The sequence below is a fragment of the Platichthys flesus genome, chromosome 11, assembly GCF_949316205.1.
Source record: "Platichthys flesus chromosome 11, fPlaFle2.1, whole genome shotgun sequence".
Taxonomy (NCBI): Eukaryota; Metazoa; Chordata; class Actinopteri; order Pleuronectiformes; family Pleuronectidae; genus Platichthys; species Platichthys flesus.
This window is the reverse complement of record NC_084955.1, coordinates 18,875,671-18,947,189: the sequence shown is the minus strand read 5'-3', so window position 1 is coordinate 18,947,189 and position 71,519 is coordinate 18,875,671. Positions and strand designations below refer to the sequence as shown.

At 44.4% G+C, this 71,519-nt stretch overlaps 3 protein-coding genes across 6 annotated transcripts; 2 read left to right on the top strand and 1 right to left on the bottom strand.

Annotated features, from left to right (window-relative positions):
• The first annotated feature begins 421 nt into the window (after positions 1-421).
• LOC133964768 (carcinoembryonic antigen-related cell adhesion molecule 1-like) lies at positions 422-2,118 on the top strand. The gene is made up of 5 exons (XM_062399008.1): positions 422-467; positions 576-908; positions 1,315-1,638; positions 1,718-1,966; positions 2,078-2,118. Exons 1-5 carry the CDS (start codon positions 422-424, stop codon positions 2,116-2,118), a joined length of 993 nt encoding a protein of 330 aa, XP_062254992.1.
• A 2,774-nt stretch (positions 2,119-4,892) lies between these two features.
• Positions 4,893-8,226, top strand: LOC133965475 (nectin-3-like protein). 3 transcript variants are annotated; one of them, XM_062400053.1, is made up of 6 exons: positions 4,893-5,169; positions 5,698-6,033; positions 6,378-6,480; positions 6,901-6,935; positions 7,033-7,082; positions 7,206-8,226. In XM_062400053.1, the coding sequence occupies exons 1-6, from the start codon at positions 5,106-5,108 to the stop codon at positions 7,338-7,340; spliced, it is 723 nt and encodes a 240-aa protein (XP_062256037.1). In that variant the 5' UTR covers positions 4,893-5,105; the 3' UTR covers positions 7,341-8,226. The 3 variants fall into 3 exon arrangements, with proteins under 3 accessions (XP_062256037.1, XP_062256036.1, XP_062256038.1); XM_062400052.1 differs by having other exon boundaries at positions 4,897-5,169; positions 7,027-7,082; XM_062400054.1 differs by lacking the exon at positions 5,698-6,033 and having other exon boundaries at positions 4,897-5,169; positions 7,027-7,082.
• A 5,278-nt stretch (positions 8,227-13,504) lies between these two features.
• On the bottom strand, positions 13,505-48,208 carry grik5 (glutamate receptor, ionotropic, kainate 5). Of its 2 annotated transcripts, none has more exons than XM_062400090.1 (19): positions 48,092-48,208; positions 46,648-46,812; positions 44,183-44,280; positions 43,667-43,832; positions 39,442-39,620; positions 38,668-38,721; positions 37,748-37,906; positions 37,197-37,349; positions 35,576-35,680; positions 32,833-32,940; positions 31,410-31,613; positions 30,285-30,398; positions 29,592-29,701; positions 29,171-29,344; positions 27,215-27,380; positions 25,999-26,224; positions 22,052-22,180; positions 20,117-20,283; positions 13,505-18,855 (listed from the first exon to the last, which is right to left on the bottom strand). In XM_062400090.1, exons 1-19 carry the CDS (start codon positions 48,201-48,203, stop codon positions 18,220-18,222), a joined length of 3,225 nt encoding a protein of 1,074 aa, XP_062256074.1. In that variant the 5' UTR covers positions 48,204-48,208; the 3' UTR covers positions 13,505-18,219. The 2 variants fall into 2 exon arrangements, with proteins under 2 accessions (XP_062256074.1, XP_062256075.1); XM_062400091.1 differs by having other exon boundaries at positions 20,162-20,283.
• Positions 48,209-71,519: the final 23,311 nt, after the last annotated feature.

Below are 71,519 nucleotides of genomic sequence, written 5' to 3'. Positions count from 1 at the left end.
TTAACAATCAGCAAATGTATATTTCGATTAATGAATGGAGTAGTATTTATTTTATCGAGAAGGTGTGCGGCAGCTAACATATTAAATTCAAACCTTTATTTTGTTTCATTGACTTACTACACTAGCTGATTGATGAGCAGCAGCGTCATGATGGTTTCAGTCACCGTTAAATACAGCTGTTTACCATCTGCCTTGTCACGGCTCATGTCAACAAACACACACAAGTCCAAGTAACTCCTGGTCCAACATATTACCTGCAGGCATTTTGGTGTATGGACACAGTGGCATCGTAAACACTGTTAGTGCTTTGCATTACTGAGTGGGGGGGCTGGACTTGATCCTGCCCTTTGGGTGTGGGACAATAAAAAGAGCAGGAGCACCTCTGACTGTTCTGAGGCAACAGCAAGAGTCATTGTTCGCAATGGACAAGAAGATGCTCTGGGTGGCTGTGAGGCTGGTTTTGACAGGTACAGTTAAATTAAGACAATGTTTTATGAAGAGAAAAGTGTGTTTCTCAGTTTTCACGCTGATTGAATGAGTTTTGTTTTTCATTTTGCTCTGCATCTCCTTTTCAGGTTACTTTGGTATGTGTGCGGGTCAAAGTATTTTACCCCCGGGACCCCTGAGTGGAGCCGTGGCAGACTCTGTGAAATTCAGCACAAGCGTCCAGCCTCCGGAGAAACCATTCATCTCCGTCAGCTGGAGTTTCAAAGGGGTCAACATCATCACCTCCACGAGTGCCTCGAACACAACGAGGCCCGAGTACGCCAACAGAATCTCACTGGAACGAGCCACGGGAGGCCTGGAGCTCAGGAACCTGGTGCAGGAGGACGGGGGGGAGTACACCGTCACCATCGTACCGGCGGAAGGGCCACAGAAGCAGGGGGAGACCACTCTGAATGTTTATAGTGAGTCCTCTATGGTTTTGTGTTACAATACTTGTCATTTGAAAAAAAAGATCCTCTAAAAGTAATCCTCATGTCTTGATAATCCAATATAATACACTCAAACCCTCTAAGTCTAATATGAATTGTTTAATTTATCAAGATATGCACGTTCAACTTATAATTAGTGATCCACAATAAACCAGATTTTTTCTATTTTTTAGATCCGTTGAAATTGCAGGTTAATTCCATCCAGAAAGATAAGATGTATCTGTCTTTCTAGATCTCAACATAATAATAATCGTAATGATCACATCTGTAATTGTAACAGCTGGAATAAAACAGCTTAATCAATTCAAAGACAAATGGAAATACTGGTCATTTGTGTCCAATTTAAAATCAAACTTTATTGCAACATTGTAACCTTAAGACTTTCTGTCCATTTCCGTTGGGTTGACCTTCTTCTTGTTTTACGCAGCAAAGATAACAGCAGCCACCATCCGCAGCCCTGCAGCCGTCCTGATAGAAGATGAGAGCTCCACCAACCTCACCTGTGAGGCCTCCGGCTCCATCAGCAGCAGAGTGTGGGTGAAGGACGAGCAGCCTCTCAGTCCCAGCAGCAGACTGAGCTTCTCCGCAGACAACCGGACAGTGTTCATAGAACCCGTGGACTCCTCCAGCCACGGGCCCTACCAGTGTCGAGTCAGCAACCCAGTCAGCAGCATGACTGTGGCTCATAACCTGACTGTCAACTGTGAGTACTGCTCTGTGTGGGCCTCCTTTGAAGGGAAACTCTTGAGCCCTAACACTGAACGTGCGTTTTCTCTGTGCAGTTGGACCACATAACATTTCAATCATTGGACCTTCAGCTGCTTCGCCCGGCCAGCGAGTGACACTGCAGTGCACGGCCGACTCTGTGCCTCCGGCAAACTTCAGCTGGATGTTCAACGGCAACGAGACCCGTGTTGACGACTCCATGTTTATCATAGAAAGGCTGAATGTGGAGAACACAGGGAATTACACCTGCAGCGCCCGGAACATGGTGACCAGGCGGGAAAACTCCACGGTGCTGAATCTGAGAGGTAAGAAACTGGATATTATGATTTTGTACATTATAAAGTCAAGTGATGGTTAACTGTTGCCTTCTTTACTCCGTGAAGCATCCTGTGCTGCCCCCTGCTGGTCATTTTCAGCGCTGGTGATCAGTGGACTGACTCTGAGAATGTTCAAATAAGAGCAAGTGGAAGGTGGGATATGTTACTTTGTATATTATATATCTGCATTATTGTTCATTATGTCCACTTCCTTCTTGTTTACACTGATTTGTATATGTTTTTTTTTCCCCACAGATTCTTCCTCATTTATATTTTGCTTATAATCAAGGACCCCGATAAAAAACAATCAGAATTTACTACATGGAATGTGAACCAAGAGATGTCAATCATGCAGCTCATAGTTCCGGAAGCAAAGCACAACTTCACTCATTGAAAAAAAAAAAAGACTTACCAAGTTATTTAATGTAAATCTATATGAATAATAACAAGTATACTGCCATTGTTATTTGATAAAGCTGTTTATTGCTTGACTGTAGATATAAGCACCGAGGATTGATTATATCTGACATTCCTTGTGTGTTTTATTATATGTGGATGTAATAGTGCAAATAAAAGTCTGCCTGATTATTACACAACCATAAATTGTTTTTCAATATCAGCTGATACAGACGTGATAATGATGAGAGCTGCTATTAACTAAAGGTCAAGGTGATTAATAGAAACACTTCAGGCATATTTCAATTACTGATTTAACAACACATCGTCAATCATGAGGAGAATCTGATTCATGTCGTTTCAATCCTTTTTTGGGTACAGGTCTGGGTGGCTTTGCTCACTCAGACACTGATGTTTCTTTCCAGGCTCTTGTGTAAAATGAAATTTCTTCTTCTGGTGACAAAATGTTCAGCAGTACTTCCTCCCAACACTGACTCATGACCCTCTGAGTAACCAAAGAAACCATGTCTCCTCTCTTTCTGCTTTGTTTTTAACATTGAGGTAAAATTTCATCTTCGTAATTCTGCCATCATTCTTTTATTTTTCTTGTAGAGCAAACGTTATAAAGGCATATGTGCATCTCGTCTTGTGCAATAAGGCACAATGTACACAGTCCTGTTATGATAAGCTTTAGTATAACTTCTGCCAAAGGTCGAATTAATAGAGCAAATATCTTCAATGTTTTTATTTAAAGGTTCAGTGTGTGGAGTGAAGTTGTATGTTGCAGGTGAATACCCCTCACTTCATCCTCCCCTTCCAAACATGAGAGAGAACCAGAACCTTCAGTTCATCAAAACTCAAAAGGTGTTAGTTTCGCATAAGTCTTAAACACTGATATCTCTGATTGTACACAATTTGGTGTGGATCTAAATAAAAGTTGTATAAATTGAAAATAAATATGCGATTAATGTGAGGAATAAAGCAAACCTCAAAACAGTACTGAAGTACTTCAGTAAGCGTACTTTACATTTCACCACCACACTAACTTGCCTTTTCTTTAGCAAAATCAAATTTGCAGCCATATGAAGAATCTGAGCTGATCTAAATGAATTATTGGCGCATCAGCATTAAAGCAGATTCCTCTTGTTAACACATGTAAACATCCTTTCAGTTTTCTTGATGAAGACACAGAACAACATTAGCTGAATCTCTAACCATGAATCCATCCTACATGTGTTTTATGTGCGTTGAGGATCATAACTCAGGATGCAGAGCTGCGTTTGTTTCTGTCTCTCCCTGTAGACCAGTAATTCACATGCAGCCGACAAGCTGAGTTCGACCAACTGAAACAGGCGAGGCTTCACATCCTGGAGCCGATTACCCGTCTAACACCTGGGGATAACTCAGCCGCTGACTCTGATTGGCGGAGATAATTATACATCACTCTTCTGTGATGCAGTTTCCCTCAGGAGGTTTGCGACGCGGTTGTTCTGCGCTTTGCTCTTCTGCTTCTTTAATATCGTTATCATCCAGAATCTAAACTAACACTGTCGAGTGACGCGGGCTGGTCGTTAAACTGGAAGTTTCTCAGCAGGGGGAAACTGGTTTTAAACATCACCACAATGTTCATCTGTTATAGGAAGAGGAAACTACCGATGAGTTTAACTACATTTTATCTGGTGACAGAACCCTTCAAGTCACAAGGGGAGGGGGCAGTGGCCTTACCTTGAACAGAGTCGAGTCAGGGAAACTGCAAAGGGCCCAATAGTTAAAGGGACGTTGCCTAATGCAGAGCTGAGTTTTTTTGCGTGTTTCACCCAAGTTTAACTTTTATTTATTTTTGTAGTTTACAGTTTTATTTTGGACTGCAGAACTGGGGTAGTGGTTGGCAAATAACCGCTTGTTCCAACCTCACACAGGTTTCTGATCTCTTGTGTAAGGAAGTTGGTCATAACATGAAACAGATGTAACTTGGCAGTACATTGTGACAGGTTCTGCATATCTGCACATAGCAGTGATGTATGACAGCCAATAAACCTGGAAACGTGCAATAATTACCGTCCACTGACCTGGAAAAGAACCAAGATACAAATAATTGCAGTCAATTAAAAGACTACCTTCGTGGTTGTTGTGTTTTATTTACAATTTTGGATGCATCACTTTAACATCATAATGCAAAACCTCCCATCACTGTATCTTTGCGGAAATCATCTGAGAATGTGAACTAGATGAGTTGCACATCCTCAATCGTCTCTGGTGTTTGTGTGGACGACAGTAGCACCATTTGACCACACGAGGTCAGTGTTTTACTGGTTGGTGTGCAGGCTGCATGATAAAAATCTGAAGTAAAGCTGAGTAATAATTGCGGAAGACTTTTTGTTGTTCCTGTCTAAACAGACGCATGTATTTTTTTCTTCTGTTTGCCGGTTAACCTCCTGATGCCGGAGAACTTTCTCCTGTTGCCACACTGCAGGTTTCCTCTGTGTTCACGAGGTGAGAAACTCGGAACTCTGTCGGACTGAATGTCGACACGAGAGCGGAAACTTAGGTTCTGCAGCTGAAACATGATTCTATTCACTATTTTAACTCACTGTCTAACAGTAATTCACCATTGACACCTAATGAATTGCGTAAATTCACGTGTTTGGACCATAGATTGTATATGGTTTGGACATACAGCTGTACCTGAAGGTGTTTCTGTTATTTTGTCCACCACCTGTAGTTTTGAACAATGAAAACCGGCAGCACATCAACTCTCATACTGCTGGAGATGATCTACGTCACGTTGCTCCCAGGTAAGATGACATGTTTTAACCTTTGGTTTTTTTTTACGAGACAGATTGTTTTTCATCGTGAGGCGTATGGAACAATGTTAGCTGATGAATATTGATTTGAAGTCATTATTAAGGTTTTAGTGACACATCTTTGCTTTAACAGAACAGTTTACAGCCATGTCTCTATGTGCACCTAGTTCCTCAATAACTGTCGATAGAATGTCTATATATTACAATTTTAAGCACCTTGTAATTAAAAGGAAAACAGTTGGAAGCAAATTTAAGATCAAACAGCATTAGAGCTAGAATAAAAATCTTAAAAATAAAAAACATTTGCAACCTAGAATTATGAATATAAGCAATAACCCCTAATTAATAATATCATATTATCATTACCGCTATTCGGATATTTAAAAAAATTGAATATTTGATAGTATAAAGTAAGTAAAGCTGTATGATTTTTGAAATATGAACTTTTCTATTTACTTCATCATTGTATTTGCATTACTTCCATCTGCCGCCACATCACCTTCCCTTTTCTTTTGTTAGCTCTGAATGCACAAACAGTCAGTGTCCTGCCCGTGGTGACTGGATATCTCAGGCATGATGTAACCCTGCCATGCCACTTCATCAAAGCATCAGTAAATGACACTGTAACTCAGGTTCAGTGGAATCAGCTTGAACCAGAGGAAAAGACTATCGTTGTATTTAAACCCCCATCTGACTTGAACATCCCTGTTCCTGCTCTGAAAGAGAAGGTGGAACTCACAGAACAGTCGTTAATAATTAAAGCTGTTGAACTGGAGGATGCAGGGCTGTACAGGTGTGTCCTTTCAACCTTCCCCAGTGGTTCATTTGAGGGAACGACCAAACTCATTGTTCGAGGTGAGTGTGGAAAGTAACGTGAAGACCCCTAAACCAACAAACAAATAATAATAAAGATCATCTTTACTATTCATTTGTTTTTGTGTAATCATACTTTGGATTATTGCTCAGTGGAGATTAACATGGGTCTGATCATGTTGGTAAATAATAGGAACCATTACAGATGTCCAAAAAATCAACTATATCAATCCTCATGATCAATTTCATCCTTTATTGTACCAAATAAAACTGTTACTGATCTCAGACTAACTTCCATTATTTTTAAACACCACAATCTTTAAAATAATTTGACTTGATAGTCACACACAGAGTAAATCATGGTCATGTGTTGTTTCTTCTTCCAGAACAGCTGCCATTATCATCAGGGGAGGTGTCCGCTATAGTGATTGCTGTCATACTGCTGGTGGGGAGCATGGCAGCCATAACGTATTTCTTCTTCATCAGAAGGTGTGTGTGTGTGTGGGGGGGGGGGGGGGGGGGTGCGTGTGCGTGTGTGTCTGTGTTCTGCGTGTGTGTGTGTTTTCTGTAGGATTGTTCAGTTGATGCTCTAGGAAAAAAAAACCTCCCACAAACAATACTCACTTGTGTTGTTTTTGCGTTAGCCTGCTAACAAACAAACAAATTCAAATGAAAACGTTAACTCGGAGGTAATAACACATTTGGAAACATTAACCTGAGCTCCTGCATGGGAACTGACACACATTTGGTATACTTCTTTCGATATTTCATAGATTAACTATTGGTGATTTAATCAAAAATAATCTGCTGATTCATTAATAATATAAATAATCTATCCAGATATCTCAGATTTTAAACAACTCCCAGAACAGATCAACTAATCAAAGAACATTTGATTCCTTTCCTCAGGTGTGACTCTTCAGTCAGCCACAGTGTCTTCAGTGGTGAGAACACAAACATTTCCTCTATTACATTATTTCACATCTTTCTGTTGTTGTTTCCAGTCGCCTTGAATAAAGCCGCTCTGTCTCTCAGACACAGGTGGGACAGTGATGGATGTGTCCAAGTCATCTGGCATTGAAAGAGCTGAGGTGAGCTCCGAGCTGCTTCGAAGCCGCATCTCTGAATTGAATGAGTCGATGTGGGATAAAGTTTGTTTACTCTCAGGCTGTGATAAGGAAAAAAAAGACATTTTCTCTCCATTTTCTCCGTAGGACGTGGTCTACTCTGGAGTCAAGCTCAAACCACTGAGAGGCGAGACGACCTCGAGCAACGACGAACACAGGAGGCCATCGAACGCAGACGTGACATACGCAGATGTTATGATTTTGGGTCGGAAGCCAAAATGAGGGCATAAATAATAAATCACTTTCAAAGCTGCTGTTTGTAAGTTACATTTACTATAGTCTTGGTATCATTCCACATATTGTAATATGGATGAATGGACCTGTGGTCTGAGTACCAGCTAAACGACAGCCATTCTCGCCGCTCTGTGAGGCCACGATCTTCAACCATTTAATCAATTAATTATCAATTTAATAACTGGCACGAGACAAACTCCAGCTGAGGCTGATGAGAGTATAACCTAATCTAGAATGACCCTTTACTTCGCTTCACTAGATTTCTTTGAAATCGTGGCGTAGTTTTTGCAAAATATCCTTGCAGTATAAAACATAGCCTTTTTGGAGAAGGTAATAACACTTTGTCCTGAGAGGCAGCTCGATGAAAAATCTGTAAGGAGGTAATTCCAAAACATCCTCCTTTAATATGTGAATTAGATTTGATTACCTGTAGCTGCTCCTGGATTTCAATAAAGAGCTTCTGAGTTCTGAGTCCATCTGCTTTCAGTCATTTGTGCAGAAATTGCTTCATGTAAATGTTTCTTGTGGCTGTTTTTCTTGCTTAAGAAAGTTACAAAATATGGTTTGCACAGTTGCTGTCATGGTGGATACCTGCTTGTGCTTCTTCTCTTATTCAACTGGCAACTATATTTTTGTAGGGGTACATCGGGCTTTTCCATGTTGGACACCATCAGTGAACATCACTGACTATGTCTCATTATTTCCTGGAATACATATCATGCATTTTAAAATAAAGACAGAGTCAATGACAGATAATGGCGTCGATATTCTATAATTTTATTTATTATTAAGAAGTGTTTCACAAAGATGTTGAATTGTTTGTCACCTGTTTCCTCTCTGATGCACTTGAATTAAAGGGACATTGTTTAATGCAGAGCTGAGTTTTTTTGGTGTTTCACCCAAGCTTAACTTTGATATATTTTGGTATTTTGGGTATTTTTTCCTTCTGACTTTTTTTTTTTTAGTTCAGACCTGTACTTCACATATTGCTGCACTGGGAAATAAGTTGCAAATAAAAAACTACTACACTCGGACTGCAGAACTGTAGTGGTTGTGCAATAACCACTTCGGCCAACCTCACAGGCTTCTCATCTCTTGTGTAAGGAACCCTTAAACTGGAAGTTTCTCAGCAGATTACTCCCAGCAGTTCTTTTAAACATCACCACAATGTTCATCTGTTATGTAAAGAGGAAACTACCAATGGGTTTAACTGCAAATTTGACAGAACCCTTCAAGCCACAAGGGGAGTGGGCAGTGGCGAAGAGAGTCGAGTCAGGGAAACTGCAAAGGGCCCAATAGTTAAAGGGACATTGCCTAATGCAGAGCTGAGTTTTTTTTGTGTGTTTCACCCAAGTTTAACTTTTATTTATTTTTGTAGTTTTTGTTACCAGTATTTTTTTGGACTGCAGAGCTGGGGTAGTGGTTGTGCAATAACCGCTTGTGCCAACCTCACACAGGTTTCTGATCTCTTGTGCAAGGAAGTTGGTCATTACGTAAGTTGGCAGTACATTGTTACAGGTTCTGCATATCTGCACATAGCAGTGATGTATGACAGCCAATAAAACTGGAAAAGTGCAATAAATACCTAATGTAGAAACTGTTGCATCTTGTGTACGTGCCATTTTATGAATCCAGACAGTTGGTGGCGGTGTGTCACAGTGACAGACAACACCCTATCCCAACAACGTCTCTAGATGTATAGTGATGGCTTCCTTTTTCCTTTGTAATAGTCTTGCTTAATATTTAAAAAACATCTGAATCATGAGCTCTGCCTTCTGCCTTTCAGATAACACATTTCTACCACAGCGTTTCCTTAAAAGGAAATGAACTCAACCCATAATTAAGAGTAAAGGAAACAACGTTCTGATGAAGGCCAGATAACTGTGTTTATCTGGAGAAGGGTTTAAAGTTGATGAGCATCATTAGTCTGCACTGTGGGGACAGTGTATCCTCAAAGTAGCATCAGGAAACATTAACACATTTCGGTAACATTGAAAATCTAAATGAATTTGGGTTGAAATCAATTGGAAACACTTAATTTGTAAAATAAAACTATTAGTATTGTTTTTGTATGTTTTTTTTTCCAGTCACTTCCAACATTAGATGTGAACAACAGAATATAGAGACTCTAGGAGAACGAATTTAGAATAGTAGAGTCTTTACAGCTGCTTCAGTTTTGACGGAGGAATTCAAATCTGATTCTCATGTTTCTAAAAACTCAAAATCCGGTTTGTTGGAATCAAACATTGTCCTTCATGTCCAGAATCAAGTGTTTCTCTATATTTCCATCAGTTGATCACATGAGGTCGCTGTTCTATTGCGAGTCACATCCTTACTGGAGGAGGCCATTGAACCATTCTCTCCAGTAAAAACATTTAGAGATTAAACACAAAAGAACTGGACTTAACACGCTTGTCTTTATTCAGATGTGGCGCTTCAGTGACTGAGCTGCTGGGGTGGAAACAAATCCGTAGTTCTTCCTCTTGCTTTCTAAACAGCACCATATTGTTGTATATCCATTGTTTGTTTCACTTCCTTTTTCTAAATCTATCAGATGCAGGTGATGGTGTTCTGTATTTTTTATCAGAGTCAGCAAATAGAAACAAGCAGCATCAACACATCTGTGAGAAATGTGATATTTTAACCTATGTTTTCTGTGGGAGAGTCAGATTTGCAACCTTTTTTTGGGGGACTGCAGCTTATTTCTATTTTAAATCTGTATATTTAACAACAAGCACATCTAATGTATTGGAGGTGCATCTATTATTCTGTCCAACTCCTGTAAAGTGGATGCTGAGGTTGATTTATTTCACTTAACGAGTTTAGACAAAACATTTTATTCTATACTTGGATGATTAATTGAATGTATGTGGCATGTGGGCTGAACAAAAGATGTCCATCTGCTCTTATTTCTAAATATTCAGTGTAGTTGTCGTTAATATTTTCTTGAACACAGAGAAACATTAAATAATCATTACCCACCTCATGAACTGGTAAACAAAGCTGCTTCACAAAAGTAAATGAAAAGGTTAAAAGTCAATTCTGTCATGTAAAGTGTTTTACTGTCGACTTTGAACTTGAAATAAAGTAATTTCACTAACTCCTAATAGACTGAATTATAATAATCCTTAAGGTAGCCTTTGTGTTTGCTGAATGATAAACTACAAGTCAGATTCAGTAAAAGCTGCGAGAATTTTTTTGCCATTTATTTTCCATTTCTCTCTTGCTTCTGCCACCATATCACCTTATATGTTTTTGACAGCTCTGGAGGCAGAAGGAGTCAGTGTCTGGCCTGAAGTGACTGGATACCTGGGGCCTGATGTCGCCCTGTCACACCGGTTCATCCAAAGACCAGAAAACAGAATAACAGATCAGGTTCAGTGTCTGCTGCCACCAGAACGAAAGAAAAACACCATCCCTGCTCCTCATCGCCTGTTTCTTGCAAATTCCCAATTCTCTAGATTGTGGGGCAGAGAAATTATAAATACGAGGTCGCACATGTGCAGCGGCCTTGTTGTTCAAGGTGAGCATGTAAAGCGTTTTTCAACAGGAAGTAGAGAGAACCCTAGAAATGGTCTATCACATGAGTGGTAAATAAAATAGTGGTAAATTATATTTATTAATGAATTAAAAAGTTAAATAATGTTCTTACACAGCAGAAGGGTATTGAAGTACCTTTACCTCTATGTCTCTCCCTTATTTTACTACTTTCACGATCATAAAAACCTTCATAAACAGGTGTTTGAATTTATCATCAAATTATTTGGGTGAATACCGACACTGAAGTTATGGTTGAATTAATTTAAAATTAACATCACTGAGGATAGCGCCAGCACCATCAACAGATGCAGATGTTCCTGAGGATGAATGCTCCAGGAGTATTTGTATAGTGCAGCTGCAGTTTACGTGATCAGAAAAGGTTTAACCATGTGTTAACAAAGCACACAAAGGAACACGTCATGGGACATCAATATGGGGGCAGATCCAGGAGTTTTTTTTCTTCGCTTTCCTTAACATTGTGAAATCGGTGTTTTTGCAAACGTTTGTTGACGAAAGAAATCAGTCATGTTAAGGGAACTGTTATTCACATGTGTGGGGAATTTAGTGCAGATCCAAATGCAAATCTGGATCCAGTGAATTTAAATGTGTTTTCATAAGGGGTCTGTCGGGCCTTGGCACAGGCTTGAGCTCTACTGAATTCTATTCTTGTTGTTTATTGTTTTATTAAAGCAAATTTAAGAGTTTGTATTTGTTAGGATAGAATCTCCTGAAATCAACTAGTCAGTCACAAACTAACTGAACTCAACACAATTGTCTTACTCAGATTTGAAGCTTCAGGGACTGAACAGCTGAAGGGAACATCCTCTTCTTGATTTATAATCGGCACCATATTATTTTACTCCCATTGTTTGTTTCATTTCCTTTTACTAAATTTATTCTTCCGGTCAGATCCAGGTGATGGCGTTTTTCACTCACAATCATCAAATAGAAACGAGCAGCATCAACAAAGCATTCGTCAAACTCTCAGAGCTCTGACTTCCCTGCTCGGTCTGTGGCTTTCTGCCAGAGTCCTGGATCTATAAAAAAGCTTTTACACGTAGTTTGGCGTTATTCATTTCAGCCGAGCCACCGGGTGCCAGTGTTTCATTACAATGAAGGAATGTGTCAGCCGGTTCAGCAGCGGCTCATTAATGTGTTTGTGGACAATGGTGGATCAATGTTGGTTTTAGTAACGGGACATGCATGGTTTGCAAAGTAGCATCATCATCATCATCATCATCATCATCATTTTACAAGCTCATTTACAGGCTCATCTTTGTTCTTTTCATTTTATATTGAAATTTGGCAAATACGTTGAATGGACATGACAAAATTATTATTTTCGTTGTTTAAGTATAAGATTTGTATTATTATTATTATTATTATTAATATTATTTAAGTGGTGTTACATTAGAATTCCTGCAAGATATTTGTTGTGGTCATGCTTGGTTTCTCATTCTCAGGCAGGATATTGTTTTTGACCCTGTGTAATATGTGTGTGTGTGTTTGTGTGTGTGAGTGTGTGTGTGTATGTGTGCGTCTGTCTGTGTGCGTTTTAGAGTGTGTGTGCGTACGCATACAATATTGGTTTCCCCAGACGACTAAGGTCTTTCGGAGCTGATTGGTCAAAGGTCAAAGGTGAAGGTCAACAAAAATATGGTCTGAAAAACACATTTTCCAGGATATCTCTACAAATAATAGGGCTGGAGATACAAACATATATTAATCAGAAATGTATACCCCATAAAATCCTGAAGAAGACACGATGAAGTCCGAAAGTCATGTCATGCATAGTAAATAAATCCTCTAGGACGTTAGACATGACCTAAAGCTTTTATCTTATCAAATAATGATTGATAATCAAAGGTTGAGAATGATGTTGTCATGATTTCACTATAAAGCCAGATAATTAAATCATGTGGTGTGTTAATGCTTTGATTTGTGCAACCAACATGATGCAAAACCTGATCAACAGCCTCTTTAAATCAACTTATCATTCTCGTTACAATATTGAAAGTCAAGTTTTGCCAGATTAGGGGTTTATACAGTGCACATGCATCACCCTTCTTAGTTCTCAGTTACCATAGAGTTGTCATGTCTTCTGCAGTGTTGGGATGTAACTAAATGCATTTGTTACGCCTCTGCACCTTCTCGCTCCTTTTGTTTCAATGCATCAACTACAGTTTCCTTTCAGAGCCATGTTTTGTATTAAACATGAGGAACTTAATGAAATACACTGTTCTGCGACTGGCTTTTGACTCCTAGGGTGTCTACATTTCAAACGTTTGAGTTGTGAGCAGTATGACAACAAAGACATTTCACAGAAACACAACAGCTTGGAAAAATGGCCAAAATCTAATATAAGAGTGTATCAGAACTTCATTTATTTTCTTCCCTACCACATAAATCATCTCGAGACCCCTCTGATTTATCTTGCGACCCTTTGTAGGAGCGTGATCCTTAGGTTGGGAACAACTAGACTAAACTCCCAAGTATGTGGTTGTATATGAAGCATTTGAAAGTTGCTTCACCTCAACAAACTTCCAACCGTGAAGTCGAATGCGTCTATGAGGCACTTTCCACTTGCAAAGCAAAGACACGTGTCACTGTGCGACTGTTTGTATCATTTTATTCCAAAAGAAGTTTGTGTGTCTATAGGTTTGAACAACTGGGCGATCGCTCTGCAGAACATCATTGCACCTTCAGCCCGATGCCTCCCAATCACCAACCTGCACCCACAAGCACACGATAGACCCTCCTGCTCCTCAGTAGGAATAATAACAACAATTTAATCATAATATTCATCGTCAGTTTTAATAATCCATTTAGCACTAGTATAGAAATATGAAAAAATATCAAAGAAAAGAACGTAAAGGTAAACGAAAAAGGTTTGTTTTGCTGAGTGACCGTTCAGACACCCCTTCGGATTTGTTTTGTGACCCTCCCTGCCCTTCGCTACTCGTACTGGGGTTATGGTTCGCACCGTCCTCTTGCCTCTTCACAATAATGCATTGCAGCAAAACATGTTTTAAAGCTGTAGATGGCCACATATAAGCTATATGGTGCTGTTTTTTAGGGACAATTGTTTACAGAGCAAGACAAAGATGACGAGGGAAAGAGATTGCGAAGACAAATTTGAAAACAATATCCTTTCGATAACAAGAAATCATGATGTGGTTGATGAGCGTGATTGTGTTTGTGAGCGTGTGCGTGTGTGTGTGTGTGTGTGTGTACACTTTGACGTCTTGTGGAGACAGTTCATCTCATGTGGTGTTGTCAGCATTCCAGACACAGGCAGAGGTAAACAGAGACAGAGACTCTTCTGCTGACAGCCATCATTCAGAGCAACAGCAGAACGTGTGCAAAGCAAACAATGTTATCGGCCATTATCGGCAACACAACAGCGTGGAGAAATCTGTTGCACCGAACGAAATGATCATTTTATACAGCTCGGCAATTTTAGCCCCGACAACAATGTCTGCATTTATAAAGGGATTCATAAAGGGATGCATTGATGGTTTTGCACGTTACCTCAGACACATACTGCTGAATATACATGGGAGGGAAGCAAGTGAGGGATCATGTACCACAACAGTGTGATGCTATCAATGATGAAAGCATATAAAACCTCAGCTACAGGTGGAAGAGGCAGCTGGTAGCTCTCCACAGACACAAGACTTGTGGAAGCCGCGGGTTAATGAGACACGAGGATCTTGGCCCAGACGGGGAAACTGTCATTTTAAATTAGGGGAGAAAAAACATTGATGCATTCAGGGAACAGGAAAACATTGACTTCTGAGAAGTGGTAATCAGCGGCTGAAAAATTACATTCATGATCTCTTCTGTCAGGAAATCAAACTATTAAAGAATTGGCAAATACGCACAGCATAATGGGAATTTGGCAATTACATGCTTTGGAAATGTTGCATCAGCCAACACTCAAATCTTGAATATCCGCGTTTCCTTGAACACACCAGCCAGAGAGGCTTTTCATAACTGCTGTATCAAACTGTATCTATTAACAGTGAGTACCCCATGGTTCAGCACAGGGAATCACTCAACAGGGAACATTTTGGGAACTGATTGGTAGAACAGATTCAACAAACACTGACGTTAATGGAGCGCAGTGTCGTTTACTTCTGACTTGGATGTGATGTCTGAAGTAATCATGTATTAAGGAATACAAAAGTACAGACTGACCGAGTTTAAGTTGCTTCTGCAGGGATTCTTTCAGAAAGGTGGGACACCACAGACAAATCCTCGCCACTCTGGCGGTGATCAAGTGGCAGAAACTTGGACTATGGGCAGAAAAGGTCTCTGGTTCGACTCCACGGAGAGACAACAAAAGACGAACCTGGATTGATCTGTCCAAAAATCCAAGAGGATTCTCCCTACCCTGTCTAGTGCCCCTGAGCAGGGCACCTTACCCCCCATACATCTGCTCCCCGGGCGCCGTACATGGCTGCTCACTGCTCTGTGTGTTCTGCACCAGATGGGTTAAAAGCAGAAGTTAAATTTCCCTACCTGCATGAGTGTGCCTTTGCATGTCTGTGCATGTGGTTGGGATAAATAAATGCATCTTAATCTTAACCTAAACAAAACAGAAATCATACAGCAACCAATACTTCCTGATGTGCCACACATTCAGTGTAAATAAGTCGACTGCCTGTCCTTCTTTTATAAATCAGCTCCTAAACGTCAGTGGAGAGAAGCTCTTCATTCATTTCAGCTAATTATGATGATCGATCCGCCCACAAACAGCTGATGAGGGAGGTGGTGATGCAGCCTCTCCAAATTCAGTGTTTTCTGTTTGACTGTCAAATTAAATAATCTCATGTTGTCCTATAAAAACTGTACAAAGCAAAGTGTGGGGACTGAGTGTGTGTAATTTTGTGCAGATCCAGATAAAAATCAAGTGAATTTAAACGGGGTTTCATGAGGGGACTGTGTGTGCGTTTTTTCGGAGTGCCCTTCTAATTTTGGTAATGTCGACCAATCTTACGTAAAAGACCAAAACTAACAATGCATTTGTCCGACTCTCAATACTTCCACAGCCGTTTGTTTCCAGCGAACACGCAACAAATACGACATAAGGAGTTTCATTGCAAAAAAATTATAAATAAAAAAGGCACAGTAAATTCCTAGAGGAGCAGGGCACTGAGGCTTTAAGCAAATGTTAGTCAAGCAGAATAGTGCTTGAGGGGGATGAGGTTCAGCTGTGGATTTATATGCTTTTGAGTATTAGAAGTAAAGTACAGGCGGAATATGGAGGCTTGAGAGCTCCTCTAGCGGCCGCAGGTACGACTCCGACCCGGGCCTTTGCTGTGCGTCTTCTCCGCTCTCAATTCACACCTAATGTCATATTAATAAAGACAGAATGCCCCATTAAAAATAGTAGAAAATGCTATTTAACTGAGGTGTTCATGTTCGTGGTAGTGAATGGTTTGGCTGTTTGATGACAACAATGGAGCTCTATGTTTGTTTTGGTCTTTTCATGAGATTCCTTGAAAATGAAAAAAATTATAATTTATAAAAGAATTATAGCCACACATATTATTTAACATTCATTGTGATGGATCGGCTATTAAACATTAACATAATTTGCGATGAAAACAGTGGCTACTTGCAAGATTAGGAATCTAAATCCAGGGAAGGGTTTGAATAATCGTTGGCGGTTATGTTAAGTGGACACACACTCAAAGTTAAAGGGCTGAAACATGCAAATCCTCCAGTGTGTTCCTTTAAGTGCCGCAGCACGTGTACTGTTCAGGTTGTTCGTGTCGGACAGTATGGGGCTGTGGCATTAACAACACAATTAAGAGAGACCGCATTCTCCAACCAGCCGCAGTGAAAAACATGTATTTCCTCCAAATCTATTTATCAGCCTGTTTTCCTGTGCTCAACCCTCTCCTGAATCGGTCCCTAGCCACCGAGGGGAGTAATTAGGCATTCAAAAGCTTGAGACAGTATTGACGGGGCTGTGTTGAGTCTATCACTCTGGCAGGAGTCTGTGCTGTGGACGGCCAAGTCTGTCTGTTAAGCAGAGGGAAGGGAAGAAGCTGCGGCTACAGTCTGCTGGCGCATTAACAAGCCCCTTAAAAGATGCCCAGAATTAACAGATCAGGACAGATCTAATAATTGAAGTAGTTCAGTTTGGGATTTCTCATTCAAATTCAGCTGTGTACCTTCCCTCTCTGCCTCTCTCTATCTCCTCTATCTCCTCTCTCTCTCTCTCTGTTCTTCTCTATCTTGTCCTCCCTGGCTCCGGCTCAATCGGTCTCTCTATCTCTTCTTTGCCGTGTGAACAGAGGTGAAAAAAAAAGGAGTCTTGGCAAGCGTTACCCAGGATAACGAGGGACATTAATTTCACATTTCAAAGCCCTTGCTCTCTCTCTCTCTCTCTCTTTCTATCTCTTTTTTCTCCCTCCATCTCCCCCGGTCTCTGGCCATCTGATTAGCTAACATTAGTAGAAGGGTGCTGGGTACATGGTTCTCCTCAGTGTGAGCAGTTACAGACAGATTTAACAGGAAGCACAATTTTGTACAGACACACACACACGCACAGTGTAAAGAAAGGCAGGCCAACAGTTTCCTCTGCTAGTGTTTGTATGAAGCGGTTTTGAAGTTGTTTTATCCACAATCCCTGACACCAGCCAAAAAAAGCAGCTATGGGGCACAGGGAGGGACACAAAACATCATGAACACAATTAACCATAGTCAAGTTTCTTATGTAATAATCCACCATATTGTCACGCACAGTCTGTATTTAATTGCCACTTAGAACAATGGTAACAAAACAATAAACACAACCAAAACAAAAACAGGAAATAATTCTCTGAAAGTCTTTTTAGTTGCTGTTTTTAAATCACATACGGATACGGTATGTCCTCCAACAAGGCTTCATTTTACTAGAGGGGCGGTCAACTTCCAGGCAAGTGTCTGTGGAAGAAAACCAACGGCCTCACATCTAAAGGTTAAGTGACAAGGGAGCGCGGAGAGAGAGAAAGGAAGCCAATGACAGCCGTCGTCTGTGACCTCTGGGCTCAGATTTCTCTCACAGAAGCTTTAACCAACCACTATCTCTTTGGAGCCAGTTCTGTATCTGTGGGCCGCAAGCTCACCTGGAGAACAGGTTACAGTCTTCCTTGTCTATCCGGTTGCCTCGCTCTCTAATGGATGACCTTGCAGAGTTCCGTTTTTCCCTCTTTTGTTCTCCGATGAGTTTCACCTGCGGAGCCGAGCAATGTTTTTCTGAGCAGCCCAAATGTTCCTCAGTCATGTCATTGGCTACCTGCAGCCCTCCGCCCCCGCCCACACACCTCTGGTCTCAGTCCTGGTTCACCAGTAGGTCTGTGGTGTTGCTGCTCTGTGGAGGTGGAAGGGGTCGGGCAGTATGAGGTGTGGGGCTGTGATGTAGCCGCCTCGGGCTGGGCCCCCCTCCGCCCTCACTGTCTGTGTTGGATGAGGATGGAGGCGGGGGAGGGGGTAACCTGGGCAGGGGTGCCGATAAAGGTGGTATTCTTGTCGACGTCGATCCTAAACTGCTGCCTGACCTCAGGCTCTGGATCCTCCGGCACTCCTGGCAGATCCTCACGTGGGTGCAGCTGCGGGCAGGCAGCATCACAGGGGCGGGGGCCGGTGGAGGAGGGGTAGTGTTGGCACCCAGGGGATCATCTAGGAGCCGTTGCGGTCCAGGACCAAGATCTGAAAGCCCTGTCCCTCCTGCTCCACCTCCTCCACCTCCAGCACCACCTGTCAGGGGGCCTGCTCCACTGTAGAGCTTCCCGTTGCTGAGGCGCATCTCCCGCACGAGGCGCAGGGGCCGAGGGGCCCCCAGAGCGATGCGTGCCGGGTGGCGCAGGGCCGCGGAGCTGCTGAGGGGCCGACGGCGCCGCATACGGGAGCTCTTCTTACAGGAGACGGCGTTTCGGAACTCTGTGATCATCTCCTGACAGACAGACACCTAGAGAGGGAAGGGAAGGGACGAGGAAGGACAGTAGGAAAGACGGAAGGGAAGGAAAAGGGAAGGAAGGGAGGCAAAGGTAGGAGGGGCGCAACAGACACAAAGTAGGCAGGCAGCCGAACAAGACAGTGGTAAGGCAGTACATGAATAAGAGGGCGGAGGGAAAAACGCAAAAGAAATGAAAGGACAACGGAAAAAGGGAACAAGGCAGAGAAAATAGGCGTAGTAAGGCATGGTAAACGAAAAGTTTGCAGGAGAAGCGAGGGCACAGAGATCAACAAATGAATTTTGAAAACAGAAATGAGGAGGTGAAGGGGAAGGACGTGGAGATGGGTAGAGATGGGAGAATAACCGAGGAGCAGAGAGTTATTACAATCCAAACACACAGAACACCGAAATGTCGTTTAGTTTATGGGCACTTCATTATGACACTGTGCACTATGAACGGACAGGCAGGCCTACAGGTGCACTAACACAAACAAAGACACACAAACGGCACAACCCCACACACACGTCCCCATGTTTAAATAATATCTACTGGGATACACAACGAACAAAATGCATCAACACGTCCACGACACACAAACACCACTCTCACTGAAATAATAATAGAAAGTCATGTGCTCACATAAACAGAAACAGGACTCATAATCGGAGAACAGACACTGATGGCCGAATGAGGGGAGGTGTGTGTGTGTGTGTGTGAGTGTGTGTGTATGTTTGTGCATATGTGTGTGTGTGTTTGAGAGAGAGAGTGAGAGAGGGAGACGCACAGTGAGATGGGTAGAAGTAATCCAAGAATGGAAACGAAGAATACCAGCGTACATGTGAGGCATGTAAAAGAAGATACATCATGACATTTAATGCCAGGGAAAAAGATCACACTACTTCTTTATGCAAGCAAATATTGGCATCTCTCAATATTGCTTATTCGCACCATCAAGTTTAGCTCGCAGACACTTGAAACTGCCACACGGTTTAACACCAAACACTAAAAAAAGGGCACGGTGACTTCAAAACAGGCACGGCATGCAAAGTAGAATCCAAGTCTCTGTTAGTTTTATCGTCTTTTGACACCACAGAAGTTCAGGGGCACATTCCTCTCATCTCAACATGCACATAACCTCAAACGTTACAGCACGCACAGACCAACAAACGAACATATCAGTGGAGGCAAAAGGAAAAAAGAAAATCTACCCACACTCACACACCCACGAAACAACGTAATCAAAAGGGTTGGCGGGGTGCCATGGGAACCTACTGGGGTGTGTCTGTGGTGTCGGCGAGGGCAGGTATGGGGGCATACCTCATCGGTCTCTGTCGAGCGGCGCGTCGACCACACAAACTCCATAATGGCCACAAACACGGCAATGATGAGGCCACAGATCAGCACCACAAAGATGCCCCCAATGTTCTCCATCCCCAGACCTGAGAGAATGAGCCACAGGAGAGAAGACATCAGCACACGCATGCAACACTTTGATAAAAAGGCCATTTTGTCTTGACTAGACACAGGGAGTACTGCGCAGCCAGTAAAAACTGTTGCATAATGTTTTCTGTGCCATAAGCGGAACTCTGTTAAATGAATGGTTCAATAGTTTGGGAAATATTGGCTTATTTCATTTTCTTTCTCCAACTTCTTGCCAAGAGTTAGATGAAATCAATAAATATGAAGTCCTAGACAGCCGCTGATTAAATACTGGAGACAAACTCTGTCCAAATGTACAAGCTTCGTCCCAATGTCACACAAGCAGCTTCCCATTTTGTCAGACACTGCTTATCCTTGGAGGATGGCGGAGGGAGCTGGATGCAGTGCCAGCCGACTTTGGGCAGGAGGCGCAGTACATCCTGCTTGCGTCACCAGGGTGTCGCAGGACCCACACACAGAGACAAACAAGCATTCACTCTCAGTCAATTTAGACACATAAACCCAATTTGCATGTCTAGGGAAAGAAGGAAGAAGCTGGAGAACATGTTGCAAACACAATGAAAGTATGCAGACTCCACAAGCCAAACCGGGATTTGAACCAGGAACCTTTTTGCTGTGGGGGTGTTAACAACCGCACCTCTGTGCCCTTTTATTTGCACAGGTTACACACAATAGCTAATGTGTTGCTGATAGCCAGACTTTGTTAGCTTTCGATTGAGGCTAGCTGATTAGTACACACAAACATTTCCAGTCTGAATGCTAAGTTAAAATAACCAGCTGTAGCTTTGTATTGATTCTCATTAAAGTCTCAGCAAATTTTTGTCAAAACTGGTGAACTAATCCGTTAAATGGGAGGTCACATTTATCATCTGGGGTTGGCACAGGTCTGAAATCTGGATTGGTCAGTCAGTCAGTCATCTTCTATGAAGTACAAGGAACTATTTTCAATGATGTGTGGCCTTGCTCAAGAGCTTACAGTGAACAAGGAATGACTTAAATGTGCACTTTTCTTAATCAGGAATTGTGCCATGATGTTAGACCCATTATTGGCTTCCCCGTGTAAATTGTGGCCCCTTTATGGCCTCTTATTTTAGAAAATTCCTCGATCCGCCACCCGGTTGACAGCCTGTGTTATGTGAGGGTCTGAAAGGACTCTCTCAGTATTTATGGAGCTTTTCTCGTCCTAAGGACTAAAAATCACAATTTCTCAGCCTCAAATTCGACCCTTCTTCTTAAATCTGTTCCAACCTTAAGAAAGTGCAAAACCAAATCGCTAGAGTGCTCCTCCAATTGAATTAAAAAAAAGATGAAATGCCCCGTGATGGAGTGAACACCCTGAAATGCTGGAGTGTTCAGATGAAGCTCACTGATGCTGAAACATCCGGCACAGAGCATTTTGTTCAAAGTTATTGAAACCATTTTTTAAAAGAGGATTTCCTCTGACAGCAGCGGCTTTAATGCAGAGTCATTTTCATTGTCTTTGTCATGTACGCAGGCACAGACTTTTAACACTCTCTCACACACACACACACACACACACACACACACACACATAAAAACCCACACTCTCTCTAATACAATTTCCATTACACACCACCTGAGACAAACAGGAGACATTTGGGAAAGTAGATTGTGCTAAGCACCCTTCACAAGGACTTTAGGTTAGGCATTAGCCATTAGTGGGACTGTAGCAGAGAGTGAGGAGACTATTACTGGGGACATTAGAGAGAAGAAGGGAGTGGAGACAGACAGCTGCGGTCAACTGACCCTTGGCACGGTGGTCCTCCTCTTTGGGACATTGGCCCCCCTCCCACCACCTCCTCTTCAGTATCTCCAGCCTGTTGTTCTCCTGCAGCTGGAGGATGGCCAGCGTGATCTCATCTCTGAACGGAGACCCTGGCAAACGACAGGAAGGCAAGGATAAGAGAGCGAGCGTTGGAGGACGGGAAGAAGGTGCAGAGGAAAAACAACAAAACACACACAGCCCGGACAAGAGGAGGATTATTCCAGAAGAGGAGGGAAAAAACGTGGGATGAGGAAAAATGTGAAAGAAGCTAGGAGGACGAGTCGCAGAGTATGAATTGCGGTTGCAGCCGAGAGATGGCTACGAGTGATCTTATGGTGAGAATAAAGAGAGGATTAGTGAGGGATAAAGAGCGAGAATACATCCAGACTGAGCCCAGCGGAGCAGCTGCTGGTCAGAAGGAATAACAAGCATGTCATGAACCAGATACAGTAGAACGGGCCGAGAGGATTTAAAGGGTCTGCTCAACTTAAACCATATATTTTCTTTGATTTCATATATATGCTTATATATGTTTTTTATTATGCAACATCTGTCTTGCTAACCAGTTAGAAGGAGGTCATGTTTTCATTTGTGTTTCAGCAGCATTTCTCAAACATTATTTGACGGATTACCACAAAACATGGTGGAAGGATGCAGGATGGGTCAGGGAAGACATTTATTAAAATCATGGAGAGGGTCTGGATCAGAGGAATTATTTTTCACTTTGCATGTCGGGCGTTTTGTGACATTTTCATCCAGTTTCCCAGGCAACAATTCATGGATCGGGAACTTGCATCTATGAGTCTGTGCAAATTGGTGCAGTTTGATTGACTTTAAAGGGGGAAGGTGGGCCTTGGCAGAGGTATACGCTCTTCTAAGCTTCTTCTAGTTTCATAATAAATCAGAACCCTAAAAACCCATCTGTTGAAAGAGCAAAAACAAGGAAACATGTCCCCAGCCCCAGTGTCCTGGATAACCACTTGTTCAAGCTGTTATCATCTATAAGACGCCATAAATCACCTCCCACCTTGACAAACAATTTCAAAAATACAATATTCCCTCCCCCCCACCTCAATGCAGACCCTGAAACCCTCTCTCCATAAAAATCCCTCGCCCTCCGAGTGGGTTACATCACAGCTGCTGTGCACTGACGCAGGGGAAGCAGCTCATGCAGATGTTTCCTCTCCCAGGTTTAGAGTTATTATCCCTTCTCCTGATGAGGTTCAGGGTTTTGGATCCAAGATAAATCCTCATCGTTCGTGCTGAACCCCCCTGCTCTGTGTGGAACATGCTCACTCACACCGTGTCTATTTCTCTGCCAGAACTTGTGTTCACCAGTGCAGCAGACTCAAACAGCACTCTCCTCCTCTACAGGTCACTGGGGCTATAGGTGACCTACTACCTCACTCTCTAAATAGCTCTGAGAATAAAGACCCTGTGTCCTTGACTATTTTTGGAGTCCAGTCTCTGTGAAAAAACTCAGCCTTGAGCTTAAAGGTCATCATTTATAAGAGATTTTAAACAGTAAGGCAGCAAACTGTTTTCTATGGAAGTATGTTTGTTGACTAATGGCATCCTGAGTGGAGCAAGAAGCTCCATGGGCCCTCCACGAGTTTACAAAGCACAACAAAGAGGCCAGTACACAGTGCTCAGGTGAAATCAAGCTTTCACGATTCCCTCCACTGAGGAAACCCTGCTATTCAGCTAAGAAAGATATTGAGAGAGCTCTGACTTGAAATAGAAGTGGCTTTTTCTCACTAATGGCTTTGGGTGGATTGTTGTGTTTTTGTGCTGTTGTGAATACAGGGGAGGTTTGTTTGTGTGTTTTGGGGTCAATTTTGTTGCTTATGGCATTTGTTGTAATTCAAGATGCTGGTGCTCCTGATGCGACATCTTTTGAGAGTGAATAATTTACAACTGTATAGGTATATATATAACCTTTAAGCATATAAAACAGTCTTTTAAGAGGAGCATTTCTAAATAATGTAAGTTATCCATGGCATTTATACATTTTTAACCACAGTAGATCTGACAATCAGGGGCTTGAAACATGTTTAAATCCCCAACACTGCACTGGAGTTCTGCTTCTGCTTTTATTTTATTAATCTGGTGACTTTGTTGCTTGTATCTCTTCAGTTACATGCAGTACAATTTAATGTCCAAAAACATGGACATTCCTTGTCTACTGCATTGTCACTGTTGTCCTCTGAGCCCTCTGATATTAGAAAGTAAGCTGAGTCTGCTGATGTCCGGGGCGGGATGTGTGACATGTCAGTGGAGATGAACAAAGCTCCAGTCTCGGGGTCAGAACCTCTGAAAGGGTTTGCAAAATGAGTTTGAAGTGCAGTGAGATTATTAGCAGAGAGGGAAATAAGAAAATCTATATGCATTTTACATTTATTTTTCTCCAAACTTTCCTTTAATTCTTTTAATTTCCCTTATTTTTTCTTGTGAAAAACTGTGCATGCTGTTTGAAAAGAGAAAAGAAACAATGTGATGAGAGAAATCCTAATGTGATGGGTGGCTGCAAGCGCATGTTGCTTTGTATCAAGACATTAAAAGCCTTCGAGCCAGTGTGTTAACATGCTTTGTGATAATATTTCTTTTCTTTGTTAAAAGCCTGATCTCACAGCTATTGTTCTGTCAATGTTTTCTTTAACTACTGGATGTAGAACCCAGAAAACCATACATATTTAATAGGTTCCTGCTTTAATTAGTTCCTGCTATTCCTTTGCCTTAATCTACAAGCCACGGCACAGTTACAATAAAATACTGCAGCAGCGTATGGAACCAAAAAAAAACGGGTCATTGTTACAATCCTCGTGGTTTCGTTTATAACACTATGTGCTTTTTGTCGATTTCACAGTCGATCTAGGGCCTTTATGGATAAATAATATGTGCGTTGACATGACAGCTATATTTGTGACCTTCTGTGACCTTTAAACGCTTGACGATGCCAATCCCAGCCTTGGACCTTCGGGCAATTGAGTGGAGGCAATAAGACAAAAGAGGATTGAGTGGTTGCCACAGGGCCTCGTGTGCTTTTAGATGCACAGCTTGAAAGGAACGACCCTGAATAAATCAATACTGATGTATAAATCTCCTCTCAAAACATTTTCATAGGCCCACTGGAAGACTCATACATTCATTATCATATTTTACACTGTGTGTAATCGCATCCTCTCCGCTCGATGGTGTTTTTTTTTTCAGTTGTTTATTTAACATAGCAGCAATTTAAAATGTTATCAAATTAAAGTAACTCAATATTCAAACGCAAGAGCCCACTATGCATATACATGGATGTATGTTTATATATATCTCTAAATAAGGACTATAATTAAAAAGCAACAACTTAGCAGATAGCTTTACACAATGACTATCTCTAATTGTGACGATTACTGTGGCGCACTGTATTCCAAGCAATTTAACATATGTGTGATTATATTTTATATTGGTCTTATTGGAAGTTATTACCTTGTCAGTCATGCTGTGTCAAGAATTGAATTGGAGATGCTAATAAACTTTCACGACTGCACTGCTGCAATTGCCTTTTCACCTGTCTCACTAAATCACAGCAATGTTGACAAGCCATTCAACGTGCTGCTGCTATTGGCTCCTAACACAATACAACACAAGGTCACACAATACACTTATTTTTTACCTCTCTGGCTTTATGTTGATCATAGAATTCATTTAAAAAAAGTTAACTTCGGGGGCAGCTGGGATTTCTAGTCAGTAGCACCTAAACTTTGGAATAGTTCCCCAATAAGATTAAGACATTTGGATTATCTAGACTATTTTAGTTGCTCTCTTGTGTGTTTTTGTTTGAAATCCTCTATTTATTTAGATTTTATCACTTTTCTTTGCATTTATCACATCATCAGGTCCAACAAGGAGAATTGTGAAAATACTAAATTAGCGTTGTTACCCAGTGGCATGCCGATGCCGTAGCCCTTGGTGTCCAGCAGGCCGCCGATCTTTGTGAGATTACAGTTGAGGCCGCGGTGGTATTCATTCATGGTGCTCTCCAACAGGAAGGCATACTTTGAGTTGAGCACACGGGCAATGCCCTCCTCGGTGCTTTTCACGAATACGCTGGGCTGCTTGGAGTTCATGTAGTTCCACATGCGCTGGTAGGTCTGGTAACGTGAGTTCTGCAGAGGAACGAGAAGACATCAACGCAGATTCAACACTGACCGCAGACATCGATATCTTATCATTGGTATTAAAAGACGAAATCAAATGGAAAATACACATAGATCAGAAACTCCGGTGTGAATAATGACAAGTTGAGTACAACGTAAACAGCAAATAGAGGGTAAAAGGAGAGAGGGGAGGACGGGAGAGTGAGGAAAAAGTGAGATGAATTAAGGCAACAGATTATTTGCTCATGGCGCAGCTGATGCAACATCTTTTCTACAGATGGAGGTAAATCAGCAAACAGGAGGGGGTTGCAGCACTGAGCAGAACGAGGCACGCTCCAAGCCGAGGATTGAGTGTTTAATGAGTACAATTACATGTTGTTTTGAGTGTAGAGAAGGTGTGTGTGTGTGTATTTGGCAATGAGTGGGGTAATATATACCACACTTACTTATATATATGGACAAACACCATGAGAAAGAAAACACACACACAAAAAGCAACTTGGCATCTAGCCATTTCCCATACATGCACACAAATAAACAAGTATGTTTTTTTTAAAACATTCACCTACACAAACTCCCACATGTAAACACACCTACGCACAAAGACAACACACACACACACACACACACACACATGCGCGTGATCTATGACAAACACAGATGCCAACACAGATGCCGGAATCGCTTTCATAAGCAAACACAGGCAGTCAGCCACTCAACACAAACAGCCATAAAGAAAACAAACGAGGAACTCAAAGATAAAGTCGCAAAGATGAGGACAAGCATTCACTCCAGGCCCGACAATAAAACACAAAAACACAAAAACTTCACGATAAATGGTCGTAATAAAGAGATTCAGGGAATTGTCAGATTGAGTAGATCCGGCTGCCATCACAAATAGCACAATATAACATCTACACACAAACAGATACACACACACACACACAAACAGTGCCAAACACAGAGACAAATCCTATATTCATCTGCAGTGGCTCGTACCATGAAGAAGGTCATGGTGCTCCCTCCGTGGATGGTGCCGTACCCGATGTTGGTCTGGTCGGCCAAGTCGTCGGGGGACTCGATGGGAACCTCCATCCTCTGGACCGTGAGGAATGCCGCCAGGTTGGCCGTGTAGGAGGAGATGATGATCAGGGTGAACGCCCACCTACGAGGAGGAGACAGAAGGAGAAGAAGAGGGAAAGAGGTTAGTGTGGGGATGTGTGATGTGGACGGAGAGGACATTTTAAACAGAATATCAATAAACAGCTTTGGGGACTTAAAATAAATCGTGTAATACCCTCAAGATACCATCGGATCTGTCCCAATACTACTCTGCAGTACAACAACTTAACCTTAACACAAAGAGCTGAGTTCAGTGACGAGAGGAACAAAATACTGATGGTGTGGCCCCCACAGAGCCCTGATCTCAACATCACTGAGTCAGTCTGGGTACTACAGGAAGAGACGGAAGACATTGAGACAACCTAAATCCTACAGGAGAACTGGGGAACCGTCTGAAAGATAATGGGAACAACCCTCCTGCCATAATAAATGTACAGAGTAGAGGAAGGTGATGCTGGTTTGGCAAACGGTGGTCATTCAGTTTAATTTCTGCATCTGCCAATTGAGAAACAGCTGAAGCAGAAATTGTTGTGCTTCTCAAAGTTTTGCGAAATAATCATGCATAGCCACTATTTCCATTAATCGGCCCTGCTCATTGATTTGCAAAACCGCCTGAGTAGAGATTCCTCTGCATGAATAATAAAGAGATGTATAGCATCTCACATTAAATAAAATACTATACAATTAGAAACCTGAACTACACGTCTAAAAACTTTCTTCCAGAAGAATATCATGTACTCACTATACTTAATAATCACTTCTATTCCATATCTAGCTCAACCTCAGTGTAATTTTCCCTTCCTGTCTTCCTTTACCCTTTATCTCCTTAGCTCTTAGCGATTATTATTTCTTCCTCAGCACAGCTCTCTTTTAACACTCACTCTTGTTGCCACAGGAAAACGATTGGGACAGTATTTCTGTGGGCTTAGCGTTTTCTGTTTGCATGAAGAGCTAGCTCTTCAAGAGCGAAACGTATAAGCCACGCGTCAGCTATATGACGAAAATCCCCGAAAGTCATTATCTTACACAGCAGATGTGCACAAGGAAAAATGCAGGTTTTTGATTAAGGAATGAGGTAGCCAGTAATTGATTTTTGATTTTAATAATATTATATATTAATAAACTTCATTTATATAGCTTTTTAATACGAATTATGAATACAAACCATTATATAAAGAAGCAAAGTAAAAGGGAGATATGAATAAAAAATAATATATAAATTAAATACAGGTTTTAAGAATACTAATTTTATAACATCTGTGTGGTAAAGTTACAAAATTAAAGTAAGACCAAAAGCCTAGTAAAGAGCAGTTTTGTAAGAGCTATTTATTAGAGTATAAGGATTCAGCCTTAGATCTCCTCTGGGAGTTTGCTCCATAGAGAGGGTGCCATAACAGAAAAGGCCTTGGTCCTCATCCTCGTTTGTTGCTGGTCTCAAATTCTTGCCTGCTTCACTTAAGTCTCCATCCTCGATGAATGTGTCCTTCAAATTTCCAAATTCCACTGTGGAAGTTGCACAAAGGAAAAAGATTCGCTTCCAAAGTAGTTTTTATGTCACAAATTAGACCTGCACAAGTCTTGAGCTCCGATTAAAGCTGAGCACTGGGACATTTTCCCCTTTAGTACATGAAAACTGCTTTCAATGTCAAACTCTAACACCGGTGTGCACAGTGAGGGTGAAACATTCACCCTGTGTTTCACCCTCACACAGTGAGGGTGAAACATTCACCCTCACTGTGCAATAGCAATAGTAAGTCAAATACATGTTTTTGAGTGGAAGTGGGCACACAAACACACAAACACACAGACACACAGAGCAATTCAGATACTTACCAAACCCCACTAACACATCTGGTCGACAGGGCTCTGGGCATTATCTCTGATCCCTGCTGCATGAAGCCTCCAACAGGGAACCACAGGCTGTTTCCCAGTGTGTACTGGTTCTCTAGCATGTCCCTGCGCTCTCGCAGACACGGGTGAGGGTTGTACCACTCGTAGGGACTCAGCCTGTCGGGGGGGGGGGGGAAACAAGGGGTCCAGTGGAACCAGGTCAAACTACAGAACGGTAATGCACTTCTGCCAATTCATTCATCAATCAGTCACTCGATACTTGTCAAACTGTCTGCAGGAGGTTGTGTTGGGTAGAAAACATCCCGGTATGTGACAAGCAACCAGTGTTCGACAAGACAAATGGTGATAGAGCACAGATGTGAGCTGCAGATTATCAGTACAGTGTGTGATGTAATGTATTGACCTTGCAGCCAGGAAGAGCACGCAGCTGACAGCCAGGTAGGCGAGCAGCATAAAGAGCCAGACAGCGGGAGAGAAGGGATCGAGGAAGGAGAAGTAACCAGGCTTCCGACCCTGATGCGGTGAAAAAAGAAGAAGAGGAGAGGAAGGACAATCAAGAAACAGAACGGCGCCGACAGACAGACAAACAGGCAGGAGGGCCGACTGTGATAGAAAAGAAGGTGTCATGTCCCAGTAGTCAGTAATTGTCCCTGCTGCACCACAGGAGGGCAGTGTCCTTCACTGCACTCCCACTGCAAGTCTGCAGTGCTGTGATACGCTAATGCTACAATCCATAAATGCTCCATTTCATAATGCCTCCTGCCGAAGCATACTTGGCCTAGCCCCAAAACCTCATTAGCAATGTACAGCTGCCACAGTCACCGAGTTACAGAGCACTGACTTACTGGGCAATTTAAACTACACCAATACATTTCACTGTGGACCCAGTGGCTGCAGCATCCTACTTTCTATACATAAACAAGCTTTAGCTTCAGAAGACGAGATCCACAGCCTGATTCCTGAAGCAACTGTCATCGGCTCCTGTGTGACCCTCGCTCGCTTGAGAGCAGCGCACACGGTAGAAATGAAATCCAGTCCCAGCTCCAGTGTAAGTTTCACCCAGTGGTCGCCCCACAGCCCCGGATAACACCCTCACCAGCTGAACCCTGTACAAGATGCTGATCCCCAGGGTCATGAACGGCTTAGAGAAGTCGATAACTTTCTCTCTCTCTGACGTGATGGTGAAGCCCGCCACGGCCAGGTCCGCTTTCTGTAGGATCGACAGGGAAAGACAGATGGACAGACGGATAGATCATAGAGGGGGGGCAAGAGAAAGACAGAGGTGGTGGACAAAAAAACGAGAGGTGGTCAGGTAGCTGTGCAAAAACACTGGACGTTGCATGAGAACATTACGGTACAAATAAGAGCTCTGGATCACGGGAAAAATACAATTCTGTCCTCGCATTTGAAAAAACATAAAGACATGAACTCTGTCCCCTTCCCTATGGAACACACACACTCACACAAACACACACACACACACATTATCCACGTCCAAATGAGGCTAATTGCAAGTAAGCACTGGGTGTATGGTCTCTCCACCTGTATAAAACCTCGCAGGTCTCTGGCCGCTCTGCCTTCCCTCCATCTCTTCCATTAAAAGCTAATTGATGAACATGGGCCGCTAATTAGAGCTGAGTGATCAGGCAGTGGGGAGGGCAGGGAGGGAGAGGAAGCGTGGAGAGCTGGGGGAGCACCAGTGTGGCAGGCCCCACACAGGGACCACAGTCTGGTAATTGAAGTATACTGTATGGTAATTAAGCAGAGAGGGGCTCTCATTAGCCTGTTTCAACCAGAGTGTCTGTCAGAGGCGCACTAGGCCTGGACAGGGGGGAGAAAGAGGGGCGGCGGCGGCAGTGGCGGGGGGGAGGCGGGCTGGGTTATGGGAGGGTTACTGTGAGGAAGGATGGCGCAGACAATTTTAGGCAATGCTACCATTCTCTTTTGGGGAATTATCAAGTCAGCTTTTGTCCTAGATAAGAGCCTTACTCCCCTCTGAGGGCAATTTGAGACATGGGAAGTTACAGCAGAGTTGTGGTTTGGGGCTAAAGCGCGAGTGTGTGTGCGTGGGTGGGTTTGTGTGTACATGCTTGTGTGTGTGTGTGTGTGTGTGTGTGTGCCTGTAGAGACACTTGTTTGAACATTTGAGCATTTTTCGGTGTTTGTGCTTTGTGCATGAGAGTCGGGAGCAAGAGGCAGAGGGAGAGGGGGGAGTACTCACCCTGTTGATTAGCTCTCCAACCATGCCAGTCCAAGAGCCGTTGGGCTCTGGAGCCCCGTACAGCCCATCATCCACCAGCTTGATCTTGAAGGAGAATTTCAAGATGTTCGCCAGCTCCCTCAGCATGTCCACGCAGAAGCCCTCGTACTGGTCGTTGCCCTGGTACACCTGGTAGTTGTCCTTACGCATCACGTATGGGTTTTCCTGCACACGGGGGGGGGGGGCACAATCCAAAACAATTCATCTTGTATTCGAGCAGAGATTTTAAGGCTCACAGTTTCAAAACAAAAGCAAAAATATATTACAATGATATTTAAGATATAGTTCTGCAATGAAATATGCTAATTTGCTTTATTTAGGCTTTCTAAAGCGTTTTCAATCTCTAATCAAAATAAATAATAATATAATAATTGCATGTATTCCATCGTTGGAGAATACAATATATAAAACATATAACGTAGGTCTACTCATATACAGATTTAAAGAAAGAGTTGTCACATCTGATTCCTTTATAACTTAATTTTAAAGACATTGCAGTGAGAACACAATACAAAGATGAGTTGCATCACAGGATTCAGATTTTCATATTGTATAGAATATCGTGGCCTTGGCTGAACCGATTTAGCTCATTTTCTCTATCAGCTTCTTGTCAGTCACCCCGGGTGTTGTGGAGGTCCAGTCCTAATTGCTCTTAGTTCTTTGTTAAAGGTCATAAAATGGCTGGTGCAAAACGCTGTAATGGATCAGATCAAAGACAAAACAGACAGAAACAGTGACAGCCTTTGCAATAGACCTGGGTACAAAGAGAAGACAGACGGCCGTCTTCTCCACTGAGCATGAAGCCAAATGAAGAAATCCTTCACAGAGCTTGAGTCATATGTCCAGAAATCCCTCGACACATAATCAAGGGTAAACTTATCCTGGGAGAAGGAAGCAAAACAGCTCTGTTGGCTGGGAAATATCTACGTGTAAGCTTGCCACAACAAAACCATATGAGACTCCTCTTTGTTCTACTATTTTAAATTCTAATAGGATTATCCTCCTTACTGTTTTTAAAGCACCCTGTGGTGCAGGCAGTTTCCTGCATCAGGTCGTTTTTACACATCAATTTCCAACCTGATGATGATACAGCAACATCATGCAAGAGCTTTATTGATTTTCCGATGTTACATTACTCATGAGGAAACCAGCAGGAGACAAATCATAGTATTTGGATTAAAGCAGGGCACCGTGATTTTTGCCAGTTTGAGTCCAACACGTCTCTCTCTGCGCTGTGTCAGTTTCTATGACAGCTACAGTGACAGCAGAATTAGCAGAAACAGACCCCAGCGCAGCACGGGCTGCGGCACAGCTTGCGCGGCAAAACACGAAAACAACTCTGACCTCGCCAGGGCGGCAGTCCAGAAAGTAGGCGCGACCTTACCAGTATGGTGGTGACAACGAGGGTCTTGTTTGCCAGCGTCTCCGAGACATTGATATCCAGACTGGTGGAATTCATCGCCAGGGTGTTGTTGGAGTACCAGATCCCAATCTAACACACAAGAGAAAGTGAGTGGAAATCAATTGGCCATTATGGGATAAATAATGTGCTAAATAATCTCCAGGTTCGCTGCAACCGTTACGCTGTCACTTCAGGCTACAAATAAGCATTTCAGTGAGTACGTCAACCCTATTGGTCTGGTTTATAGTACCTTTGCATGTTGAATATTTTATGCCTTGCGTTGTTATCCATATTGTTACATGCTGCATACACACGTTGACTTAATTGTTCCCACTGGAGCTATATAAGAACCTGCAGTCTATGCACTACTGTTAAAAAAAAAAAACGATGTTTACGGGCAGAGCAACGAGCTGAGACAAGATGGCAAAGATGGCAATGAAAAGCATTCATGATCAGGAATTTCCCTGCCATGTGTATTTTCCTTCATTTACACCTTCTTTAAATTGCATTAAAAAAAAAGGCAACATATTTCCATTTTATGGAGACAGTGAAGTCACTTAGGCGCATAAATGCGTGATTAAGACCTCGGCAGCGAGCACGGAGGACACCAGCATCACAGAGGATTTTCTTCTGAAATTATTAATGTAAGTCTTTCAATAGGTCAAACGAGAGGTACACTCCGTTTCCAGCTCTGACATTTAAATTTCCTCGTTTTATTCTTTTTCTTTCCGTGAACCCCCACAGCCGGGCTACAGAGCAGGTGGTGCCGAGCTGAAAGAGGTGAGTTTAAACGCTAATTACCACAACGCAAGTCTCCCACGGAGATGAAGTCTGGATTTAACCACGGCTATCAGTTGGCATTTAGTGTTTACACAGAGTGCAGATGGCCTCGTGGTCAAGCCCGAGAAAACATATAAATGGAAGGTGACGAGAGAGTGTTTCCCGGAGTCAATGAACCGCGGCGCAATTCGCTCAGTCTGGCTCAGCAGTGATGGGTGTATTTATGCTTCATTTAATCTTGACTTTGAAACACGGGGGGAAATGGATTTTGATTTCCAGCTCCCCTCACTTTCCATCTAATGTCCATTGGAGGAGTCTTCATTGACGGAACGAGGCACTCAAACGGTGCTTAATACCTCGTTAGCTCGGACCGCCAGCGCTTTACTTTGGTTCCACAAATTGTCCAACAAGCCCTCAACAAATGTGTTGTGGCTTGTTACTGATAGATCAAAAACATAAATACACACCACAACCAATAGGACAGATCTGGTCCAGGAAGATGAATGAAAGGGAATAAATGCATAGAATGAGAACTTGAAAGCAGGATGATAAATATTTGAAAAGAAGAAACACGCAATAAAACCCTAGCGCGGTTTAATACACATGCTGCTGCAGATTTAATTGGTGTGGATTATAATGATCTACGTAAACTAATGTTAGAAAATATATATTGCTGAAATATTAATGACTTGAATTGCTTTTGTTACACTGCACTCAGTAGTTAATGAGGAACACCTGAACAATATCAATCCAACCAGCGGTAGCACTTACATATATTCAATGCATATGAAGGTCAGGAATGAGGATACATGTCCATGGAATGATGGGCTGATTATTTCAGATTTTTCTTCAAAACAGTCTCCAAGGTTTTCTCACAATGGTGCAAAGAACAAAAAACATCCTTTGAGCAGTGGTTCTGCAGACGGAAAAAACTCCTCTTTGATGAGGGAGGTCAGAGGAGACTGGCCTGACATGTTGGAGCTGACAGAATAACCGGATAACCGCTCTTTACAACTGTGGCGAGCGGAGGGGCGTCTCGGAGTGCGCAACGTGTCGGACATCGAAGCCGACGTCAGCCAAGAACAGACATGACGGCCTGCAGTGGGCTCACCAAACACCGGACAATTGAAGAGCTGGAGAAATGTAGCCTGCTCTGATGAATGTGGATTTCTGCCGGGGGGACGGAGATGGAATCAACAGCATCAATCCACACGGCCAACCTGCCTCGTGTCAACAGTTCAGACTGGAGGTGGCGGTGGCGTAATGGTGTGGAGAATGTTTTCTTGGCACAGTTCGAGCCCCTGAATACCGATCAATTTGAACGCCACAGCCTATCGTGAGTGGTGTTGCTGACCATGTGCATCGCTTTATGGCCACAATTTACCATCGGCTAATGGCTACTTCCAGAATGATAATGCTCCATGTCTGGTCCCTCTGAACCGTGCCAGTTGCAAACACTGATTTCCACAAATGAATCTCATTATTTATGGCCGTGGGGAGAAAATAAACCAAACATTAATGAAATATCATCCGTCAGATGAGAGAACGTCACGTCAACGTGCAGCTGTGGCCGAGGGAGGAGAGATGCACTATGCTGCACTCAACACTGCAGACCTGCTAGAGATGTAGCATCTCAAACTCAAATGATGAAGTATGCAGGCAGCTAATGTATTCAAGCCTTCAGATAAAACAAATGTTTACACACATTTGCAGCTTAAAGGCGCCACCTCAGATCGGAGGCTGTGGTTCTGTGCCGTCAGGTGAAATCCGAAAAACTTCACCAAATAAAAATATTTGGCTGCTATCAGGGGGAAGCAGTGACGAGGCTGACCTCAGGGTCAAACCCCCCCCTGAGCGTTGTTCAATCAGACAGTTAATCTACTTCTAACCCAAAGCCTGAGGCCCAAGTGACCTGGCTGCTACATAATAACCGGTGACTCCTGACCTCTTTGTGGCCTCCTCTGTGTTTCTCCAGGATCCTCAGGGTGTAGTTGGTCCTCTGACCTTTGCTGTTGAACTCCACACGACCCGTCAGACCATCGTACTCCACCTGGAGGGGGCGGACGTGGAGAGGGACACGTGAGGAAACACGAAGGAGACAGGGCAAAGGAGAGACAAGTCAATGAGAGGATCTGGTATAGGGAAAATGAGGATAGATTGCGGAATAAATAAGTACAGGCAATCTGCTCTGTGAGGCAAAACATTCTTCTTCTCACTATCCATCACGATTAGACAAACAGATCATATCAGGAGTGATTAGGAGGGAAGAGAGGGTGAGAGACAGAGAGAAGGAAAGAGCAGGAGAGACAGAGACTGTGTCTGAGGCTGGACCAGACAGGGATAATCAGTTCCGGATCAACTAGGAGAAAGTGACTGAGTGAGAGGCTCAGACAGAGAAGCAGAGGGAGTCAACAGCTTCCTAATAAGACTTGCACCTCGCAGCTCAGCTCTGCCGCTCCGAAACCCAGGTGCTGGCACAGTTAGCCAGATCTATGATGAATGGCACGCTGCTGAAGATGGAGCACACCATGATGTTGACTAACAAAGACAGATGTCGGGTCGGTGGGGCGGAGGCAATGAGAGATGAGGCTCGGGCTGCCTTGACAACAGGTTGTCAATGAGACTCACACACACAAACACACACACAAACACACACACACACACACACAAACGACCAGAGATGGGAGATGACAAAGAACAACAGGAGACAGAGGTTACATTTGACACAAGGCGAGGATGATACAGAATGTGGTTGTACTGTCTGCATTCATCAATAAATCCATCAGGAGGAAAATGAATGGTCATTGTTTGAGCCATTTTTAAAGCAAAATAAAAAACACAATCTATCTACAATCTCAGATTTGATTATTTCCTCCTTAATGATTATACATTTCAGTTTCGGGCTTTTTCATCATCAATAAATATATATTTTTAGTTAAATGTATTCTCTCTGGTTTAGCAGTCATTGTTTTGTTTGTGTGTTATCTACATTTTAGAGGCTGGAAGCAACAAATGTTTGATTTTAAATGAAGGAAAACAATTAATATTTACCAAAACAACTGTCTATTAATATTCTGTTTATCTCCAGTCATTTAAAAACAGAAATGTCAAAGATTGGCTGGTTCAAGTCTCTATTATTTAAATGAGACAGATCGTTTGAAGTCAGGCTGCTGGTACAGTTTGTTTCGGGCATTTTTGCTTCTACATGACTGATCATTGTGATGACAACGTTAAATCGATTACGATAAAAGAGTTCATTCCTTTTGAGACATTCATCTACTGATGTTTCTGCCTCAATTTGAAGACTTTGTCTCAGGAAATGGCAAATGTATGTGTCACTATGTTCACACATTGATTATTTATCACTCCAGTTGATATTATCACTGTGCATTTGATAGCTGTGTGTAAAGATATGAAAAAAAAAAAACATCAGGCTCCTATTTCACCCACACTTCTTATGATGTATGCATGTGCATGTTCATGCAAATGGAAATTACCATGGGCTACATATGAGGGGGTGATTGCACATCACGTATTGCTCACAGGCCGACTGATCAAACGTTTACCATGCGCAGGTAGTTCATCAGACTGGTCCCGTGTTGCCAGATTTGAGGTGAGCTGCAGCTGAGTGGCTTCACACCGATTTCCTGACTGCGGTTCAATTCCCTCACCGCCCCCACCACCACATGCACCGCGTCAAACATCAGCGCTGACGAGAGCTGTGGAAGAGGAGGAGAAAAACAGAGGGGGGATGGAAACATAGGGAGGAAGGACAAGGAGTCAGGGGGGGGGGGGAAAGGCAATAAGGAAAGAGGAGAGAGGTGCAGGCACAGATGATTGAGTGGTTAACAGAAATGGAAGGGGGTGGCGGGTAAAATAAGAGGGGAGAGAGAGAGAATAGATGTGCGGTATGAGTAAACCAGTGGGGAGGAAACACAGATGGGTACATCAATACCCATTAAATACAAGCAAAAGACTAGCTGAATGTCTTTAACTGCTCCATGAATCAGTGTGAGGAATAAAGTGGCTTAATTTTCCCTGGCATGCAAAACAAAGCTGTAAAAATTACTGGTGGATGTGTGCATGCGTGAGTACGCCCCGTGTTCCGGAGACTGACCGCGGGGCCGGGATACGTGAGGTCGCAGCCCTCCCTCCACGAGAGGTTGAGGCTCCGGATGAACTCCAAATAGAAGGGGTGTGTGGTGTTGAACATGGAGAAGCCCACAATATTGGAGTGCTCATCCACTATGTCATCCAGTCTTAGGAGGGGGAAGTCCTAGAGAGAGAGAGAGGACGAGTGGAGGGGGGGGGGGGGTTGTAGAGACATAGACAGAGAAAATTCAGGTGAGTGACAATGTTGACAAAGCATCAAACCTCAGCTCAGAAGAAAAATACGGTGCCAAGAAGAGTGTGATAAAGAAAAAGAGAGGCTGCGGGGAGCGACAACATCTAATCTCTGAAGGAGTGAGAAAAAAGGATAAGGACAACTTGGGAAATGGGGGAAATGGTGATAGGTTGATGAATCCAGTTTCGTTTCACAGAGATAAACACACACACACACACACACAAGACGCCGCATCTGAGGCACAAGACACAAACATCACACAGAGAGGGCCAAGAGAGGAGAAAAAAATAAATCAGGTATGCAGCATAAAGTGACACATTAATTCAAATGGCAGGAGGGGAGGGGAGTATATCAAAGCGGCAGATGAAAACACTGGATCAGTAAAGAAGGTGGCGGGGGGCAGAAGAAAAAGGCCACATCCCGTCTGTCATCATCTTCACCTCAGACCCCTTTTTCCTTCTGCTTTCCCCCCCCCCATCCTCCTCTGCACTTCCACATCTTTGTACAGTATGTTCATTTCTCAGATCTCGCCATCCTTCATCTCCTCTGCCTGTCACCTCTCTCCTCGCCCTTAATCGAATACTTTCTCCGCCTTAGCACCTTCGGTGGCTCATAAAGAGACAGAAAGGGAAGAGCGGCGGGGAGCGGGGAAGAAGAGAGGACAGAAAGAGAGGAAGGGGGAGAACTCTTACCATGGTGGTGAGGATGTACTTGTAAAATGCTGACGTCATCCCCAGCTCGGATGCCTGTCGAAAAGAAAGAGAGAGCATAAGATGAAATAGTAAGTCCGGGGGGGATACAGGATGTGGAAGCAGGGAACGAGGGAAGATGTAGGGAGATTGGCGGAGGGAGAGATGGCGAGGGCAAAGGAGCGGAGTTATTGAGAAGCAGAGAGCAGAGGAGACGGTCGGGGGACAGAGTGGGAGAGAATGTGGAGGAGGAGGCGGGCAGCATACGTTAATCACAGTTTTACATCATCAGGCTAACACTAGGATATTTCGCTGAGGGGCGACATCCGCTCCAATGTGCCCAGTGGAAACAGCCCATACGCATTCAAGCTGTGAGTCACTGGGCTGGCTATGGGCATCACAGGCCGCACTATGAATCAGAACAAGCCTGGGTAGCATCTGCACCGCATCCCAGCTGAAGATGTTCTTTTGTCAAATACTTTCTTAACAGAGTAAAGTGATTGTTGCTGGCAGAGATGCATAAATATTGTTCGCTCTGCTGCTCCGGGGGCCGAGAAGGTAAAAATAGATGTTAATTCTATTATAACAACAACTGCAGCCTGTGGAACTTTGAGCGAGACGTGACTGTAACCTGAATTTTCCAAAACGGATGTACACAAAGAGAAACACACAAATCCCTTTGAGCGATACCGCGCGTACTGTACACCTGAGTAACTTCAAGATCCTGCACATGCGTGGGCGGCTCAGAAAAAAATAGATTGATCCTTGAGATCTGACCTTCTTGAGGATGAGATAAGAGACGGAGGCATTGGCGTCGATGATGATGGTGGCCACTTTGTCATCACGGATCTCCTTCAGCAGCGGCGTCGGGTCCAGGTTGTCGTCCAGCATTCTGACTGACAGCGTCTCCCGGGAGATGAGGAAGCGGCGGACCAGCTCCTCCAATCTCAGCAGGCCTGAGGCAGAGCCGAAGCAGAGCCGGGTTGCATATCAGTGTCTGTATCAATAGACATAACTCATATTTCCAAAAAAGTAAGCGTTGCAGGACCTCTGAAAATCGTATATCCTCGGATGCCTATATATTTGTGTCATTTTTGCAAAGCGTGATTGATGGTTTGTCTAAATCTCCAGGAAATGAAACATCATTTAATGTGGAGGCTACATTGTGTCTTCATTCATGGCTTTTTTTCAGTGGGACTCGTTTTTCTTATCTATGGTTTTGTTTTCAGTCCTGTATTTATGATTGTCCTAAACCTACGAGAGAGATGTCTGTGTTATAAGTAGGAGATAGGCTATGGGCCAGGGAAGTGAGTGGTGTAGATAGCGCCACCATGAGGTCATTTTTACAGCACTTTATTATATAATCATAACTGCATGGATGCACATTTACGTACGTCAATTCGCACAATAGCTATTTTGAGTCAATAAGTGCATTGTTAATACTCGGATTGTGCACTCCAACGTGGGTAAAACAATAAACACCTCTCTCTCTAAACAGTCTCCAACTTGCCGATGTAATCAAAGGTGAGGGAGCATTAATGTGTTTTCATTTTTGTGAAAATGGCAGCCAGGTAGAGAGTTGTTGTCGCTGCTGCAGACTTTCCATGTTGCCTGACTCAGAGAGCACAGAGAAGAAAGAGCAGCACTGCATGTTGCAATGGCCATTTACTCCCGTGTTCGATTTGGAACACACTCTGTGTACAGATGTACAGAATGTTCAGAATGTACTGCACCTGCATGCACTGACTGAAGTGGCTTGCTTGAGACACAGCAACAATATTTCCCCCAGTGATTCTTTCTACTTCCAGGCTATTTGTTTTCTCCTAAGAACGCTACAGACTCCTGGAGGGAGGCGAGAGCACAGACTCGTTGGTGTATTTTTAATAAGTTAGGCATAAAGGGATTTCTGGCCGTCAGCCTGGATGTCGGTCATTACATTTAATGTCTCACATCATATGCATGCATCTTCCCATACTCTTACTCTTTAATGTCCCTCCTAAAGATTTCATCTCATCTTGATTTTGTTCATAAAATACTTGGATGAGCCAAAAAAATTGATATTTTGGGAAAACACAACTCAGTCAACTGAGCCTGTGAGTCTAAATCATTTGAAATTCATCTTTGTAGAAGACCTTAATATTCTCAGACAGGGTTTATGTATCCTTCAAAATTCATAGCTGCCATCAGCCAATCAGCGTGACAAATTTTCGCAACATTTGGTATTAATAGAATAATACATTTGGAGGGTTGTGCAGCCTTGGCAGAGGTTTGCGTTCCTTCAGTGCTTTGTAATTCCCTCGGTCTGTTGTCCTATCCCTCAATAATTGCTTTTCAGTGGTTTGAGCGACGTGTGCTGTGAATGACACAAGCTTGTGTTCCAAAAAATTCAAAACCGTAAAATTAAACAACACAACAGGGAATGCAGGAAAACTTGCTAACCTCCAGCAAAAAAATAAAGATGGATGGAGAGAAGGGCACAGCTGCAGGAGCAGAAAGACTGGCATACAGTTCTTCAGCCAATTTGCCCACTTCAAGCAAGTTCCTCTCGAAAATGAGTACAACCAATGGCTGTCAAGACTCACTTGACATTGTGTGCGGAATGAGTCTTTACTAGAAAGTCTACCCTGCCGCTTCCTAATTGTAATTCCATAGTAAAGCTCCCCTAGCTATGTAAATAAGTGGTGGGGCAGGCATCCGGGGGGTGTGAGCAGAGAGTGAGGAGAGGAGAAAGAGAGAGGTAGCACACAGAGCCCTTCAGCAGGAGAAAGCCTCTGTAAGCAGTGGGGTAATCACTGAACCAGGCCAAAACTTTAATTAGTTTGAGGAAGGAGGGGAAAAAAAAAAATCAATGCACTTTACAGCTTCCTCTCCTCCCCTCGCTCACTCTCCTTCCTTCACATATTCCCTCTCTCACACGGCTCTAACCTCTCTATCTCTCTCTCTCTCGTCTTAGTGCTGTGCTCTAGTTAGTTCTGTCTGTCTTTATCCATCTCGCTCCTGTGCCGCCGCCATCGTCTCCTCCTCCTTGCGCTCGGTCTCTCTCCCCCTTTGCTTTCCTTAACCTCATCCATCTCATGAAAACTGCATAATGGAATTAGGCTCCGATGGCACGTAGTGACCCGGGCGCCGCGACAGAAGCATACGTTCGAATGTGACCCAACATCTCCCGCTCGCTCTCATGTAACTGAATATCTCAGGACTGCTGCACTTGCACGGGCTGGGAGGAAAAGTCAGATTAATCCCATTAACGGGCTGTGGCAGAAATAATCGGTCTCTAAATACGTTACTTAATTAGGAATGCACGCATGGCGGTGATGTGAATGAAGTGTGTGACTTCACACGTCACTCGGCTCACTGACGAAGAGGTACGAATGTCGACTTCACTTGAACGCATCACTCTACGCGGGGGTAAACAAGATGAATAAATCAAGTGATCTGGTGGTAAACAGTGTCTGATGTAGAACCCCAGCAGAGCAGACTGCTCATGTGTGCACTCAGGGACAACACACACACACACACACACACACAGACACACACACTGCTAAATGCATAAACTAGCACTCAAGCATACGCACGTGTACAGACAAAGTGAAGCAAGCAGACACATTTTTTTCTATACACAAACACACAACAGTCATTCAGCGGAGGGGGGGGGGGGGGGACAAGCCTTTTGAGTGGCGGTTAGCACCTATTCTGCAGCCATGGCAACCAGCTCCATGGCAGTAGATAGCGCAGCCAAGTGGGTCAGAGTCTGCGAGTGTGATAACCTTGTAAAGATCACCTTCAAGCCAAATGTATCACACGCACACACACACACACACACACACACACACACACACGCCCGCTCTGTCTCTCCGGCGGTGGAAAAAACGGCATCTTCTGGCCCGGGCGGTAACCATCAGACTATCTGTTGCCTCTAATTCTCCTGAAGAGAAAAGCCTGTTGAAAAGACGACGCTCTTATCTCCCCCCCCCCCCCCCCCCCCCCCTGTTCAACCGACGATCAAAACTAGGAAAATATGTCTGATGCCGTTTCAAAGCGCTCTTGTAGTTCAATGAAACGACGAGTCCTCGAGGAATTCAGCTGACTTTCAGGGAAACCGTGGGATGGCTGGCAAACTGCTGGCGAGATAATGAAAGCATCTCGGTGATTAAAATCGTGTTTTCATAATGCCCCAGCGTTTTGTTTGTCGTAATCTGCCCCACTGCGATGAGAAGTGTTCAGTCTTAGAACGGCTGCACTTGTTCTTTACGTGATTGTCCTTCACTTGTTCGGTTTCTACGTGGCTGGTGAGAGCAGGAGCTGCGCAACCACTCATCCCAGGTCAGTTTCCTTCAGGGCTGCAACAAAAAGAGTCATCGACTGTTCAGGGGGGAAAAAATCTGATTCTTGCAACTTCCTGCTTCACTTAATGTATTCCATCTTTATGTTTTTTCAAAGCCCTGTTTGAATACCACAGCCACCATCCGAGTCCAAGCCCTTTAATTCCTGCCACTCTTGATAGGGGAGAGCATGATAAATCAATAATGCACTCTTTCAAAATGAAAAATAAAGAGGGCTAGTGACTAAGCCCCAAATCCCCTGTAATGTTAAATCTGTCTGAGTGGCTGGCAAGTTAAATCAAACGTCCCCTAAGTTCCTCCGCAGCTAGAAAGCATTTCACACACGAATATTTATGAAATGGGTTTGGCCTAGCAGCGCTCTGAGGTGGGAGGAGAGATGGGGCACGATGGCATGAGTAATAAATAGGAAGGGCTGTGGCGTGAGCCATGTTCTGAACTCTAGCAGCAGACAGAACTTTATGACCAGACTGTCAAACTGAGTGTCCAGCAGCGCAACACTCATATGTGCCAACACTCCCACAGAGGCACACAAAACGTACACATACAGTCGGGTAATAAGCTCGGAAGAACACAACTGATTTGTGCGTTTACACCCACTGGAACGCCAACATGGCCTAATGCACTGTACCATCCATTCAGCAGGCAGCATGTGTACTCACACTCAGCCTTGGCACAGACCAGGCTGGCTGAGGGGTAACTGAACGAGCGCAAGATGGCTCCGATGGCCAGGCTCAGGTCCTCGTTGCTAGGGTACAGGGTGACGGAGGCGAAGCGCAGGTACGGCAAGCGCGGCGTTTCCTCGGGTCCAATCTTCACGTGAGGGATCTGTGGAAAAGAGAGAGAGAGGGAGGAAGGTAAGCAAAGGCTGACGTGTCATGATTGGGTTCCCTTCCAAACACAAACAACGGGGGAAAGAAAAACACACTGGAATGAGGAAGATCCATTAGAAATGCTTGAGGGTGAAAAGGGAGATAAGAGAGCTGGCAGAGAACAGAGAGACCTGAGGATAAAAGGATGGGAGAGGAGGATGACGGTAAATTATGTGAGAAAAGGCACAGAAGAGTGACTGTTGAGAGGCATTCATCACGACGTCTGTGTGGGTGGGAGGTGCAGCGAGTCGGAGGGAACGAGCCACTGGATGTGTACATATTTGTGTGTTTACCCTCCGCACTCACCTCCTTCTCTCCACATATGTGACTGACAGTGGAGCCAGAGGCGGGGCTGGAAGCGGGACCTATCACAGACACGACGCCTTTGGGTAGAATCTGACACACTGAAAGGTAGAAAAAGGAAAAAGAGAGAAATAAACACACCTGCCCTCTGCTTCATTCCGATGGCAGCACTGAGCTGCAGTCAGGGGAAAGGTGTGGAAATAGAGAAATGCAACAAAGACGCATGAGGATTTCAGTTAAACCTCTGATTCAAGTGTAGCAGCACAAGCTGTCTCATTCTGATCCGATTTATTTTGTGATAGAGACCCGGAGGACCACAGCAGGGCAGCCCACGGGCGGCTTCATGGTATTATTCACTTGTTTAAACAGAGATTTCTTAAGACAATTTGCTCCCATTTGATCTGCGGCATCAGAGCAGCACTGGTAAATTGGTCACCTTCAATTAACCCCTTCTGCTGAAGGACCAAGCTTGAGAAACAGTTTCACACATTTGTCTAATATTATTAAATGACATGAGTATTAACTCAGTAAATCTCACTGTTAAGCTTCCTAATTGGCAACAAATGTCTCCATTATGCTCATTTAGGCCTAACAGACTAAATTCACACCTTTTCACACACATCAATTTCAGTCAATTACCACATCTAACTGTATATTTGATCATTAGTGTTTCTTTCTTTATTGTATTCTTGTAAACGTCTACATGTTATGAAGCCTTCTTGTTTAAATCATGCAAAACCAGAGCTGGTGCCAGAGGAAATCGCCCTGCACACAACCAAAAGATTTTATATGGATTAAACGGATATCATGTGCTAATTCATTAGCTCTGACAGAACGGTAGGCAGATTTTCTTCCCTTTGGACAAAGCCAGATTATCTGTTTCCCCCTTTTATGGGATTTCTGCTAAACTAAGCTAACCAGCTCCCAACTGTTGCGTACACTCATCGAACTCTTTACAGGCGAAATAACTTCCGCTTTCTCCAACAGGGATTTCTTAAGAATCCTTTTTAAATGATTTCAGAAATCTCGGGTCTGTCAGTATATTGTCTGTGTGACAACCCACGACAACAGCAACATCATCTGATTCTCCAGGTCGGAGCTCTGAGTCAGACTTCACTGAACTCTGAATAAACAGGCGATCAGCTCTTTGTGCAGCAGCAGTGGTTCAGCTTCAGGTGGAAGAACTCTGCCACCAGCATCACCACAGGCCAAGAAAACAGCCCATTCCAAACTGGTAGTTTTAGAACAGGCATTGCACTCGTTCCTTTTAAAATCCAAAATCACACTAGCCAGTATCCATCACTGACAAAAGTTAAAACTTAGAATGCAATAGGACTAAAACCTTAAGAAATCTTAAGCACAGTTATCAACGATTGTTTCTAAAATGTTTCCATATATACAACAGAAAATAGTCTGGTGACCTAACTGTGTAATTCTGAGAGTCAGAAAGTTCTCTCCACGTTGGTATTTTTAATTCATCCCAATTAGTCCTCCTCAGTTCCTGTCATTGTTAGTCTGTGTGTGTGTGTGCCTGTGTGTGAGTGTGTTTAAGCCCACACTGTGTGTATGTGTGTGGGAGTTTGTGTGTGTGAGTGTGTGTATGCCCACACTGTGCCCATGTGTGTATGCATGTGAGTGTGTGCATGTGTGTGATCGGGTGTGCGTGCCTCAGACAGCCGTAGCTGTAAGATGATGAGCTCTCTGTTCCAGAGACCCAAAAAAAGGCTGCTAGCAAACAAGCCTGTCAGAGTCTCCTGCCCATCGGTCAAGGACGGACACACACACACACACACACACACACACACACACACACAACTGAACTTTTGGAAGAGGAGGCGGGGGGGCTGTCTCTGTCTCTGCTGTGGTTGGATTCAGCCGAGCGTCTGCGTCAACTCCTAACATTCTGTTTTAAGTCTGTGTATCAATACAAATTTAATGGAGTGTCCTCTGTGGTCTGCTGCTGCGTTCTACTGGCCTGCATGTCAATCTGTGTTAGTATTTGATCGTTTGTTTTCGTCTTCACAGTGGCTTGTGCCAGCTGTTACTGGAGGGCACTGGTCTCCTCTGAGAGGCTTAGTGGTCCATTACTGGTCTCCAGTGACATGTAAACTAATCAGCATGAGCTCTTACTGGTTCCTAATCACACGTAAGTGGTGGTCTTTTATCATGCTTGTCATTTGAGGCATTTGCTTTTTAGAAAATGGAATTATATCAGACCTCTTAAGTGTTTCGGGATAAAACATGCAGTAGACACAAGGTTATGGTTTTTCAAATTCATGGACTAGTTACTATTTAATATTAATATACTATATTAATAATAATATCAACTGGCATTTTAATTGGTCACTTTTTACGAGAGCTAATTAGACACCATGCCATGTAATAGATTTTGCTGGATTTCATCACTCATGAGGGGTCGTGTGAATCTGCTGTACTGGTCTTCTCCGACATGCATCGGCTCCACTCACTGGTGTCAGTAGTGTCGTACTGGGAGTCTTTCTGCAGCTCATATATGTCCACCTCCACTCGGGCACGGGACCCGCCCTCCATAGCGCTGTTGATGTTCTCCCTCGCTAGGGCCAGCGCCAGCCGCTCCCCGCGGCCACACACAGACTGGTCATCCAGGATAGCAGCTGGAGAGGCAGAAAGGGAAGAAGGGACGGGTGAAGCAGGGGAGAGAAGACGGAGGGCACCGGACAGAGAAACAGGAGAGAAGGAAGCAAAAGTATGTAAGTGGGGATGTATTCGGGAAGATGAACTTTGATGTTATTCAGTGTAGTAAGTGATATGAAATCCACAAGAGCTAAATAATTAGCCTGGCTAAACTAACTGGCTGCTGGCAATGGCTTCACCTATACAGACCATAGATTGCATCTAATGATAGACGACAGCTCCCCAATAATGAAGCCAAACCATCTTGATCATCCCCTAGTGGCTGACTGCATTTCCATATTAGTGGACTGCACATAAACAAAACCACATTGATGTTAGTTCAAGTGCCCATTTGAGTTTAAGGTGGTTACAGTGTTTTAATCAGTTATTCAGTTGTCAATTTATTGATGGATATCTGAGACTCGCAATTGGTCAAGCTCATGTATCGGTGGGACCTCAAAACCAAGGCTCCACCCATCGTTTTATAGAGACATGTAAAGACATGACAATGGTATCAATGCAGCTAGAGAGCAAATAACCAATTTAATCAACAATACAAACATGTGTACAAAGGTGGATCTTATATATTGGTGTGATTCTATATTTACGACCTAACAATAAAAACAAATATAACCGATGTGGCATTTCTGATCTCAGCTGTTGAGTCATTATAGATTTTGGGGGCCTGTACCGCCAAGGAATCACAGTCAATCAGGCTCTGGGAACCAGCAGAAGACCATCAGCTGATCTGATGGGAGTCAGTAAAGACTTGACATGCACAGGAGCTCACACACAACAAGTCGATTTCTAACTTCTGATACTATCCAGGAGATCCACTGATATTTAAACTTTTAAGAGTCAAGTGGTTGGTTGCATGTATCTGGCACCTCTGCCTGCTCCTGGTGAAGATGTCACGGTTAAAACTGAAATCTGATACTGCAACAAAGCCTCTGAGAGAACCTGTCAACTGCCAATCACTCTTGGCTTGCGATTGAGAGAGAGAGAGAGAGAGAGAGAGATGGCTAAACTTTTACTGCAAATATCTCCTAAAAGGTTTTACTGCATTAGCTCAGTTAGGACAACATTATAAGTGCTAATTTGGCTTTGAAATGCTTTCCTGTCACCCCTTACTGTCCAGCTCAATGTGGCAACAAACTCTTCGGGGCACTGACGCAGGCTGAAAACCAACCATGAGAAGTGTGTGATGAGCAAGGTGAGGAGCAGGAGCAGGAGGAGGTGGAGGAACAGCTAACCACTCACCCATTCGGACCGAGGAGAGCAGGGGGGCCTGACTGAGGGAGCTGGGCGGCATGGTGACTAGCAGGAAGGAGAGGATGTGTATTGACAGCAGCAGTGCTGGCAGAGCCGGCATCTTCTACTGCTCCTCATGGAGAATGGTCTGCTGGCTGCCTGTACCACCACCTGCAGAGATAAAGGACAAACCCCTGAACACACATACAACCATTCTCATCTTCCTTTAAAATTGTCGTCCTGCAGCTTATCTTCAGCTTCCTCTGCCGTTTCCATGTAGTGGGTGTACCTTTAATTTGACAGCACATAGAATACACTTTTATCACCAGCTGTGAAGATGTTCACTGTCACATCACAAAGGCAGTCCGGTGTAGTTCACACACACACAGCCCATTTCATTATAAAATACAGTACACACACACACAGCCCATTTCATTATAAAATACAGTACACGCAAACACAAACACACACACACACACGTCTCTAGTAATGTCTCATGTAGAAAGTCGGCCGTTTAGCGGTGACAGGACTCAGCCTTGAAGAGATCTCCAGAGGCAGCTCAAAGACAGCATCATAGCAACTGTGCACGGGTCAGCGGGAATTCACTCATCTACACTGTACTTACACATGCATACATTCATATAAACACATGCAAACACAGCCACATAGGAGCACTGCATCACACACACACACACTCACAGTCTCGCAAGCACAAAGACAACTGCCTTGAACACGAATAAAAAAAACGTACACTACACTCCCTCACATTTCCATAACTCCCACCGTCACCACTAAACACACACAGGAGAGATAAAACAGGACACAAAGAGCGCTCGGCTGTGCACCACCGGCGCCCAGCAGCCCTCTCCACGAGTGACACAGCCGTGCACTGACTGACAGCATGACACGGCAGTGTGAAAGGATGGAGAAATGAAGGGATGGTTGAAGACAGAGGAGAGGAGGACGAGTGTCGTGTGACAGGCAGGCGAGGGACTGTAGAGGGAGGGGCAGGCTGTTGACCTGGGATTGTTTCAAATGTCTGGATCACCGGTCCGAGCTGTAGACGGGCCTGACAGACAGCTGAGATGCTCAGTTCACGACCTTTAATTGACCTTGCAGAGGGGAGGGAGGGCGGGGTGGGGGTGTGAGTGGCAGAGGGTTGACCTTTGACCCTGACAAGTGCATGCGAGGGGGGAAATGAGTCCACATGTGTACATCAAAGAGGCAGATGTGTTGAAATGGAACTCATTATACAGAGCACGTCTAACCAGGTGAGCTACGAGTGCGGCCGCTCCATCACCGTGTTGAACGAACATCCATCAGCTCACAACACGCAGACTGCTCTACTTTGAAATCTTCTGATTCTTCTTGTCTCTTTCACGTTCACCTTTCCAACACTTGTCTCACTTTGATGTTTAAAGCACATCAAAAAAATAATAATCAGCAACTCTGTGCTTTGAATCCCTCTTCACCTCCCACGAACCCACAATGACGTCTTTGTCCTTTTTTTGTGTGTGTGTCTGTTCTCCACTGCCCTCCCTTTCCTCCCTGTCTGACTTCACCTACGTCTCTTTTTTTCGGGGTGTGTTGTGTCAGAGGGGGGGGACCAACGTGTGCACAAACACGTTTGTACTACTAATACCATGCGACACACTGTGCAAGGAGACGCCATGCTCTCATTATGGTGGCCCTGGCTCCAAGTGAACAGAGTCAGGGCTTATGTAAGGCCATCTGTACGTGTGACACAAAATGAAATAACAGCCACACAGTGGGAGTAACCTCGTTTTTGTCCCCCCACACGTTTCCGATAAATCAGACTTGTTCTAACACAGTGTGTTACATTAGAGGTGCAGAGGAATCATGACTTCTTCATGCTGTTTATATATTTGTGTAAATGTGTCTAATGCTGCACATGCAGACTTACGACACAAATAGTTATTACAGAGCAGATTATTGTGACCACGCAGCGAGGTGCAGTTAATGACCGTGTTGTGTTGCACAGTCTACTCCATTGTGTTGCCTATTACCACTGTATTCTGTTTGCCTCCCACACCAGTGGTCTCTTTCTCAATTTACTCTTCTTCGCCAAAGTGTGTGTTTGGCGTCTGGACCCGTGTGTTTAATCCAGGGCATGTATGAACCAGAGTGCGAGTGTGATGGCATATTGATCGAGCCCGGCTGAAGTGGCGGGCCCTCAGGTGCAGTCAATCAAAACAATGGGGAACCTATCATGGGACCACTGCATTTCAAGGGAGCCATCTGATTGGCTATTACCAGGAAGCAGATTGCCATGATGACGAATAAGATCCTCGCTGAGGCTGTGCCTTCATCAATGATGGGATGGAACCGGCGCTATTTCATTGTTATTGAGAGCTATTGACAGCATTAGACAGAGAAGATTACAGCATCTGTACTCTGAGGACAAGAAGAAGAAGGAGAAGATGAAGAAGAAGAAGAAGAAAAAGAAGGGGTTTGGGTGGAGGAGATGGAAAACTGTGATAGAAGTAAAGGGAATGAGAGAGAGAGAAAATAGTCGAAACAGAGAGGAGTAGGCTGAGAACGGTGAGGGAATAAAAGAAGAAAATTGATTGCAGAGAGAAGAGATTGGAAAGTGTTTCTGCAGAAAGAGAGACGCAGAGTACGGATGGAGATGGAAATACAGAAGTGCAGCGGTGGAAAGAACATTCACTCAAGTGCTGTACTCTGGCTTTTATATTAGCTTTTACTTTTCATCCACTGAAGGGAGGGAAATATCCAAAGTCAACCACATTAATTTGATGTGACTAATTGCAGCTAAGATTATACTGCGCAGTATATGATCTACTCATATAATGTGATTCATGGTTCTGAATGAAGCACCGAACATTAGACGTGGTTAAAATTAGCTCCACATCACCAGCCCACGACCCTAAAATAATGATTATATTATAGTAATTCATCAATAACAATAATCGGATACGTATAACACATATATTCTGTTTTGTTATGTTGCTCCATCATTACTTCAGCATTAAACGCTGTTTATCACAGCGCCGGATGTTTTATCACTAATGAGTCGTCAGTGTTCTCTGCTCTTACTTACTGACAGGAATGGATTATCATGGCATCCGTCTCTGAAGCTCGGCTGCCGACGCTTCCAGACACTCTCATTTAAATCCTGTTGAGCACAATCCAACCGAAAACATTACCTTAAATATCCTACACTTTCTACCAACCTTTATGCAAAGCACATGTTCCTTCAAACTCTCTGAGAGTTTCAAACCTTACCCTTCGATATTCATCATCACTCATCTCACTAGTTCTGTTTTTCTATCTGTTGCTTGATGTTCTTCCTGTTTGCAGGTTGACTGCTTATCCGTGTTTCATTTGAATAAAAAACCTCGGTCTAGGTGAAACTACATGATTAAAACCACATTGCGACATTAGTAGTTAAATGAAGCCAGGGATCTGCCCGCAGCGCTGCAGGAGAGCGAAGGGAAACAAGTTGATGTAGTCGAACGAGGCGGAGGGGAAGCAGATACAACCAGACAGAAAAGAAAACAGAGAGAGTATTGCCGTGTTTAATCTGCGAGGACTGTGTGCCCGGGTGCTGTACGTGCTCTGTTGTTGTAGCAGCACGAGGGCTGAGTCCCTGTAGCAGTCGGGTGTCAGTCTGCAGGGAGCCGGAGCAGCGAGAGGGCCGAGCAGAGCCAGACTAGTCTGAGCCGCACAAAAAAAAAAAACACCGCCTCTAGCCCCCCTCGCTCGCTTTCATTCTGCACCCTGCTGTAAGTCACCGCGCATGCTGGCACCGCTGAGAAATACACAAAAGCAAAAATACATAAATATCCCAACTTGCTCTGTGTGTGTATGTGTGTGAGTAGAAGAGGGAGAGAGAGAGGCAGGGGGGAGAGAGAGAGAGAGGAATAGAGATATGGGGGGTGACAGAGACACAGAGAGAGAGAGAGAGAGAGGGGGGGGGGAGAGAGGGAGAGAGGGAGAGAGAGAGAGAGAGAGAGAGAGAGAGAGAGAGTCAGGGAGAGGGGACGTTCATCCCGGTTGGAGATTTAGCTGCTTGCTGCATGCATTCATCTCAGTGTGTGTGTGTGAAGGCGAATGCATTTTTGTGTGTTTGCTGTTCTTCTTTGTGCGTGTGTGCCGGAGACTTGGCGGCTTGCTTATAGTGTCTGCAGAGCCTTTTATAAAAGAGAAAACCGTAAAATCAGAGATCTTAATTATCTGGAGAGGGAGAGGGAGGGAGAGAGAGAGAGAGAGAGAGGAGGGGGGAGGTGAGGGAATAGAGGCAAAGGGAGGGCCAGAGTGGGATGGAAGGAAGGAAGGAGGGAGGGAGGGAGGGAAAGGGGGAGATGTAGAGGAAATCAGAAAATGAGGGAGCGCTATCTCGGCGTACACCCCCGGGCAGATGAGGGGAGGATGAACAGAGACTAAAGCAATGGAAGCAGGATGAGCGATTGCAGGGGAGGAGTGAAGGGAAAGAGGGATGCCAAGAAAGACAACAAGAACTCCGCTCGGGAAAAGCAGCTTGGGGTGGGGGGGGGGGGTGGTGGGGGCTGGCAAAACCAATTGTTTTACCCCTTCTGCCATATTGTATGACAGTTATCATAATGGAGGGATGAATCATTCCCATAATTGAATTTGCGAGTGGAACGGCTTCAGTGGCCGTGGATTTAAGACGCCTGCGCTGCCAGTCATTGTGGGACAGACATGTTAGTTTGCTCTGTCCTCTCCCAGTCTGTAGTCATTGTTGACCAAAGGCTGCCGGGCCCCTGTCGCTGGGCGAGCACAGCGAGGGCCAGGAGAATGTGTTTACCCCGAGACAACACGGGGGAGTTTGGTGTGTGTGGATAAGAAGGGTCTCACCTCCTTTGGCCTCCTGCATCATCAAGTGTTTGCTGCTTTCTAATATCAAAGAAGCATCACGTGGCCTTCATCGTACTGACACTGCACTTTCTCCCTCTGCGACCTCCAAACTCTCCCCCTCTGCCTCTCTCCTCTGTCTTCCCTTCGCCCTCCTCTCCGGAGCCCGGTCTCTCCGTTCCTCCCTTTCTCTTCTGCGTCTACATTTCCTGTTTATACCTTCACATTTCCTTCTTGTTGACTCCAATGGTTCTCTTGCTTTTGAGAATTTGGATTTCAAACATGCCAGGTGCAACATTTGAAGTAAATATGATTAATTCATGTGATGTTGTTCTGCCGGGGGGGGCTGGTCTGCACATCTCAAATTAGATTTCTGAACCTATTTATCTGAAGGCAGAATGCTGGGTTAAAGGTTACATGAGCTCGGTCAAATGTAATAAGAAAAGGAAAATGCGGTTAACTATTCTAAATGCAAAGTAAATCGTATATAAAGGGGGTGGACAGCATAACATGAGCAGTAGGAGTGCAGCATGAAGTGCGTTCCTACACCGAGGCCCAACACATTCACTAGATCTGGATTTCTGGGGGATTCACACTAAATTACACACACTCATTAATATATGGATCCACGAATTACTCTCCGAGAATCAAAGCAAATGTGGAAAAAGATGAAACAAAAATGTCATGGATCTTCACCGAAATGAACTGGTTTCCTTTTGTGATCATGCCTCAGCAGTTTCTGCATCATAATGCTTACTAACAAACAGACGCAGACGGAAACACGATCTCCTCGGCGCAGGCAAAGAACCACAGCTCCCACTTGTGAGAAGAGTTCCCCTCACTGTAGTGACGAAGAAAAGAAGCATCTGATGATGTCTGATACGGGAACATCACAGACTGCAGCTTCAAAACGCTGCTGAATCGACATCAAACAGAAGTTATGAGCAGACAGAACATTGATACTCTGCACGATTCTGTAAAACCACAGAAAACATACAATCCTCCTACACAGATCAAGTGAGGGAGTTTTTAAAAGTGCATTCGTATCTATTTACTCGCACAAACACAGTGTGACAGGTATGTTCAAAATGGATCTAAATCAAGTTTTTAAAGAGTTTAAACATGCAACTTTATGAGAATGACAGACAGTTAATTAACAATTTGACAACATTTGAATTATTTATGAAGTAAGACGGACAAACATTTGCTTTTCAAATGTTGATTTTTTTTGCTTTCAACTGTTTTTCTACGTTTGAAGGTGGAATCTCTTTGGGTTTTTCTTGATGGTGGAATAAAACCTTTTTTGACAATGTCACCTTGGAACCCAGGAGAGTGTGATTTAAGCGGAGGAGAATTTGTAGAGCAGGTGGAAAAAAAGTCAGACGAGAGATCACAGCTCTTCTTAGTCTACTTGAATTAATAAATACTTTTTTGGGGGTTTGACGTCAGTGCCCAGCTGTTTCATTTATGCAGCAAAGTGATTTGCACGTATGCTCTTTGTGAATTTGTCGGAGAAACGGTCAAAACAATAAAACACGGAGGAATATAAAAACGGGGGAAATAATCCTCAGGTGCAGCTTTGATTCAGAGGCTCTGAGGGCTGTCCCTGGATCGTACAGGTGTTGCCGTTCATCAGTCAACACGTGCCTCCTCCACGTTTTCACCTTGTCCTCCCCTCGGCAGGTGTGCAGGCGCGCCGATCGCTCATTTCCACCTCTCCACCCTCTCTCCACCACCACCACCCCCTCCGCCCGTATCTCCTCTCACTCAGCCACCATCTATTTTGTCTCTTTGCCTCAGGAACACTCCATACCCCTGTCTCCTCACTGACCTCTCTCTTCTCTCTCCCTATCTTGGCTCTCGCCCGTCTCCTCAATCTCAACAGTACACTTTCTCCGTTACAGTCCTACCCTCCACCAGCACCCCCCTCACCCACACCCACACCCACACACACACACACACACACACACACACACACACTCTCCCCTCTCCCTCTCTTCATTGGACGTGGATAAATTCTTTCCAGAGTTCTCCTTGACAAAGAGGCCCTCAGTCAGTGACACCGCCTGCTTGGGGAACCACGGTGCTCCTGAGACACTGTCACATCCGAGCATGTCACGCCTAAACATACACAGAAATACACACGGGCGGGCACTGGCGCTACACACACACACGCACACACACACACACACACACACACACACACACACACACACACACACACACACACATATATAGCATATATACTCTAGCGGGAGGTTCAAGGAACATAGTCTGTGTGTGTGTGTGTGTGTGTGTGTGTGTGTGTGTGTGTGTGTGTGTGTTTGTGTGTGTTTGTATGTGTGTTTGCTTGGTTCAACGCGAGAGCATGTCTTTTTTGTATTCTCGACGGCAGAGCAGGTCTGTGCGCTGTTTGTTTGTACATGCCAGCAGTGAGTTTGCATCTCAGCCTTTCATACCACCCGCTGATCAGATCAGAGTGTGTGTGTGTATAGTGTGTCTGTATGTGTGTGTGTGTGCGTGTGGGAGATGAGGAGGAGAGGAGGAGGTGAAGCTCAGAGCCCCGCTCTCCCCAGGAGCTGTTTTAAAAAGATGTGCTGTTCAGTGTCACTGGCTGTCGACGCAGGTCCCACTTGTTGCAGCTGTGGCTTATATAAGCGCAGCAGTTTAATCACAATTAGGAAGCTCTCCTTGAACTCTCTCGCCCCCTGGCTTGTTTGGAGAGCTCGAATTTGCATTCGGAACAAAGCCTTGGAAAGAGTGATATTATGACACATGGCGCTGCAAAGAGAACAATGTCTGGGTGAGAATAGAATCTGTCAGTGGGAATCAGTGTTAGCTATCAGATGGACGTCACAGTGGATTTTCACTTCCATCTCCAATGGCTGGTTTGGGTTGTGTTGTTGGATTTTATATAATAACATGGTGCATACTTAAGTGCTTGACTTATTATAATCCCATTGTTGGACTGCAAATCCCCTGTGTTTTGAACTGGTACAATTTTCTGCTCATTCTTAGTAGCTTTCTTCTTTCAACTACTTTTTCCTCCGCAGAGCCAGCCAGCCAGCCGAGGAGGAGGAGGGGGTGGGGGGGGGGTGTCTTCTTGAATTGCCTCTCCTGAGACTTCTTACGTTTTTTTATGCGTGTGTGCTTCAGGGTTTTGTGAGCGTGTGTGAATAGTATTTTTTCTTGTCTTCTTATTCAGTTTACAGCAGTGGTGTGAGCTTGTTAAGCCCATTGAGATGAACCCAGACGTTCGACTGTCCTACTGGTCTTCGTGGATATCCCCCGACTTGATTTGACGAGGCATCGGGACGTCACGTTAACACAGAAGCCTCAGACGCAGAGCAGCTATGTTGCATGATGAAAGCGTTTCAGAGTCAGAAGTCTTTTCGATCAGTCGCAGCACAAAGGCTGAACCACGCAGACGGGCTGTGGATCCCTGCAGCTGCTGAGCACGTAGTACTTTGAAGTAAACCGGATATTTACAGTGAAAACGGAAACAACACCGGCTGTGTACAGAGGGACAGACAGAGGCAGGACGTGTGCACTGCCACGGCTCGGTGCTGAACCGATGAACCGATGAACCGACTCCACACAGCTCTCCCACTTAGACACCCACACACACACACGCACACCAGGTATTCACACACACTACAGATACATAGAGATCCACGCAAACATGCCCAATATATTCACCTTCAGGGCCGCACACACGTACACACATACAAGGGTTGTGGATTAAATGACTCAGATGGCATTTGTTCTCTCTGCCTTGCTCTCGCTCTCTCTCCCCCTCTCCCTCTCTCATTGTCAAGTTTTGCTGCCGTGGCAACAGAGTCGGAGATGAGAGGAGGAGGGAGTGGGAAGTGGGGAGTGTGAGGGAGATGGAGAGAGAGACAGAGAGAGAGAGAGAGAGAGAGAGAGAGAGAGAGGAGACAGGGAGCTGGTGATGGAACAGGTAAATGAGAGATCGGGGAGTCAGAGCCCACTGGTCATGTGAGGCGGGGCTGCGTAGCTGCTGCAGTGTGGGGGGGGGGGGGGGGGGGGTTCAGACTGAGCTCCGGCAGAAACGGAAAGAATGTGTTTTTTGCTACGTGACTGGGAACAAGCGTGCAGGCTGCGCCGGACTCGTATGTGTCTGCGTACATATGTGTGTGTGTACTGTATGACTCGGACATGTTGCGTGTCCACTCATGTTGTTGTATAATTCAGTCACCCACGACTACATCTAAAATTGGTCATCTGAAGTCAGGGCGAGCCATCACACCATCAGCGAGGATAGAGGAGGAGAAGAGAGAAGCCCAGAAAAACCAAATAAAGGGGCAATGGAGTGCTGTGAGAGGGCTCTCGTGTTTCAAGTTGAACCCACATGTAGGATTTCTGGCTCGTGTGTTTTTTCGTCTGTGCTAATTTGCTCTGCAGAAACAAGCAGCCTGCTCAAATTTGTTTCTTTGTTTTTTTTTTGTTGTTTGGGTTTTTTTCTTCAGCTGCCCGGGGCAAGAGACAAATTCTCTCTGACTGCACTTCTCAGATTCAATTCAACATCTGCGATGGATTCATTTGCGACTATGCAAAGTAACTATGCAAAGACCAAAATATGTAGGGCAAGCTACTGCTCTCATTCAGGAGATGGATGACGGCAACTCTCCTGCAGAGGTAAACCGTTGAAGAAAAAATACATTTGTTTCAGAGGATTTCACAATGAGATCTGCGAGATTCAATTTTTCCTTCTCCTCCATGTGCATGGGTGTGTAATAAATTATAAAGAGTTAAATCATCTTTAAGTTAGAGGGATTTTCCCCGATCACTGCAGGTATTATGAAACGTTTTTCCAGTCTCTCAGTGAAAAGACAATTAACTTAATCGTTTTAATATCCATCCATCTATCCATTATCCATATTATCACTTCACACTCCCTGAACAGCTCGCCAGCGTATCACAGGGCCAAACAACCACTCACACTCCCATTCACACCTATAAACAATATAGAGTCAGGTTTTTAATAATAATAGTAATTTGTAATGACGTGCTGCCCAGTTCCACCTCCTGCCTGAATCCCACAACCTCTCCCCACGTCACTTCTTTCTTCATCCGTTCCTGAAACACATTTACATTTCAGGCAATAAATTAAAATAAGAACTAAATTTAATGAATACAAATAGAGTAATTATCTTGTTTACTTCAGGTTTCTTCATCTGACATAGTTCTCTGGTTGTGTTAAGGGGATTGAGCCTCGGGATAAACGCATGAAAAATACAATTTACTATTGAAGCAGCTGCTAAAATAGATGAGAACTTTGCATTAGTGCCAGATGGTAAATATAAGCCATGAATAATACCATGGGACTCCAGACTCCAGAGCCAATCTGTGTTGACTCAGTGACAATCTGAAGTCTGTGTCTTCGTAGATAATACTGACTGTGGCCTTCGTGTCATTATAATGGGAAAATCCGACTGTCACAGAGAAACTAATTCTCAATCCACAAGTATATTAATAAAGAAACCAGAAATAACACAAACCATTCAGGGTAAGTTTATTTATTCTCGCCTGAACAGACAAAGAAACACAGGCCTTCCCAGTGGCTCTATGGGACTAAATGATTGATCAAACTATTTATGAGCAATTCCATTAAACAGAAACAAACCAGCATCATCCATATTGAAAAGGTCATAAAAGCGATCGGATAACGATAGAACCCTGAGGGATGTTTTCTCATCGCGTCTCATGAGGACAACAACGCGGGTACGAAGGCAGCTCGTGACCTTGGTGGATGTCACTCCCTCTCTGCCATGTTGTCTCTCATTCTGCCGTATCCAGCACAAGGGAAATGCCACGAAGTACATATATATTTTAATAATCACAATGTCCTTTGCCAGACTGTGGAGTAGATCCAATGTACAGAAAATGCCACATAGCTGGAGGAGGCAGAGAAATAATGGCTTTGCAGTATGCTGGTTGCATAATGCCATAAATTATCATTTTAATCAAATATTTCCATTGGTTCTACTCAGGTTTGATTTTAATTTATAAACGTACAGACGATATTGATTTCAATACCTTCATTTAAATGAAATGCTGTCCAGGAAAAACTGCTCTCATCTGAGCAGACCACGTTTTTAGCTACCAATCACATTGCTGTGCATTTATCCCATCACAGCTTTATTTTAGTTATTATAGTTAATTTATAGTTTTGAGAGTTTTATTTAAATACTATAATTGTCCATACATTTATTGGTATTTATGTCATGAAAACTGCTTGAGACAGTTTGTCCAATCCTAACTGGCCCAGTTGAACGATTCAACCAGCCATGATGCAAGCTTATCACATCAGATTAGTCACATAATTACGTTGTGAGCTCGGTGGTATAACCATGGGCTAATGGTCAATATTTATCGGAAATTATTTCACACTCTGCCTAAATGTGTTGTGCGTCTCGTCAAGAAGTTGAATAATTCTGTCACACACGGCTGAGTCTAAAAGTCATCTCGGCTCAAGACGAGACATCCCCCCCATTAGACCTGATGGGGAGCGACTGGAGAGGGGAGGGGCCGCTGGATTCAGGGAAATACAAAACATGTGGAGCGATGAGACACTTCTCAAAACGCTGCTCTGCATTAGTTTTGCATTAATAGCTTATTTTTATTATTATTTGCGTTTCCATCTGTGTTAAATGATTTGCCTACAACAGCTTCCTCAAATTCTCTCCTGATGCCCCAGACATGCGTCATATTCTCCTCCTCTTTAGCCTCTGAGGCACAGTTAAGAAACAGAACAGGGATCTTGCATGAAGCTTCATCGAGGACTTTTGGAGGATTCAACCTCTTAATATGATTAATGAAGACAAGTTTTGCTGCAGTGTTTTTTGGATACCGACGTGTTTGACTTTAGTTGACGAGCACATCACTTTCCTTCAGTGTGACGCGACAAATGTGCAAACCTCGCGCTGTCCAAAATATTGAAATTAGAAGTTTTTCTTTTCTAACAAACCACAACACATTGCTACACTTTTTTTTTTATTCCCAATTTTAATGCATATACATGGGAGGAATTAAAAGAATATAAAACGATAAGGTCCTAATTAAGAAAAGGCTTTGTTGCCACAGGAATTACAAATGTGGGATTTAAACATGAAAAAGCATTAAGCAAATACAACTGCCTTCTGTCGACAGTTAAGAATAAAGTGTGTTTTCGTTATGAGCGGATCCAAAATATTCTCCAGACGTACCAGATGAGAGTTTAATCAGTGCTTCAGCTGCTCAGATTGCGTTTTAAAGAAGAAAGCTGTTAACTCCAATACATATTTCATATTCACATGGGTATGATGGGATTCAGTCCATGGTCAGCCGCGGAGCACTGGAGGCCAGAGGTCTGAGGCAATAACAAGGACTCGGAAGATCAAAAAACATCGCGTCTGACAAATGATGAATAATTTCATGCCATTTGGGCCTTGATTCTATCTGTAAGTCAATATTTAATGTCCCTCACCAGCAGGACAGATTGGCTCTTCAACCCGTCTCCACGAAGCACGTTTCAGCCGAGCACGAGAGCCGCCGAGCTGCAGAGGAGCCATAGAAATGTAGAAAAGAAAAATAAAGTGCCTATTTGTAGGGGAAATGGCTCCTTCAGGCCCGCGTGTGCACATGTGTCTGCATGTGGAGTCTGCACGCACTGAGGGTGACCTTCACAAGATCAATTAAGTGATTCCCATTGTCGCTCTGTGGTCAAACACTGCTGCACAACATCCAGTCCTTCGTGTGCTAAACTGCTGGTTATCCCCTCTGTCGGCTCTATGCTAATGGGTGGTAGCATATGCGAAGAGCGATGTCTGTTGGAATATTAATGCAGCAGCACGGTGTTTAACGCTGGATTAGCATTTGTTTGCTCCATTGTTCAGTAAATCAGAACCAAGCACTGGTGAATAAATGCATGATGCATCTAGCTAGCCCGTTGGTACATTAGCATTAGAAGTTCGGCAACTTACTACAGAATTATGAACACCCACATTCATTTTTCCTACTGCTTACTACTGGCATCTCAAATTAGAATCCCTCATTCATGAAACTTGATCTAGGTCAGGTTGAACTTAATTATGGATGAGAAATGTGTGTTTGTTCAATTGCTTATTTGTTTGATCACTATTTGCCGGGTACTACCGCTGTATTCGGGCCCAGGGGCTTTATTATTCCACTTTTGTACACAGAATGAATGCAGTACAATATGTACTCACACAAAGGGGTTTTCATGTGTACAGGCGTGTATTGATGCTCTGTACGTGCCGCTCATTATGACAGCAGGAAGGAGGATAACGCTTTGTTACTCTGGCACCGCATTCTATACTGGTGGTGGGTATGGAGATCGCATAATTAGGCTGTTGGCATGCAGCAGACGCACTGGAATTAGCTTTCTATACGTACGGTGTTTGTAAAGCAGCCGACCTGAACCCGGATGTCACAGGCTCAGTCTATTAGATGGGCGCCGTAAAAACAAAAAGCTGTTGTGCCGCGTAAAGCTCAGCAATCATCACGACAATGTCCAAAAACTGCCTGAGAGGAGAGAAAGCAACTCTCTAATCCATAAAGGAGTGGACACAACCCGGTGTTATGGTCGATGGTAAAGACGTAGATTTAATTGAATTGCCCGTATTAGCATTTTAACTGCAATGTATGTCTTACAGTGTGTTGCTGTCCATGCTGCAGAGGCGATTATCGAGGAGCCCGGCTCAGGACTTGGCAGCGGCTGAAGAGCGTGTCGGAAAAAACTGCGCTTTTTGATTTCCTGCATGTCGGAGATAAATGTAAAACAATATAAATACGACGGCGAGGGAGAGCGGCGGCTGCGGCTGCTGAATTTACTCGTCCGTTTTACTGCCACTGCTTTCACACGGTGTGGCCGGTCAAAAATGACTTCCCCCCCGGGACCAAATGGGGTGTGATTTGAAAGTTGCCCTACATTTGGCTCCGCCGCTTCCAAATGCACCCTGTCAACTTGCTCCTCGCTCTCCGCCCGCCTGCCCGGTGGCCCTATGCTTGGTCAGGTGAGTTATTGCCAAGACTGTTGCTTAAACACTCAACCCACCCCCCCACCCCCAGCCCCTGCACCACACAGATGCACCGACACACGCAAACATGCGCACACGCTCAAAGTCGTCCATTACTGTGCCTGTCAACCAAGCGTGCAATCAATACTCCCCCTCCTCCGACGACCCGCGCACATGTGATGGAAGGCAAAAAACAGGGAGGAGAGGGGGAGGACAGCAAGGGTAAAGAGGGGATATTGTAGGGTGAGAGGGGGGGGGGGGGAGGTGCAGAACGGCTGTGGAGGCGGTAAGTGTTGGCGATGGGGAGTGTGAGACTCGGGGGCAGCGGGTGATGGAACAGGGGAAAAAAGAGAGATGACAAGAAAAAAACTGTCCAGAGAGCGGAGACAAACAACAGAGAGCAGGGATATATAACAAAACACAGAGATGGAGTGAGTGTGGGAGTGGGAGATGGAGGACAGAGATGAGGAGTGGCAGAGGCAGAGGAGAGATGGGAAATAAAGGGAGGAGAAAAACAAGAGAGAACGTGTGAGAGAGAGCAAAATGGAGAGAGGTTGTGGGTGGATGAGGAGAATGCTATATATAATGGCATGAGGTTCAGGAATAGACCAGAGTGATTGCGTTTTGTGATTACCTAACGCACACATCGCTGAACCAGAGGCAGCCACCAGCTGACATCAAAGACCACCAAACACACACACCCTACACACACCCACACCCTTTAACACACACACACACACACACACGCAGGGATGCACTCGACAAAGTAATGCTGGCACACGCAGGCCGGCAAACCTCATCTTCATGCTAAACTGAACTAACCCTCCACTAAAGGGCTTCTGTCGTCTGGCCTGGATTGATAACGGAAGCAAACACTGCCCACTCACAAACACACAACCTCGGATACACACACACTCCCCACGACCACGTCTCATTTAAATAAAAAAAACAACATACTCACATAGAGACACAGGCGTATAGCTGTATTGTAAACACTTCGTCCAAATAGCCGTGGCTCTCTCCTGCCGCACACATGCACACGTAAAATACACACAGCTACGGTGAAGCTCTTAATTCATCTTTTTCTTCCTCTGCAATAACTTAAACCTTTTCTACGCTCTACTCTTTTACAGGAGGGATATGAAGCAGGGGATAATCTACATCCCTGTATTACCTGGTAATCTGCACAAATCCTTCCTGGGTTATTCCAGGTCCAAGAACCTGTGAGATTACACTTCTTCCATTGCATGTGTGAAAGTAGTGTGTCAGCGGATCTAATAATCTGTCTACTCATTCCAGAGATCTGTGGCTCGCATATCTTGACAATTGTTGATCCTATCTGCTTCACACTGTGTATTGTTGAGGCCCAAGTGTTTTAATTTGGTGCAGTTTGGTTCAATATCCATGGACTTTGAATGAACAGGCGACCAGCGTATTGTAGCAGTGGCGGCTGCGTCTCTACAACACAAGTGACGTTGACGATCACAACAACATCAAGTTCATGACAGCAGCAACAACAGCTGATTCTGCAGTTTCTAGTGCCTGGAACTGAGTGGACTTTCACTGGACTTTGGATAAACGGCTCTTTGTGCAGCTTCATGGTTCTGCGACTGGTCTTTACTCACCAAGGCTAAATTTCTTCCACCGTTTCATAAAGAGCCAGCAATACCAAAGGCCAAGCAAACAGCCCATTCCAGAGAAACCAAGTAATGCTAGCAGACAAAGTCTAACCCTGAGATGGTGTTATAATGGTAAAGCAGCAAGATCGATTCCTGCAGCAAAATGGCAGATTACAGTTCAGCTGTGTGGCAAAATACTTTGTGTAAATAAGTGCAAAGGAATGAGAGAGCAAAAATGTGTATAACAAGTGGCTTAATGAGACGTGCCCGCCTCGACGCCTGAATCAGAGTGAAACATATTCAACCGGTGGAGCGTTGAGTGCAGAGCGCAGAGAAAATGTTACAACTAAATGTCCATGAACAATGCATCTATGTCTCACACAACTAAAACCCCATTCCAGAATGGCTGCAGTGCACAAAGTAAAAGCCACAGGTCAGCACACACTCCCACAGTCCCACACTCAAACGTGTTCGAGCAGCAGCATCATCGTTCTGTGCAGTGTGATTAGAAGTTTTTCCACCTCACAGACTGTGTGATTTTCAGACAACTAGTTTTTCTACTAAACCTCCCAACTTGATCAATATGAAATAATAACATGAATAGAACAGATAAAATGAGGAATTAAAATCTGTAAGTGCTGTGCTGTGATTAAAATTGCACATAAATCAATGAAGTGTTATAATAGAGAGAAAATGGAAAATGTGAGTGTAGTCATTTGTATGTCTCGATCTGAGCTACTCCTCCTCCATTCATTCATACAGCGATTAAGAAAATAACATTTCTGCACATGTGTTTCTGTGTAAGAGAGCTTTGACTCAATGTTGATGTTTGTGCCAGTGTATATATTGGTGTGTGTGTGTGTTTGTGTGTATACTCTGTAGAAAGCTCTACACAGCATTGCCTGGTGTGTTTTCCCTCCAGTCTGAGGCAGTGAGAGGAAATGCTGAGGGCTCACAGGGAATGCTACAGCCAGGACACGGGAGGAGCCTCTCTCTTCTCTCCTTAGATCCCAAAGACCGAACAAAAGGCAACCAACACTTTGTGTCTCCTCACCAAGCTGTGGAGTCCAGGAGGGGCTGAGTGGGGAGAGAGGTAATGCCGGTTCTCCAGTTTCATGGCTGCGTAGCGCGGGCAGTGAGCTGCAGGCAGCCAAGGTGATCCCTGCCAGCCATTTTCCCCGGCATTTAGTATTCATTTTCCAGGCGATCAAACCTGCTGCCAGGAGGTGGAGGGTGTAAATGTGCATGTGTGAGTGGGTGAGCATTAAGGTGCTGCCACAAATCGTGAGCAAAAGTGCACGTACGTCTACAAAAGCAGGCTCCACCAGACTCACAACTATTTTGTCACAACACAACAAAATGGTCAATAAACTGCACTTTTCTCCTCTTATCAACCACTTAGATCACTTCACACTACAGGTCCCATTCACCCATTCACACTGCACTAATGCTATTCCAATTAGTGGAGAGCCCGCTCCACCTGCTGAGCCACAGCCCCCCCCCCACACACACACACACACACATACACACACATGTGAGGATGTGTGTAAATTCATGAATTTGCCAACCCGTGTGAATTGTGCACAGGGCTGATTAGGAACACAGGGACGGATCCAGAACAGGCCAGGGGCCAGCAGACCCGGGTCCCAGTGCGCAGGCGGTGGAGTAAACCTGGATGCGCACAGCTTCCTGCTGGGGAAGGATAAGGGAGAAAGGGGGGAACGCAGGAAGTAAAGAGAAGGGAAAGAACAAAGGAAGCGGTGAAGATGGGTGAACCGAGGAGGAGGAGGATGAGCAGAGGAAGCACGTTTTGGGGAGAAAAGACAAAACAGCGCAGCAACAGGATGAGCAGAAGAGAGGACGGGGGGAAAGGAGTGATAAGGGGCAATGAGAGCAGAGAGAGAAACTAAGGGGGGGGGGTAAAACGTGTTGTGTTTTGGTGGTAGAGGAGGAGGGGAAGGAGGGGAAGTAGGGGAGAAAACAGAAGACGGGTGGGGGGGTACACAACAAGAGGAGAGGAGCGGAGCAGCAGTGCCCTGGCAGCGTGCAGCCATCTTGCCTGCAGGGGACAGAGCACCCGGCCAAATATGGTCATCAGGACCCAGCTCTGTCCTACTTTCTCTAATGGGCTAAACCAGAGCCCGGGTGATGCAGGAGAAACCATATATGGTCAGTGGGCAGCAGTGTTGGCTCCTGTCTCTCTGATGTGTGGTGCTAGCATGAGTGATGCGGGACTTGGGCCTAACATACAAACACAGCCCTACAGCTCGCTGCGTACACACTCATTCCCTCCAACAGCGAGCGAGTTGACACGTTGACCCCGGCCAGAAAACGCCAGTGGGGGGGGGGGGGGGGGGGGGGGGACGCTTCTGGCCTATGTGTGAGGGTGACTGAGCAGGCTGTGAACACATTGCACCTGTCCATCTGTGTTTGTGTGTGAACGCGGCGTCCTCCTCTTATCACGCAAGTGCTCCCGCTCGCTTAGAGGCGTCTGTGTGACCCCGCCCGGGGGCTCCAGTGAGATTCTGAGGACGCTCGTCAATCGGTGAAGACTAACCTCTGGTTTCACTTCGGGCCGTGGTGTAATAAGCGGGAGACGAGCACCATACGCTCACCATGAGGACAGGTCAGCAACCTCCCGCTGCAACATCTGTGCTCATGGCCAGCGTTCAGGAATGCACGTTACACGACTCAATCAAGGGCACCGCTGCAATTCAGCTCCTGTTATATCACCGCGCCCTCTCTACGTTGTTTACAGCTTCAGCTGTGAAGGCCGTGCTCCCAGACAATGGAACAAAATAATAATATTAATATATATATAGCTTCTAGCAGACATATTTTTCATTTCAATTGTTCCAACGCCTAATTCGATTGTCTTGTCCACAGTGTTTTTCTTGGCAGTGTCCTCCTCCCCAGGACGCTGGGACAAACTGACAAATGCTGATCACAGAGCTGTTGTCGTGGCCAGGAGATGAAGTGAGCCAACAGTAAAACACTGCTCCTCATCTCAGCTGCTTCGGTGGTCCTATACGCAGGTCCAGTTGCTAGGCGAGTTGCTATGATTGACTAGCGGGTCTCACATCCGTACACGCAGCACATTTCATTCCTGCATGAATTAAGCCATTACATGCGAGGCAGTGCTTCAGAGTCAGGAGCCGCAGAAACAACAGCGTCCACGCCGCTGAGCAAACAACTTAAACAACCTCGGCCCAACTCTACTGTAAGACCAGTCATGCGCGAGGACATCACTTCACAGAACGGGTCTGCTTGGTGGGATGGCTCTTAATGTGACAATGTGAAGTCCCCTGTACACTGCTCCATACACCGACACATAAAGGGAGGTGTCACTCTCACCGTCAGTGAAGCAAATAAGTCTTAAATGATCCGAACACAAGGGCCTGCGGAACGAAACAACAGCAGCTGACTAACTATATACAAGCAGTCGGTGCAGCCGAGAAAGCAGCATATGGATTTAGAGAATTGTGAATATTACTCAGACTCATAGGAGTGAAAATACGGTGAGAGTTAAACAAACGCCTACGTGAAGGGAGAAATGTTTCATATAGAATGTATGCAAACGTACCTTTTATCATCTCAATATATGCACAGTGGGTCCACATTCGCAAATGCTCTCCCTCCACACGGGTAATGTATCTTTAACAACAAATCTGGAATTTGCCCAAAATGTTCAAACGTCACTTGTGACCTTCTGCGAGGCACCATTGTTTCCATCAGCCAAAATCTGGTGTGTGTTTAAAACAGGCCCCAGTGTGGAGCTTAGTCTCTGCTCATCCTGACAGTTACACTGACAATGAGGCCTGTTGGCATTAAAGTATTGGTTAACATTCAGCTACAATGCCTCCTAACAACTCCACTGTGGCTGCTAAGCCCCGTATTAAAGCGTAGATAGCGCGCCAAAATGGTTCTCTGCATGCCACCTTAGACAGGCATGCTTTCATTCAGAGTCCCGCTGAGCAGGGAACATTTCAGACTTCCTGAAAACACAAAGCACTAATTTCAAGTGAGCAATTATGAGTCCACTGTATCCTGGCAACTGTCTAATAAATCTGCACAAACAAAAAAAAAAAAAAAAGGAACGTGAGGCTTTTCACCATTAAAGATTGAACAGTGGTCAGGTGGAACAGAAGAAGTAGATAAAGGAGGCGAGACAGAAACAAGTAATGTGTCAATGTTAAGTGGGTATACGTCAACTTCAGAGGAGTTTAAGTGCTGCGCTAAAGACTCTGCCTGTGGATGGATGGGGTTAGGGGAGGGGAGGGGAACTGGGATAGTGGGGGAGGAAGACGGCCCTCTGTTGCTGTCAGGTGAGCTGACACACACCTCGCAGCTTCTGACAGTGTTTTATTACGAGTTTGCATAACGTGGACTCTCACCGATGGCCGGTGGGAGAACTGACAGAGCAGGAAGAGCTGCTGAGCGCACGTGGGAGAATGTACGTGTCCTGTGTTTGTCTGTGCTTGCAGAATGTCTCGTAAAGAGTGCATATGTGTGCATTTGTGCACATTCAAATATGATTGTGTTGGTGCAGGTGTGTCCGTGTGCTGTCAGTGTGCAGGACGCAGGCAGCAGCACGCTGACGGCTGTAGATGTCACTCCCCGTTGACAGTGGGCTCAGAGCTGGGATGCTAGTCATAACATAACAGCAGGAAGGTGGGAGGACATTACCTCTAAGTACTCACACACACACACACACACACCCAGTCACACTATGACACAGTGTTAAAGTCATATCAAGGTCCCTATTCAGATTGGCTATCATCTCTGACCTCCCTCTCTATCCTCATTAGTCGGACCAGACAGCCTCTGCAGGCCTGAAGCTGCCGCAGGCCTACACACAAGATGTCACATTGCTTCACCGGTGGTACAGTAACTAATGCACGCAGCGCGTAGGTTCCATGCTGCTCGCCCGATGACTTGCTGTGCCAGAGCTGACTGTTTGATTGACATCCTCGTGATAGCCTTTTTGCTAATCTGGAACCAGGTTCCAAATAAGCTCATCAGCGTCGCTCTCAAAGAATGTATTTGTCTCAGAATGTCGCTGAGGCAGGTTGTGCAAGATCTGGGTAGCAGATTGGAAACAGATGACAGTGAGTGTAATACTGCACCAAGGCTGTGAAAGGACTGCAGAGACTTCCGTTGTCATTGGAGAAATGGTTAGAGGTGCAGGATGACTGGAGAGGAGGACGTAGCATGGAGTCTGGCAAAGCTCCAGCTCTGACACGAGGGCCAGAAATGGGTTCAAATCAGGCCTGTGTCACATTTCTCTCTCTTCACATTTAGCCTTAATGTACTCCCCCCCCCTAATAAAATGCCAAAGTGAAGTCTACTGGCCACTCTTTTAAATGTCAGATGTCAAGATGTCAAATGCCCCTCGAGTACGACCTTAAAACCGAAATGAAGGTTGAGGCGAGCATCATCTGAGGACGTCATCTGACTTTATCTTGAGGCCCCATCCAGCCTGCCTGGACTTTAATTATTAATGTGAGCATGGGCAACAGAAAAAAAAAGAAGGGCAGAACTCAGAGATCTGTACCTTGGTGAGTCTTTACCTGGAGGACGAAAACCTTTCATTATCTCTGGCTTTCCTTCTCGCTCTCGGTCTTTGTTCCTAATTCCATTTCTCTCTCTGTTTTCCACTTCTCCTCCTCCTTCCTCCGCATGTCTCAAGTCGATCCAGTTCAGTTCAAAGGGTCTTTATTAGCGTGACCGGCCCCGGGGCGAGGAGCCACGCGCAGCTCCGAGATCTCAGCGCCGCTTCGCAAACACTCAACAGGTGAAGGAACATGGAGACGAGAGGGTGGTCTCAGACTTTTGGGCGCCACTGTGTGTGTGTGTGCGTGTGTGTGGGTGTGTGTGTCTAATCTTGTATCATTTGATGGGTTTATGTGTATTTAGCAGATTAAATTGTTTTATTACGCTCTTACAAAAGGTAAATATGAAGAACGCTGTCGCCCACACACGTCTGGCTCACGTTGACTGACAGTCACATTGTGTGTTCCGTGCATTAGTCATGTCTGCAAGGAGGACACGTCAACGGCATCCCAAGTAGCTACGACTGGAATCAGAGAGAGAGAGACAAAGGGGGCGAGAGAGAGAGAGAGAGTGACAGAGAGAGAGAGAGAGAGATTTTGCATCAGCAGCCTCATAAAACGGTGTCTGATTTTAAACCCTGTGGTTTTATCGTTAGCTGCCATCAGATACCAGAGACAGAAATTAAATATTTTGGCATTGGCGCGGCACCAGGAGGATCGGAGCCGAGATAGATCAATTCAGCAACAGCCTCCGCAGTCGAGAGCAGTTGCTTAATACAAAAAAAAAAACAGACCTGCTTTGATTTATACATTTAATTACAATAATCCCAGCAACAATTTTCTAACCACCACAGAAACACAGGAGAGGGAAAAACCTACGGAGACCCTAACATGTGCTGTGCTGTCTTATTATTTTGAAAGGAGAAGAAGTCAAAGGTTTCCTGTTGAGTTCAATAAAGATGCAAAGTGCTGATGTGACATAAAGGTTCACTAATGTTCTACACACCTCAAAAAATCAATGCGATCCGTCGATGAAAGTCTCCAGTCTTTGTTAGACAGTAAAACATGCTCTTTATGTTCACAAGCAAAGATAAATGAGAATCTGTTAGAGCCCTTGTTCGTAGAATTACAGCCTTTCGCGTTAAAGTCAAACTGTTAATTTTCTTTAAGATTCTTTTTTTCATCGTCATAATTCTTTAGACCTCATCCTCTCTTATTACTGGATTGTGCACGGTGCAGTTATCACTTCTCTGGATGGATTCAAACTCAACTAGCCTCCGATCGAAAAGCTGGGCAGCTTTAAATGTAAAGTTTACAGCGCAAAATCTATACATCTCAGTGAATGTATGAATTTAACAAATAGGTTTCAGAATGTTAAATTTAAAGCTTAAAAGTGTTCGGTTGCTGATAGAATTTTAGGAAGAGCTATAGCTATTTCCCCCAGTGTCCAGTCTTTAAACTGAACTACACATTTGACTTTACCATGACCTCCACGTTCTCAAGTCTAAGGAGGCAGGTCATTAAAGCAGTTTTAAATCAGGACTTTGGGAAGATGTGCTTTTTTTGGGGGATCACACAAGAAACAACAGGAAAATATCCGGAACATTCAAGTGTGTGCTCTAATTTTTTTCCCAATTGACATCTTCTTCCTGGCACGGTACCACTTTATCATCCTGAGATAAGTCATTCTTCCAGTCTCATGTTTCTCACATAAAGCCCCTCTGGGAAATTTCAGGAAAATGTCCAGGGTTTATTGAATGTCTTGTCAGAGAATTTGTCTAAAAACTTGAACTATTCCTTCTGGATTGTGGGAATCAGACTGATGATAATTTAAGGATCCTAAACGCAGGTTGTTGTTTTTTTTTTAATCACCACCATGTCTTCAGAAACAGAGTGAACAACATAAGCAGGGTTAAATTACGACAGGGCAGGAGTTTTAATGATGTTGAGAAGGTCAAAGAGATTTAGACTCAGGTTTTCCTGCTAGTTGGAGCTTTTGGAACTGAGATGTTTCTGCACAAGCTTCAGTTGCAGCTTATTGTCAAACATGTGCAGCACTGGTGGACAACAATGTGCTGCACAGTCTTTGTTCTCTTCCTCAGTGACAAGATGTTCGATACTACAATGCTCTTTCTGTGATGAGCACATCCTCTAAACCTAATGAACACAACTGAGGCAGTATGTGCCCACACACCCTCATGCACACACACACACAATGCTATCAATGAAACACATGGGCACACACACACCTACCCAGGTGGTCCCATACCCCCATGTGTCTCAAGCCAGCTCACCTATTAGAAAACCAATCATGTTCTGCACCTGGGCCTGTCGACGTCACACAATTCAGAGCAACACTGTCAGAAAT

Excerpts from the sequence above, each read along its gene's own strand:
- LOC133964768 (XM_062399008.1), top strand. The coding sequence starts at position 422 with ATGGACAAGAAGATGCTCTGGGTGGCTGTGAGGCTGGTTTTGACAG. Across the intron at positions 468-575 it reads TGTGAGGCTGGTTTTGACAG|GTTACTTTGGTATGTGTGCG; the intron begins GTACAGTTAAAT and ends TCTCCTTTTCAG. Across the intron at positions 1,639-1,717 it reads TCATAACCTGACTGTCAACT|TTGGACCACATAACATTTCA; the intron begins GTGAGTACTGCT and ends TTCTCTGTGCAG.
- LOC133965475 (XM_062400052.1), top strand. The coding sequence starts at position 5,106 with ATGAAAACCGGCAGCACATCAACTCTCATACTGCTGGAGATGATCTAC. Across the intron at positions 6,936-7,026 it reads CAGCCACAGTGTCTTCAGTG|ACACAGGTGGGACAGTGATG; the intron begins GTGAGAACACAA and ends TCTGTCTCTCAG. Across the intron at positions 7,083-7,205 it reads CTGGCATTGAAAGAGCTGAG|GACGTGGTCTACTCTGGAGT; the intron begins GTGAGCTCCGAG and ends TTTTCTCCGTAG.
- grik5 (XM_062400090.1), bottom strand. The coding sequence starts at position 48,203 with ATGCCGGCTCTGCCAGCACTGCTGCTGTCAATACACATCCTCTCCTTC. Across the intron at positions 39,621-43,666 it reads GGTCTGTGCCAAGGCTGAGT|GCCTGCTGAGATTGGAGGAG; the intron begins GTGAGTACACAT and ends GCTCTGCCTCAG. Across the intron at positions 29,702-30,284 it reads TCTTGTACAGGGTTCAGCTG|GGTCGGAAGCCTGGTTACTT; the intron begins GTGAGGGTGTTA and ends TCACCGCATCAG.